Genomic DNA, 72,089 nt, shown 5'->3' on the forward strand with positions numbered 1-72,089 from the left:
AAGCTATAGAAAACTCGCAAGCAATTTGTTGAAGGTAGTTGCAGTAAGAAACTGTTAGATCTAAACACACAGGAAAAGCACTGACTATTGATATTGTCTTCCACCGTACACCTTTTGCATAACTGAGATCTAGTCATTGCTTGCCTTAAATGTATTCACTTTTATCAATCACTGGCTCATCAGCGTGATGGTTAGTCATAACTTCTAAAGAAATAAAGTGTTAAAATAGATGAGAAAAAACTATGGATGACTACTATTGCAGTTGATGCCCTGCAATTATTCAAGTGCTAGGCAGTATGTTAAGCCAGGGGCCTTCACAGTCTGAAGGGATTGAGCACCTAGTGCTATGTTCTCCTGTATGACTTTGACTCCAGTTGCCCTTTCAAGGCAAGAATATCAAGAGACATCCCAGTGAATTCACTGAGTTCAACACAAACTGACCGCTATGCCATTTGGTAGCAACCATCTTGTATTCTCATTATAATAAAGATCAATCACCATTGCCTATACACCTACCTTCCTTATTTCCCTCTAATAATCTGACAAAAGATCCCCAAACAGCAACCAAGTTTCATAGCCTTGTAATATCATAGAAGTGTTCCCTATTCCCCCCAAGAACCAAACATAGATCCAGAAACTGTATGGGTTGGGAAGCCCATATTCTAAAAGTGAAACACAGGGAAGAATTGTGAGAGTGGTATTCTGGACCTATGTACTCCGTGGATCAGGGACTCAAAACCAGATAGCAGGTATTGCTTTACTTTTTAAGAAAAAATATGTACTATACCTTGAAGGACAGTAGGATCATCTTCAAGTTAATGTCTTAACTCTGCCTTTAAAAGATGATCTTTGAGTAATAGCAAATTCCCAATTTGTGACTCGGTGTACTCAACTGTACAAATATTTTCTGAGTTATTTATGTGTAAATTATCTAGATTTAGTAATATTAATATAATTTAGTCTTGCTTTCAGTAATTAAATCTCATTTTCCTCCACTATGACAGAGAAGATTGATTCTGGTGATTTATAAGAACTCTTCCCATTCTCATTTATTCTCTTCCTTATTCAAGATAGGCAGAAAGCTATTTCTGCATCATTCTGGTGTTTGTACTATGGAGTAAATACATAGCATTGAATTTGACCTTGGGATGTTCACTGTGTTCTAATGGTAAGTACTCATATGCCATTTTCTCATCGTGAAGTAGCTCCTTAATTTATGTCTACTTGAAATGTACTGGTATGCACTTTTAAAACAAATTTTAAAGTTATAGGAGCATTCGATCTCAAAAATAAATTGTTAAAGCTAATAAAATCCAACACGTATGATAGTAAATAAATTAATTATATAAATAAATAAGCATACCAATAATTGTTAATTGCCATATTGGGTTATTATCCTCTATATTTTCTCTAAGAAAACTTATTATATAATTAATACTACTGTATAAATTTTGAATAAGAAAATTTTCTGAACCTCTTTAAAAACTAAAAATAAAAATGTAGTTTTGTAATTTCAGTATTGATTGGAAAGCTGAAAAACTCATCTCTTGGAGCTTTACCATACTATTGCAAGTTATCTGATTGCATTTTTAACATAGTAAAACCAGCAAAGATAGGTGCATTCTTATACGTGTAGACAGATGAAATAACCTACTTATGAACACAGGGACCCACTATGAATAATTTATTATGAGAATTTGTGGCAGATTTACATTTTCCAAAAATTTTGGTCCAGGCTTTTACTGCTAACTGTGGCAACAATTAAAAGGCCAATGACCTCAAATCTATGATAATGTTATCAGCTTAAGAATACTGTTACCAAAACCTTTAAGAGAAAGTATTTCATATGCTTCGATAAAAAGTTAGGGCATAGAGAGTATACTTGTAAACAGAAAGCAAATGGCTTAGAACTAAGCATGAAAATCTGAGGGCACTTTTTATTATTAAAATTTTTGTTGCTGATGTTCTGTAATCATTTATTCATTCAAAACATATTTATTAAATTTCTGAAAGTGTCAAACATCCTTCTAGACTAGACATTGGGAATATGATTGTAATCAAACAATAATCCCTGCCAACATGAATATTAGAATCCGAGACTTTCTTAAAGGGACAAACTTTAAAAAAATAAAAGTATTGTATTTGCAAAGTATATAGGATAAAAGATGGTGTGATCAAGACTATGAAAAGTAAATATAAAAGAGAAAGAAATATAGTAAATAGAATGAAACGTGTTCATAATTTTTATAAGGGTAGTTAATAAAGGGCAAATTGAAGTGATGAGAATGAATATCTGAAGGAGTAAAGCAACAAGCCATGAAGCCATGTGGATCTAAAGAGAAAGAGCAATCCTGGCCATAGGAATAGGATGTGCACAGGTTCCACCATGGAAGCATGCCTGGCAAGCTCAGAAACATTAAGGAAGCCAGTGTGGTAATCGTGAGTGAGCAAGGGCTTGAATCATAGGAGCCGAGGTCAGAAAGCTAACAGGAGAGCAGATCATGTAAAGCAGATCAAGTCCATCCCCTACTGAGTGAGGTGGGAAGCCATTGGAGGGCTTTGAGCAAAACAGTGTCATGATGTGATTCAAATGTTATCACAAAAAGTCATTGCTGTGTTTAGAGGAGACAGATGATGGCTTGGCTGGGAGTAGAAGAGCCAGTCAGGAAGCTGTAAGGAAAATCTAGGAAAGAGAGACGTTCTAAGAGTATATTGCAAGGAAGGCGGTGGAAAGAAGTTTTATTAGTTAGTATTTTGAAAACAGCGGGAAATGGATTTTCTAGTGAAAAGATGGAGTCTTGTTTAATGATAATTAGAACATATTTTGGAGGTAATATAAGAAGTTTTACTATGATATTCAAAGTCTGATGTGCTTATCAGTCAATCAGGTGGAACTGAATAGGAAGTTGGTTACATTGATCTGGAGTCCATAAGAGTTGTAAGTTTAGAGATAGAAGTTTAAGCATTAGAATGAAAACATAACCAGAGTAGTGGGAGTGGGGAGAGCTTCAGTAAGAGTTTTAAAGTTATCATTAAAAAGTCCTTTTCTAGCCCAACCAGTGTGGCTCAGAGGTTGAGCGTCGACCTATGAACCAGGAGATCATGGTGCATTTCCTGATCAGGACACATGCCTGGGTTGTGGGCTTGATCCCCAGTGGGGGATAGGGGGAGCCAGAGGCAGCCAATCAATGATTCTCTCTCATCATTGATGTTTCTGTCTCTTCCTCTCCATTTATCTCTGAAATCAATAAAAATATATTTTAAAAAATAAAATAAAAAGCCCTTTGCTTTTAAATTATAGTCTTCATATTAAAAAATCACTTGATCTCACAGCGGGTCCTAAGCCAATAAAGTAGTCATTCATCTCTTAGCTATTAGTTAATAATTTAGTCATGTTCAGCTATCACAATAATTCAACTATAATTTAATAATTCAGTGAAATTTCAAAATGGGACTTTTTTAATGCTCTTAGTTCACCCTTAGGATAAATAATCTATACAACATGCATAGCATAACCAGGAAGGAGCAAACATGCTTTTGAATCTCTGATGAAAGCTACCAAGGATATATGCTCCAAATAACAAATAATGTCACTATTTCTCTGGACTCAGGAGTCATTACATGCAATGTTAATGTGCAATAACATGTAAATTCATGATTTTTTCAATGTGTTCTTTTCTAAATCTATCTTACAGATACAATGGAGAGAAAAACAATATTTAGTATTTTTCTAAAAATAAGAGTAAAAAGTATGAATTTTTGCAGCTTTTAAAAATTTATTATAGTCACTTAGAGAAAAAGTCAGGTTCCCAGATGGAAATAGCAGAAGTGAGTAATTTGAGAAAGAGTTTAATAAAGGGGCAAAAGTGACAGCAAGATTCAGAGAGGTAACTCGGTAAATGTCATAAAAGTAGTAAGTTGTCTGACTGTCATTAAAACTTAACTCTTTTTGACTACAAAGTTCACAGATTTAACATGATATCACATTTTTAATATCTACCTTTATTGTTTTGAATGGGAAAATCAAAGAAAACAAATCTCAAAGTATTTCAGGAGACTGATTCATATACCTAAAGCTTTGAAGATTAATGTTTTAGATTAGAAAATATAATATTGTTCTGTTAAAAGAAAAAAATAAGGATCAGAATCTGAATACAATTTAATGCAATTAAAATTGCTTATAAGAAAGTGGTCTAACATACTTCAAAATATTTCTTATTAATGGGAGAACAAAACTTTCTTACCAAATATGTAAGCACTTAATTAGAGGGACTCAAAATTAATTATAAATATCTAGATATTTGGATATTTTGAGAATTTCAAGGAGTGTTTTAAATACTTGTACCACCCTAGCTGGTTTGGCCCAGTGGATAGAGCATCAGCCTGTGGACTGAAAGTTCCTGAGTTCGATTCTGGTCAAGGGCCCTTACCTTGGTTGCAGGCTCCTTCTAGGTCTGGGCCCTGGTTGGTATCCTTGCAGGAGGCAACCAATCAGTGTGTTTCTCTCACACCGATATTTCTCTCTGTCTTTCCCTCCCTCTTCCACTTTCTCTAAAAATTAATGGAAAAATATCCTCGGGTGAGGATTTAAAAAATAAATTTAAATACTACTACCAGGAAACTTGTACACACGAGTGCTTATGGTAACTGTGTTTAGTTTACTTCCTCAGTGCCCCTTTGCCCTGCTTTCTCTTTCCACTATCCTAATTTTGGCTTAGTACTCATTCAGACACATGCCACCCCTGAGTTGGGCCAAAAGACAGATCTGACTTCTACTCACACTATCCTCAGCATCTACAGCAGCGCTTCTCTACCTTGGCTGCACATTAGAATCACCTTGGAATCTTTTTAAAATCCTGATTTCTGGGCCTCATCTTCCGGAAATTCTGTCTTTGTTATGGGGTGGGGCCGCAACATTAGTAACAAAGAAACAGAATTTCTGGAGGATGAGGCCCAGAAATCAGGATTTTAAAAAGATTCCCAGGTGATTCTAATGTGCAGCCAAGGTTGAGAACCACTGATCTACAGGCTAAGGAACTTCCACAGGTGAAACTCCTGGGATTAACCGGTTTTCTAATGTTTTTAGCTTGTTAAACCCACCTTGCCTCACATCACCATGGTGATTTTTCACCATTCAATATAAAAGAGCATCACCTCATCCATCTTTTCTTATACTGCTATTTGTCTAATGCTTTGAGATTCTTTCCATGATCAGCTTATACCTTCTCACCACCACCCAAACCTTAATTGAAAAAACTCTAGGAAAATCTGTATGGCCACTTCCCCCCTCCAGCGCTTAGAAGCAAAGTTACTTTAAAATGGTCACCAGTGCAATATCTAAATTAGTACATGTTTATAAGGTTAAATCTGTAAAGTATAGGTTTGAATTTTACTTTACAGATTTAACCTAATAAGCATGTATAAGGCATTGCATAAATTAGTACATGCTTATATATTACAAAATATATAATTAAGTACAAACATATAACTTATTGCCAAAACCGGTTTGGCTCAGTGGATAGAGCGTCGGCCTGCGGACTGAAGGTTCCCAGGTTCGATTCCGGTCAAGGGCATGTACCTGGGTTGCGGGCACATCCCCAGTAGGAGATGTGCAGGAGGCGGCTGATCGATGTTTCTCTCTCATCGATGTTTCTAACTCTCTATCTCTCTCCCTTCCTCTCTGTAAAAAATCAATAAAATATATTTAAAAAAAACAAAAACATATAACTTATTTTGGGGGGCAATCAGATGACGCAGAAACATGTCTGCACTCATGTTGCTACTGCTGAGACCAGCGAGCTTAAGCTCTATCTCTCCATTCACTGGCATCTTAGGGGACCCTGGATATATAAAACCCCAGATGAGATATTTCCATTTTGTTCCTTTATTACATGCTGACCACTGAAAGGCTAATCAGACTTTAAAGATGCCCTCTACCTAACCCCAAAGCTTTCATCACCTTACTGATAAAGGCATAATTGTTGTTCAGTAATATTTAGTATATACGATGGTCTAAACACAACTATTAAAAACCAGAAATTATAATAATGGATTAAAAAGAAAATGACCCACACATAGTCTGTCCACAAGAATCTCACTTCAAACATAATAATATGAGCAGTTTAAAAGTAAATATTAGAAAAGAATATATTATACATACATTAATGAGAGGAAAGCTGGAATGGCTATATTATTATCAAACAAAGTAGACTTAGCAAACAATGTATTAGAGATAAAGAAAAAAAAGAAATAGGGAGATTGTACATTGAATGAAATGTCAATTTGCTAAAAAGACACAACAATATTCAAGATATATTCAAATAATAAGAGTATCGAGATACATGAAGCAAAAGCTGACAAAGCTAAAAAGATATAGATAAATTATAATTACCATAGAATTATTTTAAAACTGTTCTCTCAGTAGATAAAGCTAGTAGAAAGAAAAATGAACAAGTTTACAGCTTAGCTCTACAACATTACATCCTGACTGTATCTTATTGACATTGATAGCACAATGGGCAACATCAGATTGCATATTCATTTCAAGTGCACATGGAAAATTCAACCTAATGTACTATACATTCAGTGATAAAACAAACTTCACCACAATTAAAAGACTTGAAATACAAAATGCTTTCGTGGAGCATATTGAAATTAAATCGGAAATCAGTAAGAGAAAAGGAGGAAAATCTTCACTCACTTGGAAATTCAACAACACAGCCCTAATATATCCATGGGTAAAAGAGGAAGCCTTAGACAAAATTAGAAAATATTTTAGCTAAAACATGAAAATGTAAATTTCAAAATTTGTGTGATACAACTAGCAGTACTTAGCAAAAAGTTATAGAATTGAATGCTTATACTATAAAAATAATTTTAAATCAATAATCTAAGATTATATCTTGAGAAAATAAAATAAGGACAATTTAAAATCAATCAAAAGAAAGGAAATATAAAGAGCAGAAAGTAATAAAATTAACAGGAAAACAAAAGAAAATTAGTAAAACTTAGTTCATTGAAAAGACTAGTGAAACTGATAAACCTTTAGCAATATTACTTTTAAAAAGAGAAGTAAATTATTAATATCAAGAATACAAGAAAGAATATTAATACAGATCCAGACAATATGTTTTTAAAAAGATAACAAGAATATTACTACAGACCCCACTAAAATATTATTGAAAAAAGGGAAAACTACAAACAAATCTATACACATAATTTTGACGAATTAGATAAAATGAACTAAGTCATCAAAAATCACAAACTCCTAAAACCCAAGATGAAAAAGATTATCTGAATATCTTCATAACCATTAAATAAATTTAATTTGTAGATAAAATCTTCTGAAAAAAGAATCTCCTTGCACACACGGTTTACTGATGAATTCTCTCAAACATTTAAAGAGCAAGTACCATCAATCTATAGCATCTTTTCTAGAAAGAGATGAAGAGGAAACATTCCCTAACTCATTTTACAAGACTAGAATTGCCTTAATACCTACACCATACAAAGGCATTACAAAACAAAGAAAAAATAAACAAACTACAGGCTAATTGCTCTCATAAACAAAAAAGCAAAAATCCTCAACAAAACATTATTAAATCCAGCAATACAGAAAAATAATATTACAGCATCACCAAGTGAAGTTTATCCCAGGAATTCGAGAATGATTCTATACTCAAAAATGAATCAATATAATCCATCTAAGGAAGAAACACATGATTATTGCAACAAATGCACAAAAGCATTTGACAAAATATAATTTCAGTTCTTGTTATGACTTTGTTAAATTACCATTTGTTAAGTGAAGCACAGGGTGCCAGATGGTGAGCAAAGTTTCAAATAGAATGACCACAGGAGAAAATGACATGGTGAAGTCTATTACGCACAGGTCCTAGAGAAGTGAAAGGCATGCCTTGATGAGCTACACAGAGATGTCAAGGCCAGGGGTGGGCAGAGAGGTAGATACTGTGGTCTGCCTTTATTAATACCCTTTATTAGGGTCTGTGGGGTGAAGTATTATGGAGTTCCTTGGCTAAAGCTGAATTGGGCAATTCAAATGAAAAAGAATGGGTTTTTGTTAAGCTCCATGAAGATATTATCTAAGGGCCACACTGGGGGAAGATCCTGGGAGGCAGGGAAGACTGTTGATCATGACAAGGGTATTAGGGAAGGCCTACCAAGAACTTAAATTGCATGTGACTCCACCACTCTCTAGGACTTGAGCTTGCATGAAGTGGTTAGTGTTAGTTTAAAGCCCCCACAGGCCACTTGGCCACAGAAAATGAATGCCAAGGAAGGTACCTATCATGAAGTAGGTTAGATAAACACTCAGCAGTTCTTAATAGCCCAGCTGGAGTGGCTCAGTGGCTGAGCCTCAACCTATGAACCAGGTGGTCATGGTTCAATTCCTGGTCAGGGCATATGCCCAGGTTGCAGGCTCAAATCCCAGTGTAGGGTGTGCAGAAGGCAACGGATAGATGATTCTCTCTCATCATTGATGTTTCCATCTCTCCCTCCCTTTCCCTTCCTCTCTGAAATTAATAAAAATATATTTTTTAAAAAGTCATAGCAAGTTAGCAATAGAAGGCCACTCTCTCAAACTAACAAAATACATGTACATAAAGCTACAGCTAACAATATAATAAATGAAGAATTGAACGCTTTTTCTCTAGTATCTGGAACATGGCAAGGACATCCACTCTCACCACTTTTATTCAACTTATCACTTTTATGATAATATTCAATGATTTCTTTATAATTCATTTCCCCAATATTAAATAAGTCCCTGTTTCCTCACAATTGTATTAAGGGCTGAGGAATTAACAAAAGTGAGTGGAATTCTATCAGAAGAGCAGTGACAAATTGTGGGACTAACATGCACTAACTGATTCCTCCATGTCTATACTCTACCTATCCTTCAAGGCAGTCCCCATGCCACCTCCATCATGATCTCCTATGGAAAAAGTAGATTCATCACATTGAGAAAAAAAAAGTAGGTTCATCGCACTACAACTGTTTTTGTATTTTTCTTTCTTAAAATTAATTTTCTTATAAATTCGGTGTAGACATGTACATTCTCTCGATGTTTTCATATTTTAAGTTTTCATATTTTAAGCATATTTATATCAAAGGCTAAGGCTGTGCCAGTCTTCTCTATTGATTAAAATAAGCATTGGAAGTGAAATCAGCAGAGACCTCAAAAGTTTACTTAATGATCAATAAATGAATGCCTCCAATACCTCACACCCGAAAGTCCACTCCACTTACAGAATTTGATATCTTGAATCTCCCACCTATATATTTTTCATGATGCTTTTCACCTGGCATTTTTATCCAAAGATGCATTGCAATCAATTGAAATGATTGCCCTATTCTTCAAGAGTTATTATATCCTATGATGAAGTTGTATTTTATGCAATATTATTTGCACTTCACTTATAAAAATATAAGGTTTTATTCCGCTACATTATCTTTCTCCTCATCTTAAGCATAAGCTCCTTGAAAACATGGAATATGGTATTGGATATTGGTGTATCTGTGTGTGTGTTTTCCAGGGAAATTGACAATAAACATACGTTGGATATTTGTATGATTTGTCTTTCAATTCTAATTATTTAATCTGGGTTATTCAACATAAAAATGAGTATTTTTCTACTTCCTGTTGTTCTATTAAGATTTAGCCTATTAAGAATCGCCTATTTGTTACATTGAATATTGTAATAGCATAAATTATTCAGAGATCGTACCTTCTCTTTGTTGTTGCTCTAAGTATATTCTATACTGGCATAGAAAAACATGCACAAAATAAGCCTTTCTTTCACAATTTTAAAATTTCTCTTGCCAATATAAGAATATCTGTATCAAGAATGAGTATAGGCAACAGTGTACTTGTATCCATCTCAAAAAAAAAGATATATCTTGGTAAAACAAAGTTTTTCTAAGCTTTTTCTTCTGCTGCCTCAGGGTGGAGACAAATTACTATTAATAAAAAAATATAATTGTTAGCATGTTTGTTTCATTTTTTCTGACATCAGCCAAGTTGAACTATTCTTGTGTTTAAAATAAATGCATTGATGATGTATTATGTGGTTATTTTCTATATAACAAAATAATTATTTTTTCTGGGTAAATGAACATTTCAAAGATATTCTTTTTAATACTTTCTTAAAATATCTATTGATATTATAAAAATTCTGATGATCCTTTCCATACTACCTAATGTGAATTTTTTGAAGAAATCATGCTGGCTTTATAAAAAAGAAATTCTCTGCTTTTTTTTTTCACATATGAGAAATAAAATAAAGTCCCACAGGCTTAAATTCTAACTGGAGTCTATAAGGCTATTCAAAATTCAAAGTTGCTTTCTGAACAGATTGCACCAGCTAGTTGATGAAACTTGAGCTAATTACACTAATGTTGACAAATGAACTGGCACAAAAACAAGTGTCACATTTTTCAAAAAATTACACCTCTTCAAAAGATGCTAAACAGATTCAGTGATTTGTGGGTGTAACTGAGCTATTTGTGCAAAAATAGTTTTCAAAATTCTGATTTAAAATATAAAAAAGGGTAAGTGCAGTAGGAGTGCTTATAAGCAACTTTCAAATTTATTTTAATAAAATATTTGAATTTTTGGAGCAGAAAGAAAATTTCTCTACTTGGCACTAAAATATTATATTTAAGTCTCTTGTTTTATATTTTGCATCACATGCAGAAATAAAAATAACTTCAGGAATGCCTTTATGTATTTTAAATTGGTTTGGTATGCATATCTGATCTAAAAATGCATGTTTTTAGTTCAGATATGCATACCAAACCAATTATCTCAGGAGGAGTATTTTTTATAAGTTCAGCCACAAACAAACATTTTATCTTACTTGGTATAATAGCTACTATGTGCTAAAAGTTCTAAGTAAATGACCTAACTTGATCCTTCCAATAGGCCTGCAAGGGAGAAATTATAAAAATCTGAGAATCAGAGAGATTAGATAACACACCCTAGTTATTGAAGCTAGAATTTGATACAAGATCTCCCTGACTCTTAAGCTTGCTTCTACTCTTCCTATTACTACCTGAAGGATCTCAAATGGGAAGTTTTTGAGAATTATATATTCAAAATTATAAGTTCTCTTTATTTTGACATCGGTATTTCCAGAATACGTTGATTCTTTTAGAGTGGGGATTTGTCTTTCATTGGTTGTTTTGAACTATCACAAATGGCACTATTGGGCCATCTTAGAAGAGGCCTACTTAGGCTAGATATGTTAACTGTGGCTCAAGTAATCATTCTTGTCTAATTCTTTAAGCATTTTTAATTAAAATTAAAATTAATTGGAAATACTGATTACAGTCCTAGTCGGTTTGCCTCAGGGGATAGGGTATCAGTCCGTGGACTGAAGGGTCCCGAGTTCAATTCCACTCAAAGGCACATACCCGGTTGTGGACTCAATCCCCAATAGGGGACATGTAGGAGGCACGTCTCTCTCATTATTGATGTTTCTATCTCTCGCTCCCTCTCCCTTCCTCTATGAAATCAATAAAAATATTTTTTAAATAGAAATACTTATCAAAGAAATTGAGTTTGTCATTAAAACATAAAAAGCACATTTAACTTACAAAAGTTCTGTTAGTTATCGACTAAAATTCTGGAGATGAAAATCTTATTGGCAGACTGTTCTTACCCAGCAACAGAAACATAAGATTCAACCTAACAGGATATCATCAGCCCTTGTGATGATCATGGTTAAAAGGGTCATTCTGGAAGCCTCAGAACCAACCAAAGTGATCTACATGTCATACTGAACCATTGGTGCAAACGATTTTTTTGCCATTTAAATAACATCTCTGAACCAATACTAAAATTACAAAGAAAAATCCAGTTTTTAAAGTTAATAACTAGCAACACTTTTTATAATTATATCACTGTCAGAGCACGCAGCAGGAGTCCTGCATGAGCTCTGCTGTTCTGAGTTCTTCTGAGTGGCTGTGAGTACATGTATTCTTCTAAATTGTCCTATCCGACTACGCCAGGGGTGGTTCCTGCTTGAACCCTGCCCACTGTACTAACTGTTGGGAACTTAGTCCAAGTTCCTCCTTTATCTTCTGCTCACTAGTAACAGGTGTTGGGTCCGACACCCTCTGTCTGGGGCGGGACTTCCTAGGATTCCTGGTCTTAGACGGAGAAGCCCTGAGAGGTGGCAGGTATATAAGAATGAATCTTCATTGCCCTATAGCCATCAGACAAGAACAATCTTCACAGCAAAGTCCATACAGGCAGGCAGCCAGGCACTAGCTGGTGAATGCATATCTTTCCCATAAAGTAGCATCAGTCTCTATACCCACAACTATTGTCTGAGCAGCCGCACACTGCCTTCTAGACTCACATGTAGCGGTACCTGAGTGCCGGAAGCTGGTCCATCCTTGCTGCTTGACACAGTCACTGCAGGAAAGAAACATCTGCACAGCATATGTTTCAAGGGACCTGGCGTATATAGCATACTGTTCTTAATATGTTTGCTCCCCTTAGCACTGTGTGTTTTAATCAAGGTCACCTCTCCTAGAAAGGTTTTTTCCCCAGGTAGGAATTTTTCCCTGAAGTCAGGGAGGGGATGAAACTCCTTAACTAAGTGCCAGGCGGGTAGTTAATCACTAAAAACAATCATGCTTAAGCTACATAATCTTTACTCCCTGGAATGGAGATAAGAAACGCCCTAGCCTTTGTAATAGAAATTGACAGGATTAAAATCAACTGGTATAAATACGGATGTAACAAGACAATAAACAGCAGAACCTCTCTGGAGATCCAGACCAGGACTTGGCTGGAGATCCTGGCTAGGCTGCTGATCAACTGAACGCTGTCTCCGTGTCATTCCTTCTTCGCCGACTCCGTCCACACCTTTGGGGACCCCTGGACCTGCTGGGGTTGGACCCCGGCATCTGGCGCCCAAACAGGGTTCCCTTAGGTAAGTCCCCCCGTACTTGGGACGGATAGGACTGCACCGTAGGGTGCTTCAGACCACCCCTATAGAGGATAAGTAGGGTAAGCGGGTAGTTAGTACAGAACTTAGATTGACAAGATGGGTCATACTGAGTCTAAAGAAAAAAGACTCAGTATTAATCTTTTAACGCATATGCTTGCTAGCAGAGGAGTTAAGGTTACTCCCAGTCAGACAGAAAGTTTTATAGAAGACGTATGTCAATGGCTTCCTGAGGATGGAACTGTTAATTTAGAAACTTGGACTAAAGTAGGAGAGCAATTAAAGAACTATTACAGCTACCATGGATCTGAGAAGGTCCCGGCAGATACCTTTTCTCTCTGGAATTCAATTTGTGAAACCTTGGCACCAGAGGCAAAAATGGTTGAACTTTCTCAAAATTTAAATAGTCCCTCGGCTCCACCCAGAGAGGATACATCATCATTGTCTTCAGCTCAATCTAAAAGCAATTTAGCTATGCCTACTGATCAGGAGGAGAATAAATATCATAAACATGACCATTGGTCCTTTCCAGTCAGTAGAGAGGAGAGAGGCCCTCCCATTCAAAACAGGCTCCCCAAATTAGAAAGGAAGCCTGTGACTCCTATGAGCTCCATGTCTAAATTTCAAAGGGCGATAAGAGAAGCTGAAGCTAATGGAGATCTTGAATTCTCACTCTGCTTCCCAGTTACATATGAGAATGAGTCTGGTGGGGACGGAAACCCCACCTGGGAGCCTATACCTTACAAAGTACTTAAAGAATTAAAATTGGCCTGCTCTGAATATGGACCTCTAGCTCCTTACACACAAACCTTGGTAGAAACCCTAGCCAGTAAATGGATGACTCCTTATGATTGGTCACAGGTTTGTAAAGCCTGTCTCTCAGGAGGCGATTACTTATTATGGAAAACTGAATATGATGATCTTGCTAAGAAAGCTGTAGCCACTAGCAAAAAAACCAGAAAAGGAATAACCCTAGACATGATATTAGAAGAAGGTGATTTTAACACGGCTCAGGAGCAAATGAATATGCCCACAGAGGCACTTACCAAAGTAACCAGTTGTGCAGTAAATGCCTGGAAATCCCTACCTTATACAGCAGGAAAAACAACCACCCTTACAGAGGTTAAACAGAAGGTCGAGGAACCATATCAGGATTTCCTTTCTCGCCTCATGCAGGCAGTCAAGAGAGTAATCAATAACAAAGAGGCAGCCAATATCCTAATCAAACAACTGGCTTTTGAAAATGCTAATAATACCTGTCAGGCTTTATTAAGGCCGATTCGCAGAACAGGAACTATAAATGATTTTATAAAACAGTGTGCTGATGTAAGTCCAGCATTTATACAGGGCATAGCTATAGCTGCAGCTCTCAAAGGGGAGACATACCCTCAATATGTACAGGCTATAGGACAAGCCAGCAATAATACAGGTAATAAAAGAAATATGAACTGCTACTCTTGTGGCTTATCTGGGCACTTTAGCAGAGAATGCCCAAATAAAAATAATAATAATACTCAGGCCAGATGGCAAGCTCCTCGACAGCCTGGATATAGATTAGGGAATAATATTAATCCTCCAAAAACCGTTTGTCCCCGATGTCAGAAAGGATTCCATTGGGCAAAGGAATGTAGATCAAAATACCATAAAAATGGTCGGCCTTTAAACTCTACAAATAGCTCCCAAGGAGGTTATATCCCATCACCTCAATTGGGAAACTTGAGAAGGGGCCAGCCCCAGGCCCCTGCAATAATAGGGGCATCAACCTTCAACCCCTCTGCAAATTTCGATCAGTCAGTGACCTCTTCAGGGCAACCCCAGGCAGTGCAGGATTGGACCTCCACTCAACCACCCACGCAATACTAACCCCAGACTCGCCAGTAGCAGCCATTCCTACAGGAGTGTCTGGGCCGCTGCCTGAGGGAACCGTAGGTTTAATATTAGGGCGGAGCTCCACCTCCTTACAGGGGATCTTAGTCATCCCAGGAGTTGTTGATGCAGACTACACAGGAGAAATACAGATTTTACTTTCCCCACCCACCACAACTATACAGATTCAGCCCAACCAGAGAATTGCCCAATTAATCCTGTTACCAATACATAAAATAGGGACAGCTGTTACCCAGGAAGCTAGAGGGGCCGGAGGCTTTGGATCTAGTGATGCAGCATTTTGGATACAAGAAATCCATGCTGCTAGACCTACAACAATTTTACAAATTTAGGGAAAACCAACTGAAGGTCTATTGGATACAGGAGCAGATGTTTCCTGCATAGCAGGGAAGGATTGGCCCTCTTCATGGCCCACACACATCACCTCCACTTCCCTAGTAGGACTAGGCAAGGCATCTAATGTAAAAAAGAGTTCTCAGATTTTAACTTGGGCTGATGAAGATCAACATTCAGGGACATTCTGTCCCTATGTAATTACGACTATCCCCTTTACATTATGGGGAAGAGATATCTTGTCTCAAATGGGAGTTGTATTATATAGCCCCAGTGATAGAGTAACATCACAGATGCTAGACGCGAGATTTAATCCAGGAAAGGGATTAGGAAAGGAAAGTAATACCTCACACTCCTCGACAGGATCTGTAATTGGGGCCATTGCCCTTAGGACTGCTGATCCCATAGTCTGGAAATCGTCACAACCAGTATGGGTTGAGCAATGGCCCTTAACATCTGAGAAAATATCAGCAGCCCGACAATTAATTGATCAGCAATTAGCAGAGGGACATATAGAGCCATCAAATAGTCCCTGGAACACACCCATATTTGTAATAAGAAAGAAATCAGGCAAGTGGAGACTTTTGCAAGATCTAAGAGCCATAAATGCCACCATGGAAGATATGGGCTCCTTACAACCTGGATTGCCCTCCCCTGTGGCAATTCCACAGGAGTATTGTGTTGTTGTTATTGACTTACAGGATTGTTTTTTCACTATACCTCTTCACCCAGCTGATTGTCAAAGATTCGCATTCAGCATACCATCAGAAAACTTTAAACAGCCTCATCAGAGATACCAATGGAAGGTTCTCCCACAAGGGATGAAAAATAGTCCTACATTATGTCAAAAGTTTGTAGATCAGGCATTGCAAGTTATTAGAAAGAAATTTTCAGATCTATATCTTATTCATTATATGGATGATATTTTACTAGCTCATAAAGATCGGGCTACTTTACAGGAAATTCTTAGTCAGACCATCCTTGCTTTAGAAGAACATGGTCTAAAAATAGCCCCAGAAAAGATTCAGACTGAACCTTCTTTTTCATACTTAGGCAGAATATTACATACCTCTACTATCACCCATCAGCCTCTACAATTAAAAAAAGATCATTTAAACACATTGAATGATTATCAGAAACTATTAGGTGATATCAACTGGGTCAGGCCATATCTAAAAATAACCAGTCTTGACTTAAAACCTCTATTTGACATTTTAAAGGGAGATTCTAACCCTAAGTCTCCCCAACAATTAACTGTAGAAGGAGAAAAGGCTATAGCAAAAATAGAACAGGCCATCAATAAACAGCAACTACAGTATCTAGATTATTCCAAATCTTGGGCCTTAATTATTCTAGCCACTAAATATACTCCTACAGGATGCTTGTGGCAGGAAGGACCATTAGAATGGATACATTTACCTGTCACTCCTAGGAAGATTGTACCACCCTATCCCTCCCTAGTGGCCACTCTCATTATCAAAGGTAGACGACGCAGTATCGAACTCTTTGGAAGAGAAGTTACTGAGATAATAATACCTTATAAAAGAGAACAATTAGACACACTATTACAATTTGAAGAAGAGTGGCAAATAGCTATAGGTAACTTCCCAGGGCAAATTTTACATCATTTGCCAAGATCACCTATATTGCAATTTCTCTCCCAACATCCGTTTATATTTCCTATTAAATGTTCAAAAGAACCATTATCACCTCCTGCCTCCTTAGTATTCACAGATGGTTCCTCTAATGGTAGGGCAGTAACAATCATTGACTCAATAACCCATGTTCAAAAAACTCTAGAGACGTCAGCTCAGAGAACAGAGCTTTTGGCAGTCATTTATGCTTTTGAACAATTGCAACAGGTTCCCTTTAACTTGTACACTGACTCTCAATATATAGTTAAATTATTTCCTCATATTAAGACCGCCTCTCTCCCACAAGGAAGAACAGCCATTTTCTCTTTGTTAACTCAGCTACAAGCTTGCATTCACAAACGAGAAAAGGCTTTCTATATTGGACATATTAGAGCTCATTCCTGCCTACCAGGACCCTTAAGCGAAGGAAATTATCAGGCGGATTTACTAACTCGCCCAGTAGTTTGTACAGCTCTAGAAGAAGCCCGGCGGTCTCATGCCATTCACCATCAAAATGCTTCTGCTCTCCGTCTATATTATCGCATATCTAGAGAAGCTGCTCGAAGTATTGTGCGTGACTGTGGCCATTGTCCTACTCATTTTCCTAGCCCTGCTACTGGAGTTAATCCAAGAGGACTTAGACCCTGTGACTTATGGCAGATGGATATTACTCATGTCCCATCTTTTGGCAAACTTTGCTATGTGCATGTTTGTATTGATACCTTTTCTCATGTTATCCTTGCTTCTGCACGTACAGGAGAAGCCTTTAAAGATGTAAGTCAACATCTATTCCAATGCTTTTCCTACCTAGGAATACCAAGGGCACTTAAAACTGACAATGGGCCTGCCTATACCTCTAGAGCTTTTAAAAACTTATGCTCTACATTCGGCATCGCACATACTACAGGAATACCCTACAATCCTCAAGGCCAAGCAATAGTAGAAAGGGCTCACCAAACTTTAAAAACACATATTAAAAAATTACAAGAAAATGAGTTTAAATATTCCTCTCCTCATCATGTTCTACAACATGCTCAATTTGTAATTAATATACTAAATGTAGATTCTGAGGGAAATTCCCCGATGTACAGGCATTGGAACCCTGATCTATCTAAACCTAAAGCCCTCGTCAAATGGAGAGACTTGCTTACAGGAGCCTGGAAGGGACCTGATGTACTTATAACCCAGGGGAGAGGATATGCTTGTATATTTCCACAGGACGCAGACTCACCTGTGTGGATTCCAGACCGTCTAGTCCGACCTTATGTCTCACCGCCCGCCATCTCTGCCTCATCATAGCACACCTGACCAGTGCCCGTCTGCAGCAGATGTGCAGCCCTGAGCTGGAACTATCTATCCATTGGGAGGATCACATGTGCCTCCTTTTTGTCTTTCCACATGTCTCAGCTTTGCCCCACATCTCCTTTCCTTTTTCCTTTTTTTAAAATCTAACTACTTGTTTGCTGGTTCTTTGGCCTTTCTCCTTCTTTCCTGAACACAGCGTTTTCTAGAATCTCCCTACCCTACTGTTCCAGGAAGGGCACCTCCCTTTTATGCCGTGACTAGGGGGTGTCTACTATATGTCCCATACATGGAGTTGTCTTGTGCCAAGAGCCTGACATCCTGGGCTGAGAAAGCCCTGTTCCAGGACTCTCCTTTGCCCTGTATTGGCGCCTCTTACCCTTGTGCCAAGAGGGACCCTCTTCTTACAATCCAATTGCCCATAAGCTGTTGCCTGAGCTCTCTGTTCATGCTGAGGTTGAAGCCTCATGGTGGCTGGTACCATGGATCTGTCTCTGGCCCAATGGTGTAAGCTGGGCCCTCTCTAGAGAAGAAACCTGAGTTCCCTATGATCAATGCCAGAGCCCCGCCAGCAGGCGAGGGAATCCAAAGGCAGTTGCTGGGCATGGAGGCCAGAGGGACATAGGCTATCAAGGAGACAAAACTGAACCTCACATCACCCTACTTGGCCCAGAGATGGCTGGTAGTCAACGACGGGTAAGACTCCACAGGGTGGGGCAACCTAAGACAGGCACAGTCGGGGGCCAGTAGGAGAAAACTTGGGGTGCAACAAAGGTGGGGCACAGACCCCCCTCCCCAATGGTGCAGGGGCTTGAACACTCGCCCCTTCTGAGGAAGGTCTCCTGTCCCCATGGCTGCTTCCTGCTTCCCATGCCCAGCTCAGATCAGAACCCAGGTAAAGACAGACTGGCTGACAGCAGCTGCCCTCTCACTGCAACAGGACTTGTTTCCCATTTCTACCTGGGACCACAGGGAAAGGGGAAGCTGAAGGAAAGGGCTGTGTCAGGATGCTGCCTTCTTCCCTTTCTTCTCCTTCTTTTTTCTAAACACTTCCATGCCTTGTAGTTCTTTTGCTTTCTCTTTTTCTACTACCCTCCATTTTCCATATCAGCTGGATCCAGAGGGCACAGCTTACTCCTCCTCGGACATCGACACCACCATCAACCACGGCCCTGATGGACCCTTTGATGCAGTCCTTCAACTTGCAGACGCTTCGGGAAGCCTGTCGCCAGTGACGCCGCCCGCTAGCCAGACCAACAAAGACAATCAAAACAATAACTTGAGGACAGCTGAAATCCCTTGACTGAAGAGGCTGGCAACCTTCTACAGGAATGGGGCTCCTTCTGCGCTCCATCCACTATGTTTATAGCTATGCTCACTATCATTGCTTGCCACTCTTCTTCCGAGACTTAAATGGCCCAATCTGAGAGGTGGCCACTGATTTGCATGTGTGAGCATTTAAAAAAAAAAGGGGGGGGAATTTGCCGGAAGCCGGTCCATCCTTGCTGCTTGACACAGTCACTGCAGGAAAGAAACATCTGCACAGCATATGTTTCAAGGGACCTGGCGTATATAGCATACTGTTCTTAATATGTTTGCTCCCCTTAGCACTGTGTGTTTTAACCAAGGTCACCTCTCCTAGAAAGGTTGTTTCCCCAGGTAGGAATTTTTCCCTGAAGTCAGGGAGGGGATGAAACTCCTTAACTAAGTGCCAGGCGGGTAGTTAATCACTACAAACAATCATGCTTAAGCTACATAATCTTTACTCCCTGGAATGGAGATAAGAAATGCCCTAGCCTTTGTAATAGAAATTGACAGGATTAAAATCAACTGGTATAAATATGGATGTAACAAGACAATAAACAGCAGAACCTCTCTGGAGATCCAGACCAGGACTTGGCTGGAGATCCTGGCTAGGCTGCTGATCAACTGAACGCTGTCTCTGTGTCATTCCTTCTTCACCGACTCCGTCCACACCTTTGGGGACCCCTGGACCTGCTGGGGTTGGACCCCGGTACCTGAGCTCTCTGGCTCAGCAGCTTCTCCTGTCTCTCCTGCCCAGCTGCTCTTTCTAGCAGATTTCTCACTCCATCCTCAGCGACTCCAGCCTATTCCAGCCAGCTAGCTGGTCAGTAAACTATTTTTATACCATTTAGACAAAGAAGGCTTCATGCCAATAGTTACATCAATTATATTGGCTACTGAAGGGCACAGTGTACCGTGTGTCCTTGCACCCGCTCATGGTATCTGGGCCTGATTAGGATTCCCATGCTCTGAGTCCTTGAATGCCTAGAGTGGCCTTTGGTCATTCTGGTGTATTGATAACAAGGCCTTGGTGCTCCCACTGGCCTTGACTATCTGGGGACCTGGATGGTTCCCACAATCACCTATTATGAGCCAATTAAAATTTATCTAATATTAATTAAATTTGATTTTTACTAGATGTTGCTTCTGTTTCTGGTTCACTTGGCTAGTTTGGGTAAGTGATAGCTTATCTTTTACTATCTGACTCTTTGACCCCTAATATAATCTAAAAATCTGTTTATTTTTTTCTATCTACATAAATTTTTATCCTACAGACTTTTGTCCCTTTGGGAATTCTAGTTAGTGCTAGTTTGGGTGAGTTGTGAGGCTTCTCAAATATTACTCAGCGTGCTTACCTTCAGGGGTGCTTTTACCACCGTATTGTAGTAAGCTGAAATATCTGTCCATTTACCAGGCATACAGCTCATCATTCATAGCTAAATTAGCAATATCACTGGGGCTAGAGAGCACTAAAACAAACCAATAAAATAAGTGAAAAGTATTTTTGATGGATTTAAGATTAGTATTAACAATTTACAAATATATAGAGTTGGTTCTCTGAAATCTTCACTTGTGGCTTTTAAAACCGATTAAATAAAAATAACGTTCACCCTAGCCAGTTTGGCTCAGTGGATAAAGCATCAGCCTGCGGACCGAAGGGTCCCTGGTTCGATTCTGGTCAAGAGCATATGCTTGGTTGCGGGCTCAATCCCCAGCAGGGGGCATGCAGGAGGCAGCCAATCAATGATTCTCTCTCATGGATGTTTCTATCTCTCTCTCTCCTTCTCCCTTCTTCTCTGAATCAATAAAAAAAATATTTAAAAAATAACATTCAAAGAGGTTTTAAGTTCAGGAAGCTAAGACAATTATTTCTCCTTTTCCTCATATTATAAATCTTGACTTAAAATCATCAATTTATAGTTATTCATCACACCTATCTGGTGTTTACACTTGGTTTGACAAAAGGGCAATTGTCTATACTCATTGAGGCAGTATGAGTGGAACCTATGTTTTTTTCTATTGGCCTTTTCTATTCCAATCCAGCAATCCTATATAATAAAAGGGTAATATGCAAATTGACCCCAACAGCAGAAGGACTGGGAATAACTGGTCACTATGACACACACTGACCACCAGGGGACAGACACTCAATGCAGGAGCTATCCCCTGGTGGTCAGTGAGCTCCCACAGGGGGAGCTCTGCTCAGCCACAAGCCAGGCTGATGGCTGCCAGTAAAGCGGTGGTGGTGGGAGCCTCTCCCGTCCCCTCAGCAGTGCTAAGGATGTCCGACTGCAGCTTAGGTCTGCTCCCCACTGGCAAGTGGACATCCCCCGAGGGCTCCTGAGCTGCCGGAGGGATGTCTGGCTGCCAGCTTAGGCCCAATCCCTAGGGAGTGGGCCTAAGCCAGCAGGTGGACATTCCCCGCAGGATCCTAGACTGCAAGCGGGCACAGGCCGGGCTGAGAGACCCCCCCGAGTGCACAAATTTTTGTGCACCAGGCCTCTCGTAATAATAATAATAATAATAATAATATTAATAATAATAATAATAAATAGTATTTCTGTTCATTGGACACATGTATTCAATACTGAATTGCATTTTCATTTTAATTAAATAAAGGCCAATATTTCTTTGTAATATGAATATCCTCTTCTAAATGGTCTAATCAGCTGTAGTACAAAAAGGCCTAGATAAAAGAAAAACTGAGTTCAATTTTAGGAAAGTAACCCACTAAATGCTAGATATCAAGTTAGTAATTTGACCTTATTTGAGCAACAGTATTTCCTGACTAAATTTCAAGTGCACAAAATCATCTTAAAACTATAACAGATATCATATCAAAAACAAATGTTCTTAATAGTATACTACTTTAATGTGATTCCAATGAAAAACTACCAAAGTGAAGAATTTTGTTTTCACATAACCAAAATATAGAAGGAAAAGCTTGTGATTGGTATGGATTCAAGTGTATCTCTATGGGATATCTTGCATTTTATAGCTGTTTCATTATTTTAGCATCAATCACAATCTTTGTTTTTGTTCTTAATTATTTCTCTGACTTTAGTGTACATTTTTTAATTAAAGCTGAATCATCACATTTAATTTGTGTAGAAATAAATATGAAGATATAAGAAAAATTTTCTAATTAATTATTTTAAAAGTGGCAAAAACTTCCAACAAATCACTTTGGACCAAAGATAATGACTTTCTGTATAACTAAATGACTACAAAATCATTTAGGATGTTTTACTATCTAGTAAATGTATTTCAGAATTCATTCAATGATAGGTAGATTGGCATGTCCAATTACAGCTTGATTTCTCATCTTTATGAAAAGTGAAAGATCTAGTCATCCAGATGTTTTCAGATATTTGTTATCACATAGGGAAAACATCTGAATAAGTTTTTGTTCTGGTTTTCGCTTTTTCTTTTCCTCAAAAGATTTCAGCATATTATAGAGATAATCTAGATAGCAATCAACCATCAAAATCATTATTACCTTTACTGGATATTAAAAATCTTTAGCCCTATTGATTTATACCAGTGAAGATAGAAATGAATATTTAATTTAGAAAATACGATAAAAGCGTTATAAATAATGCTACTACCTTAGGAAATGTTATGTAAAACATGGTAGGATTAAAAAGCTTCATTACTAGAGGCTCAGTAGAGCGAGTGGGATCTCTTCTGCTTTTGTTGGGGCCCAGCCCCAGCGGGTCCAGGGGTCCCCAAAGGTGTGGACAGAGTCGGCGAAGAAGGAATGACACGGAGGCAGCGTTCAGTTGATCAGCAGCCTAGCCAGGATCTCTAGCCAGGATCTCCAGCCAAGTTCTGGTCTGGATCTCCAGTGAAGTTTGGTCTGGATCTCCAGCGAAGTTCTGGTTAGGATCTCCAGCCAGGTTCTGTGTCCATGTTCTCTTGCTAGGTTCTCCAGCCAGGTTCTGCAGGTTCTCTAGCCAGGTTCAGTCACCAGGTTCTAGTCAGGTTCTCTTGCCAATTTCTGTAGTCAGGTTCAGTCCAGGATCTTTTGCCATGTTCTCTCGCTAGGTTCTGTCTCTAGGTTCTGAGGCCAGTTTCTGTCCAGGATCTTTTGCCATGTTCTCTCCAGCGAAGTTCTTCTGTCTCTAGAAAACGTTCTGTGTAGGTTCTGTGCCTAGGTTCTGTCTCTCTTGGTTCTGTCTTCTAAGTTCTGTCTTGTTACATCTGTATTTATACCAGTTGATTCCAATCCTATCAATCTCTATTCCAAAGGTTAGGGCGTTTCTTATCTCCATTCCAGGGAGTAAAGATTATGTAGCTTAAGCATGATTGTTCATAGTTAAAGGGATTAATTACCCGCCTGGCACTTAGTTAAGAGGTTTTATTCCCTCCCTAACTTCAGGGGAAAATCCCTACCTGGGGAAACAACCTTTCTCAGAGAGGAGACCTTGGTTAAAACACATAGTGCCAAGAAGGTGAGCAAACATATTAAGAACAGTATGCCATATATGCCAGGTCCCTTGAAACAGCAAGCATGGACCAGCTCCCGGCATGCTTTTGAGCTATATGCTCTATGATCATATGTAGGTTATGCTTATCGTTAAATGGAAGATTGTACCCTAGCCAGTTTGGCTCAGTGAATAGAGCCTCTGCCTGTAGACCAAAGGGTCCTGGGTTCGATTCCCATCAAGGGCGCGTACCTTGGTTGCAGGCTCCTTCCCGGGCCCTGGGCCTAGTTGGGGCTCATGCAGGAGGGAACCATTAGATGTGTTTCTCTCACATCGATGAAGACTCACTAAGTAAACCACCTTCAGATTCTATCCATTATTTGGAGTGAGACTGCTATGAGAATCAGAATAATAAAGCCAACCATGAAACAGTTAAATTTTGGCAGCATCTGATCATAAAGTGTGATGCATTAACCATTTCTGTAACTGTTTAATATATTTGAAAAATAATAAATGTTATCTGAATTTTAAACTAACCAAAACATTCAGAAAATAAATAAGGAACTCAGAATTCGAGGCATATTTATTTAAGTAGACCAATCACACAGAAATAAGCCCAAGAAAAATTACTGGGCCCATTCTCTATGTCCCTGAAATCTAAAGTAAAATACAGATTCAGAGAAAGTTCAGTTAAGACCTTGACCCTTTAAGAGTGGTCATATTGGTCCACATTGTTTAGTTTCTCATCCTTAATTAGCAGAGCTGTCCAAATTGTTTTGATATAAATCTCTAGAGAAAAATAGAATGTACCCTCTCTTCCCTATTGTTAATGCTTGTTTTATAGATGGCAAAGTATGAAATGATTGATCATGTACTATAATGATGGATAAGGACAATTTCTGGAAAGGTCAAACCTATTAAATAAATCTTAGAATATATTTTAAAATGGCGTATGTGCCTCACTGGAGCATGCTAACTCTTTTCAATGACAGGTGGCCTTCACATCAGAGGAGTAACAGCAGTGGCAAACAATAGACATTCATACTTCACTAAAAGAGTGGTGAAAGGAGTGAGGATTGTGAAACTACCCCTGCTAAAGTAAGAGGTTATCCTGAATAGAACAAAATAAATAAAGACCTTGACTGCAGCTGCATAATCCTGGAACATCCTAATGAAAAGCAATGTAAAACAAACAAAACAAAGCAAATAAAGAACAACAAATAATAATCTTTTTAAGCACCCAGATGTTTGTATGCACAGTGACATACAAATATTTGAATTTTTTCGGTTTTTTTTCATGCTGTGCAAAAAAAAAAAAAAAAAATACTAATAAAAGTTCTTTTAAAAATGAAAGGAATTCAACCTTCCTAGCAAACATGAATATTTTCTAAAATCTATTCAAAAGCTTTATTTCTATCAGCTTGGGAAATTAGAATAAAGTTTGCTTAAATTTAACAGAATTATAGAAGCATCTAACTGGAAGAAACATTGGTACTCATAAATACAATGCATAGTTTTTAAAATATTGTTTTCCTTCTTTTATACAATAGATTAACCATTCCACCTACCTTCATTTATAACTTAATGGCAGTATGATTTCTTTATTTTTAAATTACTTGTGAATAATAATAGATGGGTAGCATTTCATTGCATGCCTTCATCAGCCTTATATTAATGTACTTACCATCCTGTTTGAGATCACTCTCTTTTCTCCAAATTCCACTTGTTTTTGTGGTTGATTGGATAGGCTAAAATCTTTTCATATTGCCATATTTTATATTTGCTGTTTTTCTGTCAAGAATTTCCTATTCACACTTAATAACCTTGGAAAGTTTCTTCTGATTCTTTATAACAACTCAAGCATCATCTCTTCCATGAAGCCTTTCTAGCTTTTCCCAGACAAGGTTAGGTTCTCTTTTAGATGATCACAATGTTCCTTTATGCATTCAACTTGAAGCCTGTTGCACGAAGATTCGCACAATAGGCCTTCCTTCCCTGGCTGCTGGCACTGGTTTTCTTCTGGCACCCGGGACCCAGGCCTTTGGTCCGGCTGCAGCGAGGCTGGGATTCTCCACTACGGCTGCAGTGGAGAAGCCAAGCCTCTTCAGTCTTCAGTCTTCACTCTGTGCCTGTGTATGCAAATTAACCACCATCTTTGTTGGGTTAATTTGCATAGTCGCTCTGATTGGCTGGTGGGTGTAGCAGAGTGACACCAATTTGCATGTTTCTCTTTTATTAGTGTAGATTTTTATAGGATCATGTTATAAAATGCTATAATTCTTCCTTCTCCTATGTTTCTCTTTTACTTTCTCCATGTTAACACACTCATAATACTTTTGACACCAAATGTATTGGGTTTTCTTTTTCCCCAGATCAAGCAAATCTTTATGACACCAGCTGGGCGTTCTTGCAACTTAACTCAATTCTGTTCCTATCTACCTGGAGGTAGCATTAGATCCCACAGGTTAAGGACTCAGTCCCATGCGACTTCTTACACCCCACTTCAGATACCCAGCTCAAGTCCAGGTTGTCACCTGTCACTTCTAACCAATTGACTAAACCTTGGAGTTTTCCATGACACCCTCCTCAGGTTAAATTTATTTGCTAAAGCAGCTCACAGACCTCAGAGAACCACTTATATTTATCAGTTTATTAAAGGATCTGATAAAGGATACAGATGAATAGCCAGATGAAGAGATATGTGGAGTGAGGTCTTGAAGGGTCCCTAGCCTCCCTTCTTGTGATATTCTGTTCCCATGAAGTTGGGGTGTGTTACCCACCCAGCACATAGAATGTGGTCACTGTCCTTGAAGCTATCTGAGTCCATACCATTGGGATTTTTATGGAGACTTCATCACGTAGGCATGAAGGATCATTAACTCAATTTTTAGCCCTTCTCCCTTCTTCATAGAACTGTAGGGGGTGAGAAGTAGCTAAAAATTCCCAAGCTTTTAATCATGACTTATCTAACTGGTGACTAGCTCTCACCTAGAGCCATCTAGGAATCCCTCTAGAGTTGCCTTATTAGAGTAAAATATGCTCCTAGTGTTCTTATTAGTCAGGAATTATACCCTAACACAGGGTTCCTACAAGCCTTATAAATTCTGTGTTAGGGTATAGGGACATAGACCAAATATGTATTTCTTATTATAAATAACAATATCACAAAGATTCAACACATTACCATAACTTCTTAAATATCTGTCCCTTCATCCAGACTCCTAGACTCTAGAGATCTGGGGCTGTGGAAAAATAATTTGTTTATCTGTAAAATCTAAAACAGCAACTAATATATTATATGCATTTTGTTTATAAATAAATGTATGACTGACTTAGAGAAACATCATAAGAACTTGCACAGAAAATGTTGTCACAAGGTGCTGTAATGATGAGATTCATACTGCTATCATAATCACAAATAGTCAAATGTCTTATACAGTATATTAGTTTCCTAAAGCTATTGTAACAAATTACCAAATACTCAGTGGATTAAACAACATAAATTTGTTCTCTTGCAGTTCTGAAATTCATAAGTCTGAAATCACCTGTACTAAAGTCAGTGTGACCACAGGGCTGGTTCCTTTGAGAATTGAGGGGAGAATCCATTTTCTTGTCCTTCCCAGTTTCTATTAGTTCCCTGAACTCTCTGGCTTGTGGTATCTTTTTTCATGTTCAAAGTACATCATTCTGCTTTCTGCTTCTATTGCCACTTCTTCCTGACCTTTCTGTGTTCTTCATATAAAGCCCCTATGATTACATTGGACCTACCCCAAAGATCCAGGGTAAATTTCCTTTTCAAGATCCTTAAGTTAATCACATTTGCATTGTCCCTTTTGCCAGATAAGGCAACTTTGATAGGTTCTTTGCATCTGATCTCAGAAGCTAAACAGGGTTGGGCTGGTTGTATTTGGAAGGGAAACTAGACCATGGAATGATCTGGGGGCCATTTTAGAGTTTATCACTAATACTTGGTTGCATTCTGATATAGAATTACGTGAATATAGTTTAAACTTTTCTTAATGACAGAACATCATTATTATTAGAATCAGCTACTTCAATGTGACATAACAGGTGCCAAAAAAATGCCTTTTTTTACAACAAAATTTTTCAAAGGTTTTTTGCTGTTGTTTGTTTGTGTGTTGTTGTGTTGTGTTTTGTGTGTGTGTGTGTGTGTATGTGTGTGTGTTTTGGGGGAGGAGTCACTATGGGAAGTGGTAGAGGGGAGAAAACCCAACAGGAAACTTTTCTCTATCTATCAAATGAATGAAAACAAACGACTTAAATGGAAGCCAACTGGAGGTCCCAAGGTTCTGTCATATGGCTTCCCTCTCCCCATGTAACAGCATTTAGGAACATCCATGGAAACCCAGGCATATAAAGAATTCAACTTGAAGAATGCTAACCCCTTCTCCCATGTTTGGAAATTGCCTCTACCACTTGTTATTGATTTTATTTCCTTGTAATTCAAATAATTGCTGCTCTAAGCATCTAACTTTCGTCTAGCATTTTAACCTACTATGCCTAGGAAGCTCCTGAGAAACTGAAGCTAGAAAGCTTGTTTGATTTTATTTACATAACAAAGAGATATAATTAATGGATATCAAATATAAATACACTGACTCGACTTTACTACATGAAATTTATTTCATATATTTTGGCCTATCTTTTTTATTACAAGGGATTTGAATAAACTAAGACTTAATGAGAATCTTACTCACCAAACACAGTGCAGAGACTATGCAGATAATTATTAGATATTAATCTAACTCTTCAAATATAAAAACTGACTCTGGGAGTTTAAATGTACCCAACATCACAGTTAATAATTTCAAAAAAGATTCATATTAGTAGTGATCTTTCCATTAAAAAACAACAACAGTTTCCTCATACTTGTTTGTGTTTGAGATTTTTGAAGTAACAGATACGAGCTCTGAATACATTTGTATTTTAAAATAATTTACATTCTTAAATCTTTCTTGGCTCTCAAAATAATTCTGTCAAGTATGTATAGCAAGTGATACTATCCCCATTTGCAGATATAGAAATTTCATTTCCAGGAAGTCAAATGTTTTCTCACTAAGAAATTATGATTAATTCCTTTATGTTTACAATAATGATATCTAAAAGAAGCACTGAGAAAATTTATGTCTAAAGAAGCAGTACAGAATCAATCTCTTAAAGTAATTTTACCAAAATAGCTAACTATATGTTCCTTATGGTTTAGTATCCATAGTTCTTATTAAAGATATAGGTTGTCAAAAATGATTTAGAATATCTATATTCCTAAATATAGATATTCATTTTTGTACTCACAACTGATGAGATAGTTTTAACATAAAGGAGTGGACATGGTTTGCAAGTGAATTAAGAGAAAAAAAAGTACTTTAGTTAAAGGACAAATTTAATAATTTTTAAAGGAATTTTTAACCAATGTGAATGAAAAAGAAGAGACCATAAATGTAATAAATGGAAAGATTGCAAATATAGATTTAAATTAGTTTGTAAAGAATTATTTTGATGCATGTACCACTTCCCCATCCAAAACCCCATTAATATACTGGTTGAAAGTATTAAAAATGGCATAATTACCAAAGAACAAAATAACTGACACAAGAGATATGAGGACAATATTTTAAGTGAATAAAGTCTAAAGTGATCCAAAGTAATTTAGTTAGCAGTCAAAGAAAGCCAAGAAACAATTTTGTCCCTGAGTTGTACAATAGAAATGTAATCACATAGGTTCAGGAATAGATAAATTGAAAAAAAAATCAGTTAGGGGAGAATTGAAAAAAAATCAGTTATGGGAAATCTTATGTAAGATTTTTGAACTCTACCTGAAGTGGAATGGTATTATTGAAGATAGATTGTAATATGTTAAAGATGTATACCGTTATCCCCAAAACAATTAGAAGTAAAACAAAACAATTATTGCAATCAAGACTACAAAGGAAAATAGTGGAATCCTAAAAAAAGTTTGATGAATACAAAAGAATAGTAAAAGAGAAAAAAGAAACAAGGAATATAGATGAGATAAATTTTAAAATGTCACAATGGTAGATATAAAGCCAACTATGTGTATAACATCAAATTTTAATACAATAAACACAGGAATTAAAAAGTAAATATCAGATTGGATTTTGACAAGCAAGGCTGGATTACATGATCCTCATAAGAAATATATTTTAAATATCCTATACTAATAAAAGAGAAAAATGGTAATTGGCGTACGACCGATACCTTTTTCATTGGCTAATCAGTGAGATATGCAAATTAACTGTCAGCCAAGATGGCGGCTGGCAGCCAGGCAGCTGAGAATAGGAGGCTTGGTTGCTCCAGCGATGGAGAAAGTCAAGGATCACTGCAGCTGCGGGGCTCTGAGCTCCTGAAGCAACAACTCCAAAAGATACAATGTTTCAATTATAGAAGCTAAAAGATGGCGGTTAATTTGCATACTCAGGCTCCAAGCAGAGCGAAGCCAAACAGCGCTGAAGCAGCAGGGCAGAGAGGCCTCAGGGCCTGGGATCAGCAGAGTCGAGAGGCCTCCCGGCCCCACGATCAGCAGAGCAGAGAGGCCTCCCGGCCCCGAGATCAGCGGAGGCCAGAGTCGGCCCAGCCCCGCAATCAGGGAGGCGAGAGTCGGCCCAGCCCCGCGATCAGCAGAGCCTAGAGGCCCCCCAGCCCTGGTTATCATCCGAGCCGAGAGGCCTCCCGGCCCGGTGATCAGCGGAGTCGGAGGCCTCCCAGCCCAGGTGATCAGCGGAGCCAAGAGGCCTCCCAGCCCAGGTGATCAGCGGAGTCGAGAGGCCTCCCGGCCCCGGTGATCAGCGGAGCCGAGAGGCCTCCCAGCCCCGGTGATCAGCGGAGCCGAGAGGCCTCCCGGCCCCGGTGATCAGCGGAGTCCAGAGGCCTCCCGGCCCCGGTGATCAGCGGAGCCGAGAGGCCTCCCAGCCCCGGTGATCAGCGGAGTCCAGAGGCCTCCCGGCCCAGGTGATCAGCCGAGAGGCCTCCCGGCCCGCTCCTGGCCCGTGATCAGCGGAGCCGAGAGGCCTCCCAGCCCCGGTGATCAGCGGATCTGAGAGGCCTCCCAGCCCAGGTGATCAGGGGAATCCAGGTGATCAGCGGAGCCGAGAGGCCTCCCAGCCCAGGTGATCAGCAGAGTCGAGAGGCCTCCCAGCCCAGGTGATCAGCGGAGCCGAGAGGCCTCCCAGCCCCGGTGATCAGCGGAGTCCAGAGGCCTCCCGGCCCCGGTGATCAGCCAAGAGGCCTCCCGGCCCGCTCCAGGCCTGTGATCAGCGGAGTCGGAGGCCCCGCGATCAGCGGAGCCGAGAGGCCTCCCGGACCCATGATCAGCAGAGCGGAGAGGCCTCCCAGCCAGGTTATCAGCAGCTGAGAGTCCTCCTGGCTAGAGATCAGCGGAGCCAAAAGGCCTCCAGGCCCCAGTTATCAGCGGAGCCGAGAGGCCTACAGGCCATGGTTATCAGCAGCCGAGAGGCCTCCAGGCCAGGGATCAGGGGAGCCGAGAGGCGTCCTGGCCCTGGGATCATCAGAGCAGCGAGGCCTCCCAGCACCGGGATCAGTGTGACAGGGTGCGGAGCCCCAACCCTCTGATCGGCCCTGCTCTGTGTGTGACAGGGTACAGAGCCCCAACCCCCCTGATTGGCCCTGCTCTGTGCATGACAGGAGTGGTGCTGCAACCTCCCTATGGACCCTGCCTTAAGTGTGACAGGGGGCGGTGCCCCAACCCCCCAATCGGCCCTACCCTGAGCGTGACTGAGGGTGGCATCGCAACCTCCCAATCCGCCCTGCTCTGTGCATGACAGGGGGCAGTGCCCCAACTCCCCAATTGGCCCTGCTCTGAGCCCGACCAGGGGCTGCACCTAGGGACTGGGCCTGCCCTCTGCCACCCGGGAGCATGCCTAAGCCAGCAGGTCATTATCTCCTGATGGGTCCCAGACTGTGAGAGGGCACAGGCCAGGCTGAGGGACCTCCTCTCCCAACCCCGAGTGCACAAATTTTTGTGCACCGGGCCTCTAGTAAAAATATAATAAAATAAAGGAAGGTAAAATATATACTATGCTAGCACTACCAAAAGAAGGGTGGAGAGGATATATTAATAGCAGACTAGTGTATTTTAGAGCACAAATATTTCTAGGGTTAAATAGTGTCATTTAATCATGAAGAAGGTCAATTTTATAAATCATAAAAAATCTAGTCATTTATGCAGCTAATAACACAAAATACATGAGGCAAAATCTCAGAGAACCGGAAGGAGAAATAGAAAAATCCATGATTATAAGCAGATATTTTGACACACTTTATTAATAATTGATGCAATAAGTAGACAGAAAGTCAGTAAGAATACAGAAGATTTGGACAGCATGACTAACCAATTTTATCTACTGTACATTTTTATAGCATCTCAACCAACAGAAGCAGGAACGTTATTTTCAATTGCACACAATTTACCAAGAGAGACTATATTCAGGGTCATAAAGTAAGTATCAATAAATTGAATAGTTCCAAATCAGGCACTATCTGTTTTCTAACATCATGAAATTAAATTAGAAGTCAACAGCAGAAAGAGATCTAGAAACACTCCCAAATAATTGCAATCTAAATAACACATTTCTAAATAGCCCACAGATCAAAGAAATATCAAAAGTGATATACAGAAATTGAACTGAGTGAAAATGAAAACACAACACAAGAAAATTTGTGAGAGGAAGCTACAGCACTACTTAGAAGTAATTTATAGCAAGCTACACTACAAGGAGAAAGTTGTTTTATCAGTGATATTAGCTTACTCCTTTGGCAGTTGCCTTGTTAGAACACATCACACATGCTGTTACTGCAATAACTAAGTCACTGTATTTCAAAGGCATTCAGTCATCCCTGGCAATTCACCATCTGACCCAGGTGCTAAGAAGACAGCTCCTTTTTATGCACCCAATCTGCTGTATCCACTGAAGGGTCAGTCAGCAGGGCTATACCTAAGCTAGGGCATCAGTTTCACCAATTGCCAGGAGGTTCTGGCACTGTGAGGACTGGCTGAGGATCTTATAGGTGAACCCAAATGATTTTCCATATATCCTGAGCCCACAAGGGTTTTTTCATGATAATCCACTCCTGGCTTGCCATTATCTCAGCCATAGGTTAATTCCTTTAGAACAGCTCTACTGTCAATGCAAAGGGTTAAAGGTCAGGGCTCATGAGTGATCACTAGCCAAACCGCCGAGTTCAGCTCACTGGCTACCTGTTTCCATGTGCATGGGGGTCAATGTTGGCCTGAATAGCGACTGCAGTCCATGTGGATGGATTGGTGCAGTCTAGACTAGGTCCATCCTTATGCCAGGCATCAGCAGAAATGCCCCCACTCCCTCCCTACAGGCTGCAGACGCTGCCACATTTATGAGGGCAGAACATCTGGGGGATCTACGTACTCTAGGACCTAGGCACACCCACATCTCTAGAGATGGTGGGCTGACAGACTGGGTGCTGCTCTGCTACACATAGACATGCCACTTAGTCCAAGTGGAGATTTGAGCCATGGCGGAAGTAGGCCATTGGAACAGATTTTCAACCCACCCCTTGTTCGGAAGGGAAGTTCTCACCATGAAATGTTGTTCCTTTGTGAGTGGCTCTTCCTGGAGGAGTGCTGTGTACATTTCTAGGAGCTCCCAATCTGTGGGGGTATATCAGGGTTCTGCTTCCTTCAGGAACTGGGACAAAAATCCCAAGGGCACTCTCTCCTTCTGTTGTCTCTGCTACAGGGCCTGACCCATACCTTCCTGAGTCACAGACACAGCTAACTCGAATGGTAGCCCTGCTTGGGAAATGCCCAGAGCTTTAATTGGCTTCCCTAGTATGTTTGCCTTCTCAACGTTGCTGCTCTGCTCTCCAGGCCCACACGTGCCCTTTCTTTATCAGGCAGTGTAATAAGGGATGGAGGCACTGTACCAGGTGGAGAATACAAGTTGTCCAAAACCCCAAAATTTCTACAAAATCTTGTACCTCTTTCACATTTTTAGGGTTGGATAGGCTTGCCCTCTATCAGTCACAGCTTCTGGGACAATGAGCATCTTACCTGACTAAATGAGTCCTAAGAACTTTAGGGAAGAGCCTGGGCCTTGAATGCTCTGTGCGTTCACCTCCCATCCTCTCCCTGGCAGATGTTCCAGCAGAGTCTAAAGAGTGTCCTGCAACAGAGGCAAGTCACATGTTAACATTATATCATCAATGTTGATTGAAGTGGGGAAAGGGAACAGGGACAGGTATCAGGCTACCACCCAAAGGCCCATCTTGGGGCTGTGCACATGGCCTTGGGGAAGTCATTGAAAGGTCATTGTTACCTCTCAAATGTGAAGGCAAATTGATGGTGCCCCAGGCAACTTTTATTGTTAGACATTTGCTACTCTCTGTAAAGGTACAGACTTACTGGTCCCCAGTTGGCTTTGTCCCTCAGCACTGGTTTGCTTACTCTAATTCAGAGGCAAAATTCACCAATAGAGGTTTACCCTTAGTACATGGTTTGGCCTTGTAGGATATTAATTCTTAATATGTTCTCTAGTATTGTAGAGATAAAAACCTCATATTCTCCTGAGGGAGAACTCCTTATTTGCAATGTCAGAGAGCCTTTCCTGACTATGCCCTTTACTCTGAAACCATTGCTGGTAGTGAGGGGGCTAGAGAAACCTCTGGAGGTTGCCATGTATTAGAGTACATTCAGCTCCAGTATTCACCAGAGCCATCAACTTTTGTTAATTTCTGGGGGACCAGTGAAGGGTGAGCTCAACATGGGGCCTCTAATCACATGTAATGGCCCTCACCTGGAGGTGATCTTTATAATTTTCTAATTTTTATTTTTTTTATTGATTTCAAAGAGAAAGGAAGAGGGAGAGAGAGATAGAAACATCAATGGTGAGAGAGAATCATTGATCGGCTGCTTGCTGCACACCCTATACTGGGGATGGAGTAAGAAACCCAGGCATGTACACTGAGTGGGAATCAAACTGTGACCTCTTGGTTGATAGATTGAGGCTCAACCATTGAGCAACACTGGCTGGGTTGGAGGCAATCTTGACCTTCCTATGCCTGGGCCATGGGAGGTACCCAGTGCAAATAGGACCGTGTACCTAAGGCCTCTGTTATAAGGTAGGGAATCAGAGAGGCAGTTCCGAACTATTATTCAGTTTCATGGTTTTACACAGGCTGACCAACACAGCATTTGGGTTGCCAGTCCATCAGTTCAGGTGGGGTCCCAGCAAGAATGAGCTCTAACCACATTTGCTCTGGGTTACTTTCATTGAGCCTTTGCAGGTAAATGGGAGAGGCTTTTGGCTCTTCCAGCTCCCTCTCCGTCATATGGGTCTTTCCCACAGCCGGTACCTGTTCCCAGGATTTGTCAGTTTCCCCAAGATCGTCAACAGATGGCCCAATATCATAAATGTCTTCTCCCATGACTGGGATCAACATGGATATCACAATATCATACCAGATATTGGGCAGTTTGAAGTGTCTTGGCTTTCATTCCTGAAGAGAACATGGTCCTATCTGAGTCTTCAAAGATAAGGTCATGGATGGCCTATCTCATTCCCAGCTCCCTAAGGATTTGTTGTATATCCTCTATAGATTTCCAGAGTCCCACATACCCAGAGAAATGTCCCTCACTGGGCCAAGCCTCCTGTAGGCTAGAATGATCTAATCTATAAGCAGTGAGTACCATGAACCTGCTTAGTGCCATGCAGTCACAGCTGGAGAGCAGGGTATATGGAGGTCAGTTACTCATTTTCTCTGCCTCCTGCCCAGTCAGAGAAATTCCATGACCCTGACATGCTATAGCCACAATAACCATGCATGGATACTTGCTCTGGCCTTTTGCTTGAACTTCACAGCTATATGAATGCGCTCAGTGGGATTATATTCTCTCTTCATGAATACTTCCTGAACTGGGGGCTGCCTACTGGCTGGGTATGTATTGTTGTGCTTTTACTTTCCTTTGTGTTAAAAACGGGAGAGCACAGGTTGTTTCTTCCACTTCATTGTCAATCATCATAACATCCTTGCCACTCTCCACACTTTCTCAGGGATCCCACCTCTTAGCATCCTGATCAGGCATTGTCACAAGCACTTGGACATTAATCTGTGGCAGTTTGACTTTTTACGAAATGGCCCACTGAAGTCTCTCATTGATTATACTGCTTTCCTGCCTTGTCTGCCAGCACCAAAGCTATCAGAGTAGTGGATATCACATGTCCTTGTCTAACCTCAGCTCTTCTTCCAACTTTCTTACTCAGGCTGTAGTCTTTAGTTGGGCATCTGTGGCCAGCCAAACTGCCACAGTAGAGACCAGCCCACTGCAGCCACCATCCACTTCCCTTCTTTGCCACAGTGCACTGTGAGCAGTTCTTCAATTAAAGGATCAAAACAGCTGTGTTTGGGGGCATCTCCACACTCACACTGTGGTCCACAAGCATCTGAAATATGAGCCACGCTCCCTACACAGAGGTTGATGGCCAACTCAGAATCCCCCAACCCCAGATGCCTTTTTCCCAAGGTCCTATTTTTAGTCTCCTTGCTGGCTTGCCAATTGTTGGTTCACAAACTGGCTTTTCATGCAGAGGTGGAGAGACCAAAGAAAGATCACTCCAGATTCGTAGGCGTCAGGTTTAATAAGCAAGGGAGCTTATTGTCTACAAGGCTTGTCTTGAGCATCTGCAATATGAGTTGATCACACCAGTTCACCAGAATCTTAAAAGATTATCCAGAGTTCTCAACTGGGTTTGATTACATATGCCATCCAAATAGTCTCAGCAACACATTCCTCTCTCAAAGTTGTGTCTGTGGGCAGCTTCAGATTTCAGGAAAGCAAGCAGAATTTATATTCAAGGTTAGCGGAGGGGCAAAGAGCCTTCAATTGCCCAGATGGCCCAGGTCCAGCTTGAGGGTCAACCAGTGGTCACATCCTCTTGATGGACTCTGCCAACAAAAGGGTACTAAGTTTCAATTACATAAGTTGAATAGTTCTGGAGAACTAATGTACAGCATGGTGACTATAGTTAATACTGTACTGTACACAGATAATATTTTTAAATGTATTGAGAGAAAATTAAAATAAGTAGAGCTTGGGGATAAATTATAGACTACCTACAGTGCTATAGAGATAGGTGCTCAGCATTAAAACACACACACACACACACACACAAAACAGAATATAGAAAATGCAAAGTTGTATAGAAATTAAATGTTATCATAGTACACTGCACAGCTCCACTTTAATAATATTCACTGAATCATAATATAAACACTAATTTTTGATTTATCAAAAAAAATACCTATATAACTATATTGGAAAAATAGAGAAGACTCATGATGGAGGATAAATAGAAAACCTTTTGTAGCAGGAAGTCAATTGATAGATCTAACACTGGAAAATCAAGAAATAATAGAAGGATCATGTTATTTAGAGATAAAACATTTTAACCAAATACAGGAATGACACAGGTAAACTGTATCCACTAAGGAGGACAAATTTGGGATTGAAAGGAATTTCTTTTTTAATTTCTATTATAATTTTATAAAACTATTTGACTTTTAAAAGTATGCGCATGTATAGATGTGAAGTATAAAATTAAAAAATTTTAATTGGAAAAGTCTACTTCTGCATAAAATTATGATCACAATAAATAGCACTATCGTTTAATGCTACTGCTAATAAGAGTTTATGGTTTTAAGTAAAATAATTTTGAGATTTACTTTGAGATTATAAAATTACTAAATTATTAAAATGGAAATATCAATACTTGACTAATTAGGTTGTCCTTATAAAATAACCAATTTCTTTAAAGTCAGACTTTCTCTCTTGCTCTCTCTTGTTCGATTTTCTATAATGAGTGTTTAACCTGAATTCTCAGAGTTATTTACATACTAGAGGCCTGATGCATGAAATTCATGCAAAAGTAGGCCTTCCTTTCCCTGGCTGCTGGCACCAGCTTCCCTCAGGCACCCTGGACCCGGGCTGGCTTCCCTCCGACCCTGGCTTTGTCTGGAAGGATGTCTGGAATGACATCCAGAAGGACATCCGGTCTAATTAGCATAATACCCTTTTATTATTATAGAAGATAACACAAAAGGAGACTACCAATCTCTTTGCCACTAGATTACTGTCAGTTTTCACCAAATCCAATTATCATTGAGTCCCACTCTGAGTTAGTTACCTGATTTGTTTCACTGCATTTTCAGACCTGGTTTGCTTGCTCTTATGACAGATACATTTCCGCCATTTTTGCAGTTGAACTGAACTGTGCAAGGAAATTGATTATTGAGGACAGTGTCTTAGCTACACAGCAGCACCATCTTTTGGCCTTCTAAGGAAAGTGATCCAAACTTGTCAATTATGAAGTCAGCATTTCTGGCCTGCTCACTATGTGAATCACTTTTGTAGTATAATTTAGGTAAACAAATGGATTCAAAATGATTGACATCCATATTTTAAATGATATAAAATTACCATAAACACAGATTATCTGAAAGAAAGAAAAAAATCAGTATTTTATTCATTTAACAAAAGTTAAAGTATATTCTTTAGAAACTGCTTACCTTGAAAATAATCAATTATTTGGTTTTCAACTTATGAATTAAATATGGAACAATTTTGTATAATTCTTTAATATTAAAACTTTTTATTATTTTATATTTCTGACTTAAGAAAGGAATTTCTGGATTTTACTTACTTATTACAATGCAGGCTCAAGACACTTTTTATTCCTCTACCTTTAGAATATGGATGGTATATATCTACCCATTCTTATGATTTTCATATGTGTTTATCAAATATCCCAAATTTTCACATCCTGTTATCAAGTGTTTCCTGAAGAAAATTTGCAGGAAGTGCAAATTCTGTGAAAACTAAAATTTAAGTAGGTGTAAAGAATAAAACACATGCTATGTCTTAGAATATCATTTTATTTTGTCATTACTAATTTAGTTACAGAAATTAAATATATGAAATAAACACAATGCAGCATCAGAAAATGTAAGTTTTATTCTGACCCTGAAAATAACTGACTGACTGTATGAGAGAGGTAAATTCAATCTCTATTTTATACAGAGAGAAATATTTTTTTAATATTGATCTAAAATTGTTTTTCTAACTCAGATGTTTCCGCTGTACTTTTTATATTGTTAATTTTTTCATGGTAATTTCTTTAATTTTACCAAAATAAACATTGTGGCATTTTATATTTTTATAATTGCATTTTTCCACTATGATTGTTTAGCCTTTTTACAATTCTATTATTCCTTCAAGGTTAAAGCTTTAACTTATTTCCAAATTCTTAAGAAAAATATTTTTCTACAAAAAGTCATTAAAATAAGTCTTATAGTATAAGCTTAAATTATTCATTCATTATTCTTCCCCTCCCCCTTTAAGCCCATTGTATCATTTAGCCCACTAGTTGGATAATACTCACAAATAAAAAGATGAAACAATTAGTTGTATGTTCTAAGTTATCTAGATTTAAATCTACATCTGTGCTGATATTAGTACAATAGCTACTAATCCTATGTGACTGTTTAAAATTAAATAAATGTTTAGATTTAATTTGTTAGTCACACTAGGACATAGTTGTCAATAGCTATAAGTTGTATAGTGGCTCAGACATTGAAGATAAGAATAATTCTATTATCACAGAATTACTATTGGACAGCACTCACAATTATTTAAACACTAGAAACCCAGTGCACAAAATTTATGCACGGGGGGTGGGGTACCTCAGCCTGGCCTGCACCCTCTCCAATCTGGCACCCTTTAGGGGATGTCCGACTGCCGGTTTAGGCCCCATCCTGTGGGAAGGGGCCTAAACCGGCAGTCGGACATCCCTCTCGCAATCCAGGACCTCTGGCTCCTAACTGCTCGCTTGCCTGTCTGCCTGATTGCCCCTAACCACTCTACCTGCCTGACTGATCGTCCCTAACTGCCCCTTCTTGCCAGCCTGGTCACCCCCCTAACTGCTCCTTGCCGGCCTGACCACCCCCTAACTACTCCCTTGCCGACCTGGTCTCCCCCTAACTGCTCCCCTGCCAGCCTGTTTGCCCCCTAACCACCTCTGCCTCAGCCCCTGCCACCGTGGGTTTGTCCAGAAGGAAGTCGGACATCTGGAAGATGTCCAATCGACCCAGTCTAATTAGCATATTACCCTTTTATTAGTATAGAATAGTGGCCTGGTGCATGAATCTGTGAACACTGAAAGGAAATTAATTAGAAAAAATATTTTAATATCACTATTTGCCCTTTTTCTATAATAGAAGTGCCAACCAAATTCACCATCGATAATGACAGATTGAAACACACGCATGCAATTGGCACCAGTGAGAGTTTTATATGCAACATGCATGCGCAAGTCAACTTAGCTTTATATTTATAATATATATATGTGTATATATATATATATACATATATATACATATATATATATTAAACTTGTTTAATTAGACATGCTTTCTGATTTAGCTAAACTTTTTATAGCCCAGTGAAGCACCCCAACTTCCCAATATCTTTCGTTCTTTTTCTTTTTTTCCCATTGACTCTCCAATGAATCAAATGTATCTATTCTGTTTATATTGTCTGCTCAGACATTTCCCCCCCTTACTTTCAGGTACTAGGCTATTCTTTGAAGAATTAAATATTTAAGTAAATATTTGAAAAAACTAATTTTTAAACTCTTTTATGGCATGCAAAATGTCATTTCTGTTACAAATAATAAAATAGTTAAATAAGGACTGGTAAAGATAATTTACTAGGTCCTTAAAACTAATTCATTATCTTAGGCTGCAAGAAGTAGTCAGTATAATATCAGTTATGCTGCAGTAGCAAATGGCTCTGTAATCTCAATGGCTTTTAACAATATTTTATGCTCATGATTATATCTATTTTATACCAACCACAGCTTCGTTTCACATTCTCTGCATCATGTGTCCAAATTTAATAACTAACAGAGACTTGAGAGTCTCATTAGGGCAGGAAAATTTTATATCAAAACCTACACGGTTCTCCTTATTTCTCATGCACAGAAGAGTCATATGTAATTTTCATTCATATTTCAGGGGATAAACCAGGTCATATTGCCAAAACTAATGACAATGAAGTGAAAAACATGATTCAACTTCCAGATCAGGACCAATAGGCAGGAATAAAAAAATACTTAGAATCTTTCTCAAGGCTCTTCCTAAAACCTAACATATATTTACCCTTGGGTCCTTGAAGATGTCTCTAAGATAGAAGAGGTGGGAGGGAGGGGCTGAAAGTCCCAAACCTGTAACCACATGGTTTTTCTCCTGGCAACCAGCCCCCACTTGGGTAGGGTCCACAAGTCATCTTATTAACATAACTAAAAATACTTTTATCATTCTCAACATTTAGGAAATTCCAAGAGTGTTGAGAGCTGTGAGCAGGGATTATGGATGAAAACCAAATCTTTCATAAATCACAATATCTCAGGGGCCAATTCTCTAGCACAATAATTTTAAAGGTGTGTGTCCCGAAGAGAGCATCAAAATACATGAGGCAAAAACTCATAGAAGTGAAGGAAGAAATAGACAAACACACTATTACAGTTGCAGACATCAATATCCATGTGGGAATAATTTAAAGATCAAATAGATACAAAATCAGTATGAGTATGGGTGACTATTCTTAGTGGAGGCTAACTAGCTCCCAAGTGTGGAAGAAATTTGGCTATCACTAAAATGTCATGTTAGTCAACATGATAAATTGACCTGCAAATCCAAAAGAATTGACAACATATGCCCAACAAAAAGTCTTGTACGTGAAGGTTCACCGAAGATTATTCATAATAGCCAATAAGTAGAGACACCCAAATGACCATCAACTAATGCATGTATAAACAAAATATGGTGTATCCAGACAAAGGAATACTATTCAGCCATAAAAAGGAATAAAGGATAAACCTTGAAAATACTATGCTATATAAAAAGAGCTTGTGAAAGGCTAATATTATGTGATGTCATTTATATGTGAATTCATGGGGATAGAGAGAAAATTTGTGGTTGCATAGGATGGGAGGAATGGAAAAGTGGGAAGCAACTGGTAATCACTAAAAAGTTTATTTTTACAATAATGAAAATGCTTGAGATTAAATAGTGGTGATGGCTGCACAAAGGTTGTACCCTGTGAATATGCAAAAACAATAACACTGAATTATACAGTTGAATAAAGTGAATTTTGCATAATGTGATTTAGTCTCAATAAGCTGTTATATAAATATTTTTAATAAAAATAGAAGTGAACATGACCTATGCAGTTAAGGGTACCTGAGTTCTATTTTATTATCTTTATATTATTGTTTAAATTTTAACTTATTTTATAAATGTATACATTCCCTATATTCCCAATAGATGGTTAATAAATATTTGTTGAGCAAGTCAAACACTGTATTTAGATGTAGCCTGTAAACTTTCTTCAATATAGATCCTTACACATGGAATTCCTTTTTTATCCTGAAATTTAAGTGACATTGAATTTCACCTTGAGGTTAAATTCTTTAATCAATGACTTCATATAGGTACAATCACAGAATATAATACTTCTCAGCTCTGTCACTTCCCTCCTTCTTGGTTTGGAGAAGTCTCTATTTTATAGCTTAGTTTCCTTACCAACGTTTTATTTCTGTGATGCTGCTCTTGACACTGCTTTAAGTGAATATGTTACTCTACTACTTCATGGATATTCAGGACCTTTCCGCTTTTGGATGAAGAGGTCTGATTGAAAATCAGATACAGACACATATGGAGAATTCTAAGTTCCCAGTTGCCTTGATGTTAACTGGAGTGGGCACTTGATTATTATAAAGGCTAGAATTGGATTGAAGAGTCATACTTATAGGTGTAGTAGAGCTCAGAAAGTGCCAGACCTTAGAAGTACCTGGCAGTGATTGTAGCAGCTGGAAGTGACTTAACAAGCTCTTGAGGTGACAGAATCAAGCGCATTATATGATGAATGGGCTGTTTCAATACACTAAATTATTTTGCTCTTTAGAAGTCAGAATTAAATAGTTTATGTTTTGAGGGGGGCAGAGAAGGAGCTCCAATAAAATAACTCGTAGTCACCTATATAAACAAGAGCTCAAACCACAGACACATTTCCATATTTTTCTTTGGCCCCCTACACACAGTTTTCTGCTCTGTATTAACTATATGCACCTTTATCAACTAAAGGAAACTGTATCTCAGTCATTATCTCTTTTGGCATTTGTCATGACCTCACTTTTTCTATATAAAACATGGATGTAGTACCCAAAGCTTCATTTGACACATTGCTATAAGCATGAAGACCATAGCCCTATATTAAAGTTAGCAGATGAGGTGGGGAGAAGGAGAATTGAGGAAAAGTGGTCAAAAGGTACATACTTCCATTTATAAGTACAAGGGATGTAATATATAATGTGATGACTATAGCTAACACTGCTATATGATATATAAGAAAGTTGTTGGAGCAAATCCCAAGAATTCTCATCACAAGGAGAAATATTTTTTTTTTCATTTTCTACTTTCTTTTATTTTTACTGTGTCTACATGAAATGATGGATGTTAGCTGAACCTATTTTGGTAATTATTTCACAATATACATAAATCAAACCATCATGCTGTATGCTTTAAATTTATACAGTGATGTATATAAATTATTTTTCAATAAAAATGGAAACAATAGCTTTAAAAAGTTTATTTTAAAAGTTATCAGACAAGAATGATGGAATATGCCTTAACCTTTCAGCACTGAAAGCGCAGTGTCAGCTGATTTCAGAATGTCTTACATTAAATTGGTTAGTTTTAACCAAAGGGCTCGTATGCATGCATATAAGCCTAATCAATAGACACAGATACCAGGAGGGTGAGAGCATAAATGGGGAGGTGGAGGGAAAAAGGGGGATAAGGACACATATGTAATACCTTAATCAATAAAGAAAAAAACAATAAATAACAAAAAATTAAAAAATAAATAATTTGGTTCGTTTTAAGTCAATTTAGTAAGCTTCCTGTCACATGGACTTAAACTGAATATATTTAACTAGAGGCCTGATGCACAAAATTCATGCAAGAGTAGGACTTCGTCCCCCTGGACTCCTTCTGGCACCCAGGACCCAGGCTTCCCTCCAGCCTCGGGCAGGCACCCGGGGCCGGGGCTTCCCTCACAGCCCTGCTTCATCTGGAAGGACATCTGGTCTAATTAGTATATTAGACTTTTATTATTATAGATAACTTTTAAAGGCAGCATTCAAAATGCTCTTTATGAGTTTGTTCTTCATATTAGTTTGTAGTTAAGGTACTTAATAGGTGGCCCAGCTGGTGTGGCTCAATGGTTGAGCATTGACCTATGAACCAGGAGGCCATGGTTCAACTCCTGGTCAGAGCATATGCCCAGATTGTGGGCTCAGTCCCCAGTGTGGAACATTCAGGAAGCAGCTGATCAATGATTCTCTTTCATCAATGATGTTTCTCTCTCGCTTTCCCTCTCCCTTCCTCTGTGAAATCAATAAAAATATTTTTTAAAAAAGAGAGTTATTTAGTTAATAGATGTATTTTTTTACTTTTTGTCTTTTTTTAGCAATTGGGCAGTTGGCTCTCAAATTTCAGGCTTTTTGCACCACCAACTCAATTATTTATAATTTTTACCCACCATATTTCTCAGTCTCAGCTCTAGTCATTTGTGATGCTACTAAAAATAAATGATTAAATGTAACTTATAGACATCTTGCATTTAGGCCTTCTGCTTCTACAGAAAAGAAAGAAAGGGCTCTTTATTTTTGTTCAGAACACATACATGTGCATATTTTTTTCTTTTTATAATTCATTCACAAGGAAGTAATTATCTGCTCTCCCATTAGAAGACTGAGATTTTTCTCCTCTTCATAAAGTTTCTTATTCTAAACACACACACACACACACACACACACACACACACACACACACACACACACACACATATATACATTGCCACATCAACTCAGTGTATCCAAAACTCCAGCTACCGCTTCAACTAGTATCTTCAATGAAAACTACCTTAGGCACAAAGGTCCATATCCCCTTACACAGGGTCTAGTGTTTGAAAGTAGTGCTGCTGATTTCCTCAGATCACATCTCGTGGCCTTTTTATGCTCAACTGAAATAGAAATTTCAGAAAAATTGTCCTTTGGATGATTTGGCATCTGTTTCTAATATGTGTTCGGATGTGAATAAAAGCTGAAGTGTCTTATAAGCTATACAAAATAACTATTTGAAGTTGAAATGGTGCTTGGATTTTATTTAACGCAGAAATGAGCTTAGAAAAATATTTTTAAATATGTAAACTGCAATGATAAAATTTAGATAAATACCCATTTTTTACCATAAGCTAAAGACTATAAAAATTAATTCTCTATTAAAAGGTTTAAAATACTCTAATCAGTGTAATAAAAAAGTGGAACTCATTAATTTATATTGCTGAACATCTGTTCCTAGTTATAATAAAATTGGAGTGGTTGCAGAGTGTATTTTTACTTTCAAATCATCAAAAATCAGGTGCTTCAAAAAATTTTAAGCATATTAAACTTGATAGATGCTACAGTCTTGGAAAAAATACATTTGGTATTATTGTGCTGTCAAAAATAAATGTTATTTAAAGATGAATTCAGTCTTTAGAAAAATTAAAATACAGTTGGCCTAGACCAGTGATGGCGAACCTATGACACGCGTGTCAGAGGTGACACGCGAACTCATTTTTTTTGGTTGATTTTTCTTTGTTAAATGGCATTTAAATATATAAAATAAATATCAAAAATATGTCTTTGTTTTACTATGGTTGCAAATATCAAAAAATTTCTATATGTGACAATGGCAACAGAGTTAAGTTAGGGTTTTTCAAAATGTTGACATGCCAAGCTCAAAAGGTTCGCCATCACTGGTCTAGACTAAGACATGTGACAATAGGGCCCATGAAATTCTTTGCAATATCACATCAATATGTATATCAATTTTCAAGTTTTATTTCCTATGTACCAAATAGTAGCAGAGTTTGGCACATTGCACTCAGAAGAAACCTCCAAGGTACTGTGGAATGCAAATCTGAGTATATTTTTAAAATCTGTTAAACTACATATAAAATATTTCTATATTCATATAAATTTCTTTAAATTATGTTAAAGAAGAAAGGCATTCACTCCCACAACAGAGGGTTACTGAATGCCAAAAACAGGGTAGGTCCTGGGGGTGCAATAGTTAACAAATGTTTCTCATACTAGTATATATTAAAATTAAAAAAATGCATTTTAATATAAATAAAAGATCCAAGCAACAAATTTGATTTTAGCATGTTGTGACCAGCTTGCTTGTTGTGATCTCTTGCTTTTTTGTTTATCCTGTTATACTTAGATCTAATTCTTCCATCTAGTAAAAACTACTCAACCTTTAAATCCCACTTCTTTGAAATTTTAGATCACTACCATCACTTCACCCCTGCATAAAAGAAATTACTTCTTCTTAGTTCTGATAATAGCAACTGCACTGAATCACATACTTGAATGTTTTATTTTTAATAGGGGCCATGCTGTATTTGTTTTAATAGCTCCTATACCTAGCCACTAAAAAAAGGAAAAAAAAAATATATATATATATATATATCCTTTTTTTTGTTGTTAATTCTCACCTGAGGATATTTTTCCACTTATTTTTAGAGAGGGTGGAAGGGAGGGAGAGAAACAGAGAGAGAGAAACATCGATGTGAGAGAAATACATTAATTGGTTCCCTTCTGCACATGCCCCTACCAGGGGCAGGGGCAGGGATTTAGCCTGCAACCTAGGTACATGCCCTTGACAGGAATAGAATCCAGGAGCCTTCAGTCCTCAGGCTGATGCTCTATCCACTTATTCAAAACTGGCTAGGGCAAAAAGATTATATTTTAAAAATGGAATGAATTAATAAATGAATGGAACCATTTTTGAGATGCCTTCATAGATAGCATGTTAAAAGGATATAACATGGCTCAATGAAGAATTAATATTTTACTAGTTTCTTATTGCTGCCATACAAAATTACCACTAATTTAGTAGCTTAAAACATTGCAAATTTATTATTTTGCAATCCTATAGGCCTGAAGTCTGACAGTGACTATTGCTGGGTTAATATCTAGTCAAGGCTGCATTTCTCTCTGTAAATTCTCTAGGGGAGAATCTGTTACTTTGTCTTTCCCAGCTTCTAGGAGGCTGCCCACATTTCCTGGCTTGTGATCCCCTGTCTCCATTTAATACATATATATTCCTTGATTTCAGAGAGGAAGGGAGAGGGAGAGAGAGAAAAAAAGCATTAATAATGAGAGAGAATCATTGGTTGGCTGCCTCCTACATGCCCCATACTGGGGATCGAGCCCTCAGCCTAGGCCTGACAGGGAATCAAACCGTGAACTCCTGGTTTATAGATCGACGCTCAACCACTGACCCACACAGGCTGGGTCCTCCTCCATTTTTAAAGCAGGCAATATCTCATCTCTCTGACCCTTTTCTCTTTTTCACCAAGGCCAAGAAAGTTTCTCTGCTTTTAAGGATTAGATTGGGCACACCATAATAATCAAGAGTAATTGCCCTATCTCAAGATCTGGATATTTAATCATATCTGCAAAATCACTTTTGACATGTAAAGTCAAAAATTTACAGGCTCCTGGGATTAGGATGTGGACATGTTTGCTTGGGGGAGGGGAGGCATTATTCTACCTACCACAAATAAGAGCAGACTAACAGTTTGGTACATGTGTTATAGCGACTGCTTCTAATAGGTAAAAATAAAAATGACCAGTAATGGAACAAGTTGTCGCAGTTGAATAAAAACATTATAGAAATGCATCTGAAGATATTTTCTTCATGTTGATAAAGAATTGAATACATAAATAATTAAGTAAAAGGAGCTGAGCAAAGTTACAGAAAGAAATAAAGGAGCGAAAATATTGGCACACTAAATATAAACCTAAAAGGCATCAAAAACAAAATGAAGTGTTTTCATAGAAAATTAGTTTCAGAATTATAGCTCTCTTTCAATTGAGAAATAGTGAATATGAGGGAGAAATCCAAGTCTCTTTTTATAACGGCAACTTCAATTGCCAGTTATAAGTTTTTAATGTATTGGGTGGTGGGAGAGAGCGAGAAGCACATAGATCTTTTGCAATTTCCCCAAAGAGGTCAAAGCACTGTGAGGGCATTTGTTTTGATATCTAGACTATAATTTCAGTGGCTTTGTGTTGCCCCATCACTTCTACTTACATTCATTCCCATGAGCCAAACACAATAATTTGTCACTATCTTGATAAACACATCCCTCAAATACTACGACTTGTCAATGACATCAATTTAGTTTTGTTAGAGATAGGGTCAGAATCAAATATCCAATGGACTGCAATCCTCTAAATCGGATCTAAAAATACCCCACTTATTGTTGTCATCAATATTTATCTGAAAGAGAGAGAAGAAGAGAGAGAGAGAGAGAGAGAGAGAGAGAGAGAGAGAGAGAGAGAGAAAGTTACCTTAATAAGTGTCAGCAAGGAACAAAAGCATGGATAAAAGGAGAGTGATGGATGCTCAATGAATGCTTTATTTTTTTAATATTAAGCTATTTTGAATTTCTAGTCTTTTGTAAGTTAAGAGGTGTTCTTATATTTATGGTTTTGAGATTATTCATTTGTCTTTTCACCATCCCATGTAAAAGCCATTCGGACAATATGCTTATCATAAGTAAAAATATGTCTGCTTATCTCCATAAATCAAATCAGCTTGTTTGTGTAAAACGCATTTATAAACCTGTGTTTTATTTTAGAAGCAAAGTTATGGTATTCTCTTTACAATATGTTTTAATGTTATCAGAAAATTTCAGGGTTGTATTGTGTTTGCAATTTTTATAACAACAAAGTTTAGTTTTCTTTCATGGTTAGAAATGCAGAGTCTGAAATCAGACTTCCTGGTTATGCATCCCAGCTCTATTACGCTTACTAAATGAATATTCATGAGAAAGTTACATAACCTGTCTGTCCTGTTTCAGTTTCCTCATCTGCCAAATGAGGATTTTTCAAATGAGGAAATTGTTTATCAGTGGAGAAAGAAACAATATTTTAATGAGTAGCCTGAGCAATTCAATTTACAAAGGAAAAATAAGTAAATTTGGGCCATTGCCATCAATCTAGTATAAATTATTTCAAATGTTTCAATAACTTCATGAACTCAGGTTAGAGAACTGTTTACTTAAATTGCTTGCTTATCTACATACTTGTTTAATAATTCCATCTTTATTGAGAGATAATTGATCACTCACATTTTAACATGCAATGTGCTAGTTCAATATATATGTATATATTGCAAATTTATTCCTTTTGTATATCTTTTTATTATAATGTGTCCTGTAAAACATTGCCTAGGATTAAATTTAGGGGTGATATATTTGTTTCATGAATTTGTTGTCTAAACCTTTCCTCGTATTTGGGAAGCACTCTGCCATTATTTTTGTAAATAAACTTTCTGCTTCTTTCTCCTTCTCTTCTCCTTCTGGAACTCCAGTGATGTGTAGATCATTTTTCTTAAAGATGTCCCCTAAGTCTCATAGGCTTTTAACATTTCTTTCTTTTAAAAAAAAATTTTGTTCCTCCAACTAGATAATGTTAAATTCTGTCTTTGAGTTTGCTCACTCTATATTCTGCTTGACCAAGTCTGTTATTGGGGTTATCTATTTAGGTCATTCATTGTATTCTCCACCTTCAAAATTTTTGTTTGGTTCTTCTGATGTGTTTTATCTTTCTGTTTAACTCATTTTTCTTCTTGTATTGTTTTTATGATTTCAATAAATTCTTATGTGTGTTCTCTTATAGCAATCTGAGCATATTTGTAATAATTAGTTAAAATTCTTTGTCAAGTAATTCATGTATATTAATTTATTTTGGGTCAGTTACTGAGAGTTTACTGTTTTCCTTTGATGGCATTATGTTTTTCTGATTCTTCATAGTCTCCATAGCCTTGCATTAGTGCTTGCACCTTTGAAAAAGCAATTATTTCTTTCAGACTTTATTGACTGCTTTGGTGAAGAAAGACCATCTTTGGGTGGAACATGATGAAGTGTGCTGTTACCCCTGGTCTAATGGTGCAGGACACCAGTTGCATGGGTATATAGCAGTACTGAGTCCAAGAGGACATGATGTCTTGATAACTCAGGCCAATGGTTCTATAACACCAATAACTGTGTGTTCTTAACTATGTGCTACAGTGATCTCCAGCGGCTGCAAGGGCTGTTGGGGTCCTAAGTTGCACCTCTAGGTCCATCAGTTAAAGACCAGAGCAGGTACTGGTGGTGGCTGGAGCTAGTGGTGTGCATACCCTCAACTTTGAGAACCAATTGCAGGTGTTTGTAAAGGCTGCCCCAAAATTCACGCAAGAAGTAATTTTGATAGAAAACACAGGTTTATAATTAAAAATTGTAAATTTTTTATTGATTCATAAAGTATACAGTATAAGGTTATGTATGGAATAGCATATCAGGCAAAATATCCACAGCATGTCACTGTTTGGTGCGGATTTTGGGCTGGAGGCATCATCGGACCATTCTTCTGCGAAAATGCGGCTGCTCAGGCAATAACAGCTAATGGTGTTCGCTATCGAGACATGATAATCCAGTTTTTTGTGCCTAAATTGCAAGATATGGATGTGGACGACACGTGGTTTCAACAAGACTGTGCCACATGCCATTCAGCCTGAGAAACAATTCAATTACTGCATGAATCATTTCCTGGTTGCATTAATGTCCCGTTTTGGTGATCAGAATTGGCCACCCAGATCATGTGATATAACACCGTTGGACTTTTTTCTTTGGGGTTTTTTGAAGTCTAAGGTTTGTACCAACAAGCCCATGACAACCCACGCCTTGAAGGAGGAAATTGAGCTCTGAATCAACGAAATTCAGCCACATTTAGGCGAAACAGTCATGGAAAATTTCAACAAAAGAGTGTGTATGTGCCAGCAAAGCCATGGAGGCCATTTACCCTATATGTTATTTCATACATAACGCTATACTGTATACTTTATGAATCAATAAAAAATTTACAATTTTTAATTATAAACTTGTGTTTTGTATCAAAATTACTTCTTGCGTGAATTTTGGGACACCCTTTTAATAGCAGGGCCAGTTGTTGACATTGTTGACACACATGTATAAGTGGGACCAGGGCCAACAGCAAGGATCAGGGCCAACTGTGGGCACACTAGCAATTTTAGGGCTCTGGATGTTGGCATGTTCTCCTGTGGCTTAAGGGCCTTGCCAGAGGTATATTAGCAGCAGTGGGGGCTGTTGTTAGGAGCTGAGCTGGCAGGGTGCAGGTGCAGAGCTGGAAGGGTAGCTGTAAGTGAGTTCAGAAATACAGGTTAGTGACAGGAGTCAGAGGCAAATCAGGGCTAACAAGCCGCTGTGGGTCCCTGGCTGTCAGTCCACTCTGTGACTTTAGGGTCTTACTATAGGTGCACAGCAGTAGAGGTCTATGACTGGAGTCAAACCAGGGGCTTGCAGGTACACAGCTGGAAGGCTAGCTACATGCAAACTCAGTGGTACAGTCTAGTGTTAGGAGTCAGGGCCAAATTTGGTCCATTAGGTAGCTGTGGGTGCCCTTGCTGTCAGCATGCACTCCCATGGCTTCAGGGTCTCATCACAGGTGAAGGCACAGCAGTGGAAGGAAGAACTTCTCAAACACAATGCAAACCTAAATAATGGAGGAATAGATCTGTGTTTATTAGAAGACTGAATTAAGAGAGTGAAAAAGAATACATAGAATGAAGGCAAATATTTCTAATATAAATTATTGGCATGGCCTAACTGGTTTGGCTCAGTGGATAGAGTGTCAGCCTGCGGACTCAAGGGTCCCAGGTTTGATTCTGGTCAATGGCATGTACCTTGGTTGCGGGCACATCCCCAGTAGGGAGTGTGCAGGAGGCAGCTGAATTGATGTTTCTCTCTCATCAATGTTTCTAACTCTCTATCCCTCTCCCTTTCTCTCTGTAAAAAAAAATCAATAAAACATTTTTAAAAAATTATTGGCATAATAACACTTTTTTTTCTGAAGTACAGAAAAAACAACTTCAAATCAATTCATAAAAAGCTAAATAAATATATGGATAAAAGTTTCATAGAAACTTCACAAATGAAGTTAACCAAATGGCCAAATAAGGTATGAACAGTTTCTTAACACTGACTCTCATTAGTAATCAAGAAAATACAAATTAATGCAATAAATACATGCTGCTATTAAAAACTGACTAAATTGGCAGAGTTATTAGAGCTCAGCAATACCAAGTGCTAGCAAAAATGTGAAGGAATTGGAAAATTTTAATTTTCTGATACTGCTAAACTTAATTCTATTCTTACTTTGTTAAACAGCATTATTTAATATCAGCTGATATTAAAAGGTATCACCCAATAGCCACTATTAGTGGTATACACTGGGTAATATTTCTCAAGTTTTTGAATGAATGAACATATAAGAATGTACATAACAGCATTATTTGTAAAAGGCCAAAATTGGCTTGATATTGTTGAAGGAATGAATTACTATATTGTGATATATTCTTACAATGATATAAAAATGACATACACATTCCCAATGCTTTAAACAAAATGTATTTAACTCAGAAATGTGTAGATTAACTAGGCACTAAATGAAAATATGTGACTAAATATAATAAAAAATACCATAATGTCTTATACATGAATAAATAAGTTAGCATTTCTGATCATACCTTAAGTAACTTTACAGTTAAAATATGGCAAGATGTAGAATACACATAATGAAAACTTGTCATAATGTCTTATATACGAATATAAAAACATTTCAAATCATACCTTAAAAACCTTTATGGCTAAAATAAATTATAACCATATTATCTAAACAAATTTTTTTAGCCTGATTCTTAAATTCTTACAGAGTTTCTACTAAAATTCAGGGACATGATCTCTAAATATCCCTTTAACTGTTCCCATGATTTCATCACTGATCACAGAAACACCCTGTCAAAAGAGACAAATAATGATTCTTGCTGAAGCAAATGAGACTTTATGACATAAGACTTTGAAGAGCCAACAAATCGGTAATTTTATCCAGTTTGACAGTTATAAAGGGCATATCAAAAAATGATTGTATCTGCTATGATTTTAAGAGGGCTAGGGAATAAATGTTCTTAAACCTCTTCTCTAGAGAAGGTACTCTAAAAGATGTTATTCTTAATTCACTCTTTCTTTAAATTCAATACAGATTATTATGAAATGCCATTTTTTACTGCTCTAAGGTGCTATATCTCAAGATATAAACATAGATTTTTGCTATTTTTTTTACTATATGAAATAAACATTGCTTCTAATTTTAAAAGTTTTAATATCTTTGTGTTTCTATTTGGCCATACAAATTTAAACCTTAATTTTAAGTATTTTTTGAAATTTAATAATAACAATGTTCAGGTGTAAAATTTTAAATGCGAATTCATTTTTATTAATATTTTTGATTAAGTTGATTGATTCCTATTTATGTAGAAAGTTTACTTACTTCAGCCATATATTCTTTTGTTTTTCTTACTCATAATGTGTTCATCAACCCTCAAAAGTGCAATTTGTATAATAAAAATACTTTGAAAACTGAAAATAAATATTTTACTGTTGGCATCTCTGTTTTTAATGTTAAAGACATTGATCTTTTGCAAGTGTAATCAAGGCATTGGTGGAAAAGAAATACCACTTTCAAGTTAACTTAGTGTAAAGTTTGCAACTGAATTAAATCTTCTGATTATATTTTGGGGGTAAAAATTGTCCCCAGACCAGTTTCCCATTAAATTGCAACAAACTGCTTCAAATAATTAAATATGTTTTCTTTAAGTTTGATTAGAAGCACATCCAGCCTGGCTGGTATGGCTCTTTGGTTGACTATCAACCTATGAACCAGGAGGTCACAGTTTGAGTCCCAGTCAAGTCAAGGCACGACCCTGGTTGCTGGATTTATCCCCAGTGTGGAGCATGCAGAAGGCAGCCGATCAATGATTATCTCTCACCATTGATGCTTCTCTCTCTCTCTCTCTCTCTCTCTCTCTTCCTCTCTGAAATTAATAAAAAATATATACTTTTTAAAAAAGACGCACATACAAAAAATAAGAATTTGATAGATTATGTGGACCCTGGCCAGTATTCTCAGTGGTTAGAGCATTGGTCATGGACCAAAAGGTCTTGGTTCAATCCCCAGTCAAGGTGTGTGCAAGAGGCAACCAGTCTATGTGTCTCTTTCACATCCATCTCTCTCTCTCTCTCTCTCTCTCTCTCTCTCTCTCTCTCTCTCTCTCTCATCCCCTTCCACTCTCTCTAAAAGAAAAAAAAATCATCATTGGGAAAAAAATATCTTCAGGTGAGGATTTAAAAAAAAAAAGATTATTTGGGAGATGAACCTAGATAACACCTATAGGAAAAGACGGGAATTCTAGGAGTCAATGGAGATTATGTACTGCAAAATCAAGTTTCCCAATGATTAAGAAACCTGGAGAGGGAAGGCAGAGGTTGGTGGGAAGAGGTCAACCAAAGAACTTGTATGGAGATAAGCATAACCCATGGACTCAGGCAATAGGGTGGTGAAGGCCTGGGGTTGGGGGTAGGGGCAAGCTAAAAGGGGTCCATGGGGGAAAGGGTGGACATATGTAATACTTTCAAAATGAAGATTAAAGAAAAAACTGCAGTATTTATTTGTTCACTGATTTCCTTCAGTCATTAATTGATGGGTACTCCTGGGGTGGGTGTTAATTCTTAGTACTCCTGCCTTGTCCAGCAAGTGGACAAAGTAGAAGAAAGTGAGTCTATTCACAAAAAAACATGAATAGTTGAAAGTTAAGTCAGTGTATACTTCCCCGTGAAAGCACAAAGGGATATGGATGAAAGAACACAATTGTCTGCTGTAGTCTACTCCTTCCACTGCAAAAATTCACTCTTGTACCATAAGAACATATTCTTATAGCTCCCATACCATTCATCCTTGGCCAGCACTCTGTTTTCCTAAGTTTATTACCTAGTGGAGTAACTGAGACCTTAATTTTCAAGAGAATGACAACTGGTTATTATGCTCTTTTTAAGCCCTTTTGCTGTAATTACCTATTACTGGCACAGACAAAGAAACCAGAGAAAATGCACTGATTTACACATATACACTTACCTGCCCTCATTAGGTAGTGTCAACCCTATCTCTTATGATAAAAAGGGTAATTCTCCCTACCATTGCTTTACTTGCCTCCTGTCTCATGTAAAACGCTTTCTGTATCTATTGGTAGATGCATGTGTATGTGTCTCGATAAAGGCTCAGTTGCATACCAGAAGCTGGATTTTGAATAATCAATAGTTCTCTGCTACAGAGAATATGGTCTTGAACCAGAAACCTAGGGGATCTTCTGTTAGATTCTTAGAATTTTCCTTGTGACTTGCCAGAAATGCACAGTGTTCTTATTTTATCACATATCATTTGTCCCCAAGCCTGAGCCTGTGCAGACCTCTTTTGTGCTTTCTACCTATTTTATATCAGTGGTCTTCTCAGTCACTGAGTTATTGATATCCCAAATATCCTAAGAGGTCCACCAAGCATCTTTCTAAGAGATAGAATTTACAAGGAACAATGACTTATTATTTTTCTTGGATGGGATATGTTAGACCAGTGGTTCTCAACCTGTGGGTCGCAACCCCTTTGGGGGTCAAACAACCCTTTCACAGGGGTCGCCTAAGACCATTGGAAAACACATATATAATTACATATTGTTTTTGTGATTAATCACTATGCTTTAATTATGCTCAATTTGTAACAATGAAATTGGGGGTCACCACAACATGAGGAACTGTATTAAAGGGCCGCGGCATTAGGAAGGTTGAGAACCACTGTGTTAGATCATGTACTTCTACAATATTCACTAATAAAGTGGTCCCCTATACCACTGTAGGGTTTGTTTTATACCCCAAGGTACTCTTATATTACCATAGTTATTTTGATTACTTCTTTTCCAGATGTCATTATTTAATATCATCAATATAAGAGAACAATTTGAGTTTTATTAAAATATCCAGATGATCAAGTTTTCTTTGAACTATATTGTGAAAAAGAATAAGAAAATAATTATAGCTATAGAATGAAACAATGATGTATTGCTGTCTATTCCAAAGGAAAACAATTTGTTTTGTTCCTCTTTCTCCATAGGGACAAAACAACACATTTTCACCAGATCAATAGCTGCATATAAGTGCCAGAGGCTTTGATTGTTCTAGTACCAAATCCATCTTTAGTGTATCAGCAGTGATTGGCACTATCATTGGTTACCTTAACAGAGTGTTCTACCATTTGCTGATCCAGAGGAAATTCTAGTAAATTAAACAATGGTGTGATAAAGCTGATAAATGTTTCCCTCCACATCCCGCGTGGTTCAGGGCTCAGTATCTGGAAGAGGAGCCGCACACAAATGAAAGAGAAAAGGCATGAGATAATTTGGGGTATTGGGGGCCAGGCTACTAAGTCCAACTCAGGAGGAAGGACCTCCACCTGGTGCTCAGGCCACACCAACCTTTTATAGTCAGAGGTAAACAGGGCAGTGGCCACCATAGTTACACAGTTCTTGTGAGTTTCACTTGTTTTGACCGTAGTTACACTTCTTGCACTTCCCTCAGCCCATTAGCTTCTAGGTAGTGTTATAAAGTCAAGCCTAATTATGCTAAGAGGACTGTGCCCTCTAAGCTGGGACTTGTTTGTGACTTTGTCCACAGGTCAGTCTTAACCCTATATCAGTTTCCCACCACACCTAACTCCTTCAGGTCTTTGAGAATACTACTAATTGATGCCATGCAACTTGAGATATTATATTGCTTCTGATTGTCTATCTTGGGCCAAGGATGTGTGTACAGTTTCAAAGGCTTCCACTTGGCCTTCCGTGTATTGAAGTCTTGGTTCTTACTCCACAGGAAGCCAATGTGAAGGTTCTGTTAGCTGGTAAGTGTGTTTATCCTTATTTCAAACTCATAACTAGAGACATGATCAATGGTTGGTGCTCTACCCATTGGATCCACTTTGAAGCAACCTTAGGGCAGAAGTGCATTTATCATCTGACCAGTGTGTTCCTCCTCTCTAATGGAGGGTATTATCATTTTTTAGGTTCTGTGGTGTTGCTTAAGTTCCTGACTTATATCTAATAGCCCTCTGAAGGTCTATTGCAAGTCAAGAAACTGGATTATGATTTTCCTGAGTGGAGTTAGATATTAGCCTTCTGCTCACGGGCTGTTTACAGTTTCTGAGGTTTAGCCAAATAATGACCCCCTTAGCTGCCCATCTCTGTATCCCTAATAACATAATGGTTTGTTGCCCTCATCCGATATCCTTGTGTGTAAATGGCCATTTGAATCTTGCTCCTCATTACAGTAATAGCATCCATCTTGCTTTGACAATTATATGCTGCTATTTTGCTTCTGCTATTCTTATATTCAGTGTTCCCCGCTGGCTCTATAATTCGAATCACTGTATATGTCTGGAATGACCCTTTTTGAACTCTGCCCTTTTCTTCCCCCAAACCCATTTTAAGCACCTATCCTTCACTCCTTGGTCATAAAGTTGTCTCAGGTTCACCAGCCTATACTTTTCCCATTTTTACTTTGTACTAGAAGATCGTCACCTCTCAGGTTTTGTATTAGAAGTAGTTGTATATCTATAATAAGAAAAGCATGATATGCTAATTAGACTGGATGTCCTTCCAGACGTCCTTCCTTCCAGACAAAGCCGCAGCAACCAGGGGCCAAGGCAGGGGTGGCAGAGGTCCGTGGCCGTGGTGGCGGCAGGCGGCTCAGAGGCAGAGGAAGCCGCCTCGGCCCGGCCAAGGCCCTTGCAGGAATGTCATGCATCGGGCCTCTAGTCTAACTACAATCTAAGGTCCCTGAGTACAAAACTTTGCCCAGCTTATTATTGTATCTCCTGCAGCTCATCTTCTAACAACCCTTCCTTATTTTTTGAATAGTTGAAGTCATCTAAAAAAAATTTAATGCATAACATGAGAAAATATGAGGTGTATCGTACAAAGATTCTGGATGTTTGCATATTTTAATAATTAGCATTTGCTCAACTTTTAAATACTAGAAGTTGAAGAACAAGAATAATACAGAGTTGTGATTCTCTAGATCTATAAAGCAGGTGCTAAGATATAGTATATAAAAGTGTATATATTATAGATGAGAGTCTCATCCCAAAAGACTGGCAGATAAAATGAATATTTATTCATTTTAATGGAGAAATTTATATGTATTACACCAAAATCCTTCTACATCTAGTACATTACATTTTCCAGTGACTAGTTTAAATAAAGTAACACGGATGAAGTACTTGTACTACTCCATTTACACACATACACACCAACACAGGTATTGGAATGATTACAGGAAGGAATATAATAATAGTGATTTCTTTAGGTTAGCAATTCTGCAGCAGTTTACTTTATCTAAAAATCTCCAAGGCTTTACAACATTAACATCTGCCTCTTACCCAGTGAGATAAGTAGCATTATCCAAGTTTTAGAATGAAGTGATAGAGGCACAAAGAGATTAAGTGTTCATTTCAAGGTTACCGTCAGTTGTGACAAAAAAATGAATAGCAATTAGATTTATGAATCTCACTCTTATGCATTGACTATCCTTGGGCTCTGTGTATATTCACATGCAAAATTGAGAATACAGTAAACAAAGACCACATAGGGGAAAAACAAGCATTTGGATATTTGACATCATATTGAGTAAATAAGTAATAGCACTAGACGCAAATCTGAAAAACTAGTTTTATTGAACAAAAGGATGTCTATAGTTGTGTAATTACATGAGAATGAAAGATATTGTGTTACCTTAATGCCCATCAATTTGTATGTAAGAGTATATGACTGTGCTGATAAAATTTTAATACTATATGTTAAAAAATGCTTACATTATTTTAAACTTATTAACATGACCTTTGGTGATCTATAGACCTAAAGATTACATTTGAGTAACATGTTTTCTTTGATTTTTGTTTCAACAATCCATCCTGTCTGTTTAGGAAGGTTAAAAATCACTTTTCTAAGTGACCTCTATATAAAACAAGAATTCTATTGTGAAACAGAATAGAATTTAATTTTTTATTCTGGTAAATCATACAAAAGAATGATCTTTGTATGGAATACCTAAGCAATCATTAACCTGCACCTATAATATATGTTTATCTAATAATCATTTATAAGAAATAAAATTGATCCCAGGGAACTACTACAAAGTTCTGGGCATTCTTCTTAAACAGTGTACTCTCAGTCCATTAATATAAATATATATAGTTGAGAGTATTACAGATGTCCCCCATTTTCTTCCCTTTGTCCCTCTCCACCTGGCTTCTACCCCACCCCAGGCCTTCACCTCGCTATTGTCTGTGTCCATGGGCTATGCATATATGCGTAAAAATTCTTTGGTTAATCTCTTCCCATCCCTCCCACAATTTGACATAGGCAGAAAATAAGAGTCAACTCATCTGAATTTTTTTAACTATGAGCCAAGCTTCCACTTTTGCAAATAGAGGATGTCTGCAGGCTCCTTGATATTTGCAGTAAGAGAGCTTCCATAACCCCAAATTTGTTTCCTTACCACTAATATACAATAAAAGGGAGACAGGTCATTTGCACTATGGTTCGTGGATTATGCAATCTTGGACAGGCTGCTGTTTCCCTTCAGTCCCTTTGACCCATATCCTTCTGCAGGTGATATAATAAATTACACATATTTAAGGTATACATTTTGATAAGTTTTGACATCTGAATACACCTTGAGACCATTATCATTGTCAAAATAATGACTGTCCACCATTCCCCAAATTGTCCACTACAATTCTTGCTTCCCACTCCTTCCCACTCATTGTTACCCCCACTCCTCCACCACCAAGCAATCGCAGATCTGTTTTCTGTCACTCTAGTCTAGTTTTCATTTTCTGAAATTTTGCATAAATAGAATCATGCAACATGCATATTACTCAACGTTGTTTTCTCATGACTTATTTTATCCAACTTTATTTTGCTATTCACTTATGTAGTATATATAAATATTTCATATTTTATTATGGTATAGTATTTCATGGTGTAGGTATATTACATTTTTTAAAATGTATTCTCTGGCTGATGACCATTTGAGTATTTTTTAGGTTACTATTACACATATATCTTCTATAAATCTGTGTACAAATTTTGTATGTACATACTTTTTATTTTTCTTGGTAAATATGTAGCAAGAAAAGTACACATCTTATGGTAGGTGTATGTTTAATAGTTTTAAGAAACTATCAAACCATTTTCCAAAGTGGTTGTATAATTTTACATTCCATAGACCATGTACATGAATTCCAGTTTATCTTCATATCAGCCAACTCTCAGTAAGGCAATTATTTTACATTTTAGACATTATAATAGGTGTGCAGAGATATCTCATTGTGGTTATAACTTGCACAACCTAATGACTAATGATGCTCAGCATCTTTTCATGTGCCACCCACATATTTCATATTGCCATTCATATATCTCCTTTAGTAAAATGTCTGGTCAAAATATTTTGCTTATTTTTTTTTAAATTCACATCCATACTAAGCAAATCTGAAAGATACTCTACCTGAAAGCTGCTTGAATGGCATGAGTTCATATCTTTGAAACATGATATGCTTACACGATACTTACACTATAATCACTTTGCAATCATGGAAGCATCCAGTTGTTTAGTACAAACATAAAACAATGGATGACTCTACATTTTTATTAAAACTATTGTATTAGTTGGTTAACTTAATGTTATAGAAAAAATATACCATTATTTCTACATTATTGTTTGCTCCTTCAATGCAGTAACCAAAACCCTTCTATATTTGGGTTTCTAGCAACAAACAGAAAAGCTGGTATTCTTTTAAAGAAGTAAATAGCTTACATTCATGTTTTATGACAAAGTAATTGACTAAATAAATTTTTAAAACCTTCTGTTATCATATATATATATATATATATATATATATATATATATATATATATATATATTTGAGATCATGTCCTGAGGTAGTCAATGAAATCTTCCTGGAGGAAGTGACACTTAAGTTGAGTATTAAAAACAATTTAGGCATTAACCTAGTGAAAGATGGGCAACAGGGGTAGTCCAGGCAGATGAGACAGCATGAAAGATGTTGAGATGTGAAATATCAGAGGCAGATATAGAACTTGAATGCAGATTTTGAGATTGGAATCAGAAAAGTTGAGACTAGAAAAGAAGCCAGATATCAGACCATTGAAAGCATCCTAACCTAGGCAACTATATATTTGTATTTGACCTAACTTTTGCCTCCCTGTGCTGGCACAACTAGAAATATCATTCTCTTTCACTCATACGTGTGCTAATTTGGCCAATAAATTGTATGGTTTCTGTTATTTAAGACAATCTCCTGATTTCCCCCCCTGCAAATAGTAAAGAGCCATTGAAAGATTTTAAATAACTTATTATATATTTTGCGAATCTAACAAAAAAATATCAGTATAACTTTTTATTCATTCACACCGGACGTCCCTTGTTGCGTTGGCTGTTGTCATTTTATTTTTTATTTGACCATCTAAGGGAAAAGAGGTCAGTGCCCCCGAATAAATAGCAAGTATTGCCTGGCTTAAAAATGTTCACAGCACAGCAGCGTGCTGCAGCACACCGGTTGAAAGTCACTGAGATAAAGCATGAAATGTGTGTGGAAGTTATTGTAAGATAACTCTGGTAGAGTTCCTTGGACACAAATACCAGACAACTTTAATGTCAGCACTGTGAGGCGTGAGCTTAGATAGAAGTACAGGATGATCAGGAGCTTGTGGGGACCAGACATGTGTGGGGGTAGGGACAGGCTGCCGAGTTCTGCGACGACGTCCCGGTATCAGCTGTCCAGTGAGTCTGGTGTCAGAGTCAGCAAATCAGAGTCGAATCTGGAAAACAATTCATTATTAAGGCTAACGGGTGAGAACAAGATATATAAGCTGCGAATACAGCTGGTAATTAGACCAGGTAGGAACAAAATCAAGGACTCCCTTCTGGGGCAGGGAGCCATGGCTGGGGAAGTTGAAAAGAATAGATGATCATTTGTGGATAGAACTGACAAATCACGGTTGAAAAACTGTTTGGGACCACAGAAATTGGAAGAGTGACAAGGTAAGAAGCAGACAGAGGTAAGACAAAATAACTGTGTTCACTCCGTGAGGTTAAATTTTACCCCAAAGGTAAGCTGTAAATGCTACTACTTAACAAGTCAGTTTGCAGATGCATAAGCAACCCAAGAGAAGTCTATGCAAGGGCACAGGATTTTGCTAGGGCCATGGTAATTTAATTTATTTATATTAAACAAGAGCAATTAGAAAAGTGAGAAGATGTGTTGGTAGATATATAATAAGGTCTATGTGCTTTATAAGATATCTGGAATATTCTGCTATAATTAGCTTTTATTTCATATGGACATATGTAAAAAGTTAAATAGCTCTACTTATCACAGATGACTAATTTTTTTTCAGTGAAGTTATGTCAGTAAAAATTTCTCTTCTGAAACAGTATCCTATCTTGCATATATTTTTACTGATCTTACCCAGCAAACCTCATGTTTTTTTTAAAATATTAGGATTTTGTTTCTCCTCTAAAAATCTTCCCTATAAAACGATGCATTTGACTGAGTTACAGTTATAATTAGTCATCAACAGGAAGCAAATTGAGTGCTAAAAGCTATCATGACACTCAGGTTTGGGAAATTATTGAATAGCAATTTGGAATTTTAAGTAAAAGCAATTTTCAAACAGGCATCTGTCAGATTCAAGCTAATATGTCTAATCTTCAATATATGCTTAAAGCTAGGATGTTTCATCACTATTTCTTTGTTTACGCAATTTAAAAACTTTTTTGTATATTTGATGTCATACCCAAATGAATTGTAGCAAAATGAAACGTACCCTGTTATTAAACAGATCTATGTCAAAGCAAATAAAAGGCAATGTCACCCTTTGGACCCCGCTTGAAGTAAACTGAGATCATCTGTTTCAGAAATCACTGTCTACAGATCTATAGTCAGGGAAGATTCACACAATAGATGGACATATGCAAGAGAAATAAAGACAATAAATATGAATATAATCAGTAAAAGTCAGCACAGTTAGTAGTCACAAAAGAAAGTACTTATTTTTAAATTTGGTCAATAGGGTTTAAGCAAATAAAATTACTATATGATTCTGAATTTTTATAAGTAACATAAATAATATGTCATTAAGGTCCATTGTTAGTTTTGCTAGCGATTGACCTTTTCATTGCATCTGTCCAGGCTGGCTGCAATTCATCCTATTGTTTATAATAACTCACTTATGGTTTTATGAAAGCACATGTAGCCATTTCACCTCTGGCTCTACCCTGTGTGATACTACATCACACACTCATTTCAATAGTGATATTAATGATTTCAGAAATCACTACAAACGGTTGGCAGCATCATTGCTGTTAATGTCTCAAGGGAGCCATGCAAGAGAGTTTTATCAGCTGGAGGCTGAGGTATTTGATGAAGTAATAACAAACTAGCCCTGAATTGTCTTTCATTACCCTTTATCTCTCCTAGAGAGAATATAATCTTATTCAAATTATAATGGCCTCCGTTATCAATGAGCTTTACTATTTATTTAGCTGCATCCAGACATGCAAATGCACATGCATTCTGCTTTTTCATCCTACCAGTAATGAAATTTCTTCACTATCAGAATCATGCACAATCACAAATTACAAACTAGTTACTAGCATAATTTGCTTAGCATAAAAAAACCCTACTCATTCTTTTAATATAGTATCTTGATTAAAGCAGTAAAATCCAATCATTCTGGTTGAAATATAGTATATGCTAAACAACTTTCAAAAGAAGATCACTTTTTCAATTAGGAAGTAGTTTTGTTTTTCTCTTAAGCAAAATTTGAAGTTAAATTGTGCTAAGGCTGACTTAGGTTAAACAGAGAATTGCTAGATTGTGGTACTCCTGCTAAACACAGAACACTTGCATTTATTTTTTTGTTTTAACCTAGTTATCTTTATTTATAACAATGTTCTTTATATCTTACAAGCTGGGTAATTTCAAATAACTTTCAGCCTCCTTATCAATTTTATCTCCTTAGCCAATTCGCAAAGGGGGTCAAGCAGGTATACTCATGTACAGTTGACAGGCATAGGAACTACAATTCACAGAGGGGCTTTGGTGCCACGGAGAGAGAATCATAAATAATGAAGATAGACATAGACAATGATGACATCTAATTGTTAAAGATTTTGCTTACCTTGGTTCAGTCATTAATTCAAATGGAGGCTTCAGCCAAGAAATCAAGAGGCTGAGACTAGGAAGGGCAGCAATGGAAGAATTAGTAGAAATCACTCCGAGCATTAGAGACCAAGGTTAAGATCATCCACGCACTCCTATTCCCATTATTATGTATGGATGCAAACATTGGACAATGAAGAAGGCTAATAGGGGAAAAAAGAATTCATTTGAAATATGGTGTTGGAGCAGAGCATTATGGATACCCTGAACTGCCAGAAAGATGAGCAAGTGGGGCCCAAGCAAATTCAACCTGAAACATTGCTGGCTACAAAAATGACAAAACTGAACCTGAGATCGTTCTAAGAATAGATGCCATTTCACCAAGAAGCGGTTTTTCTCAAATGCAGATTCTAATTTTTCTAACTCAGTCCAACAAGAGGTAGGACAGACTCACATTCACAAGATAGGTATCTTCCTGTCTCTGGTATATGTGACAAATAAAATACTAAGGAGACAAATAATATGAAATATTGTTTTATAGAAATTTTTGTCTTGGAAATGAAGAGAGTGACACCAAATAAAGGAAGTATCAAACAACAAATAAATAAAAGATCAAATAAATGAAAGATCAAATGAGAACACTATTACCTTGCATCTTCCACCTTGCCCACAAGCAAGTCCACAGGCTTCCTTAACCCAAGGCCCAGAGCAAATACCTTAAGGGACCACTTTCCTTAGAATACTGGCTGTGACCTCAAAAGTGATTAAAGATAAATGGCAATGCCTGGCAGATATTAGAGGATTTAAGACAGAAGGGGAGGTATGTAAAAGAAAGGGAAACCCATAGAGCATCACAAATTAGTTAATACAAATGTAGTGTTTGGTGACATTTTTGAAGCATCTACATAAAAATGCATTCTAAAAAGTATATATTTTATTGAAGTGTAACACAAATATAGAGTGACTAAATCATCAGTATGCAGTGAAATAAATCATCGTAAAGAGAATATAACCATATCACATAAACACAGGAATTTTCTCATGCATAGAGGAAGTATAACTATAATGTAGGGAGAGTGGTTCCCATGTATGACAGAGCATGGCATAGCTTAAGCAGTTATGGAAAGTTACAGAGTTCCTTTTGTCTCTTGGCTTTTGGATCATGGCACTTTTTGATAATCTGCCCATCACCTACATTAGAAGATTTCTCATTTGAGAATTTTCCATATTAACGTACAAAAAATTCTGCATTTAATTTCAGAATGTCAGAGACCACTGAGGGAATGCACAAATCTATGAAGATCCTTCATTATAGAGTAATATTTTTACAAATATTTCTTTACAAAAAAAGAAAAACTTTTTTAAAAAATGCTCTCATCCTTTTGTAGAGTAGAAGTAGAGAGGCTTCTCACATCTTGTAGAATATAACAAGTAGGCAGGCTTTGCTTTTCTGGGTAACTGCTGTTAGGCCACCAAGGCTGGATTAGATAGTCTTGCCTTTAAATCAGTGGTTCTCAACCTGTGGGTCGCGACCCCTTTGGGGGTCGAACAACCCTTTCACAGGAGTTGCCTAAGACTATCGGAAAACACATATATAATTACATATTGTTTTGGTGATTAATTACTATGCTTTAATTATGTTCAATTTGTAACAATGAAAATACATCCTGCATATCAGATATTTACATTATGATACATAACAGTAGCAAAATTACAGTTATGAAGTAGCAACAAAAATAATTTATGGTTGGGGGTCACCACTACATGAGGAACTGTATTAAAAGGTCACAGCATTAGGAAGGTTGAGAACCACTGCTTTAAGTAGTCTCTGATTTATCTCCTAAATTTGTTGTCGGCAAACCACGGCTCGTGAGACACATGCAGCTCTTTGGTCCCTTGAGTGTGGCTCTTCCACAAAATACCACATGCAGGTGCGCACGTACAGTGCAATTGAAACTTTGTGGTCCATGCACAGAAGTCGGTATTTTGTGGAAGAGCCGGTATTTTGTGGAAGAGCCACACTCAAGGGGCCAAAGAGCCACATGTGGCTTGCGAGCCGCAGTTTGCTGAGCCGCAGTTTGCTGACTACTGTTAAATCATTGCAAATTCTCCCTCCTTTCTCTCTCTCTTCCTTAACTTATACTCTAACATGTGATTTTTGTAAAAGTCTTCAGAAATTCTTAGGTTTTTCTCATTTTATTACTGAATCATGTTGTGAAAACATGATTATCAGTCAGGGCCCAGTTACAGCTAACAGAAACTGCACTAGCCTCAAAGAAACACTCTTTGGTAGGCTAACAGAGAATTTTAGGAAATTGTCCTGTCAAATTGAGCTTTATCCATTTAAGGTCAATGGATAAAAACATCAGTTAACATTGTATTCCACCCAGAAATACTAAGAAAAGTTGCCATCATAGGCAGCCCAAAACTACACCTGTATAGGCATTGTTAGAGCAAGTTTATAAACAACTAGAGGCCTGGCACACGGAATTCATGCACTGGTACAGTCCCTAGGACTGGCCTGCGATCAGGACCATCTTCCCCAGCTGCCCGTAGCCAACCTCGCCACCCAACGCCACCTATCCCGGTTCCCCATTTGCCATCGGGAGATTGGAGCCTGATCGCCGGGGGAAGGGACCGAGAGGTCAGCCATTCCCGCCCGCTTGCTGGCCCTACCCCTGCTGCAGATTGACCTCTGGGTGGGGAGCAACTGGTGGGGCAGAGGCCTTGGCCTGGTGCCACTGACATTCCTTGCCACCCACCCCTGGCTCCCCGTTTGCCATCAGGCGATCAGAGCCTGCCGGCCAGGGAAAGAGACCAAAAGGTGGTCAGTGCGCCTCATAGTGACTGGTCAAGTGAGCATTCTGGTCGTTCCACCATTAGGGTCAATTTGCATATTACCCTTTTATTATATAGTATATTATATAGGATAGAGGATTGGTGCATGGGGTAGGGCTGACCAGCTGCCTTGATGGGGGCCCTGGATCAGAGTGGGGTCCCCACTAGTGGGCGGGGCTGGCAAGAGGCCATGGTCATTCTGGTCTCTGGTCCTTCTGGCCATTCTGCCATTTTGGTTGCTGGGCTTTTATTATATAGGATAAGTTAACAAACATAAAAAATATGGAGGTGTAATAGAAGTCAGATCTGGCCAGATTCTCAAATAAAAAAAAAATCTCTACATTTCTCAGAAGAGCTGAAAGGAAAGTGTGTCTTCATCTCCACCCAGGTTCCTCCCCACTCTATTAGTCATTACTCCATTTGCAGCAGGCAATACATACCCACAGCAGAAGACCTCAGGCCAGTGAGGCTTGCACATGAGTGCGCTGATTTCACCTCTGCGATTTCTAGTCTGCCCATTACTGGCCTGTCTCATACTGGGACTCCTTGGGTTGTGTGTGTATGTGTCTGTATGTGTGTGTGTGTGTGTGTGTGTGTGTGTGTACCTGTTGTGTGTGTGTGGGGGGTGTGTGTGTCAGGGGATGTCAGAAAGCAGTGGGAATAACAAGAACTCTTTTATTCAAGTGTTCTCATAATTTTTCTCAATCACTTCCTACTACTATCAGAAAAATTTTATTGGGGAGTATAGATATAAGCCTAGGTTGAAATAAAGGCTCACGTGCTTTCTAATTCTACCATGTGACATCAAGCACAGCATTTCTGAGCATTAGAAGGCTATTTATCCTTATATATAGAAACCCTGCCTTCAAAGCTATTGAAAGAATTAGATAATTGCATATAACAAGTAAAAATGCCAAGCCTCAAGTTCCACAGAAAGTAGACTCAATACGTGTTATTTCTCTTTCTTTCCCGGGCTCTCTCAAAACTGTCCTTGCTCTCCCCCTAGTGGCAAACCTCCCACACTTATTATTCACATAAATTCTCATATGCACTGTGTTTTTACTCACAACAATCCACCCAAAGGTCAAAAGATGAGACAATATTATGTCCAAATTAAATACTATAGGAAAAAATGCAGGACTTATATAAATAAAAAAATATAACTTCTGAATGGAATACTCATTTAACCAGAAAATGAATATTAAAATGAGAAAATAAATAGTATAATTACAGAGAAGAAATAACACGTGCTGCTTGCCCGGCCTGTATATAATTTTTGGTTCTGGTTGTCACAATTACAAGTTGAGTAGCATTATGTTGTTTGTGTTTAATTTACTTCTGAGCTGTTTAAAAGTACCAGCTCTCAATGTTTGTTTTGTGTCGACACATCTGTTGATAATCCCTCCATCTCACAGTTGAACTATAAAAGTTGGTGGTGATTATAGATTCAATCCTCTGCTTAGAAATAAGACTGCTTTCTAGAAACATTTGAATCCATATGGCAAAAATCTCTTCTGTAATTTCAAACATCGCATGTAGTTTATTATAGCCAGATTTATTTCTTTTAGTGTACTTTTTTGGGTCAAGTTTTAAGGGTAAGACAAGATGACTTATTTTTTCTTATTTCCCATCAGGTTAACAATGTCATCTATCCATTAAATGTTTATTAAATGAAGTTTTCTTGAAAAAAATGTTCAGAAAAAAATTAATATTGGAATGAGTTATAGAATTTGCTATTTGGTGGTGACTTCATTCCAAGTTTCTTCCTTTTTAACTGGTTATCTTCATTTGTTGTCTTTTACAGATAAGAAATATTCAGGTCAGACCCATCAATAGGTTTTATTATTAAAAAAACAGATGTTATCATCATCTAGGCCTGTCAATTTAATTAGAAATATTGAAATGTGCTATATCCCTATTTAGCTTAAGACTATGAAAAACTTGCTTGTTTCCCTAGTTGAAATTCTTAAAAAAAATACAACTTCAAAAAATTAATATTTCATTTTTAATGGGATCAGAGAAGAAGCATAATTTTGGCACATTTATTTCAGACAAAAAATCTAGATGTTTTAGTAAGTCTGATTAGATTTAACATGATCCTACAAATTATGGTACTATAGTAGAGACATAAGTCCCATTTTCTTGCCAACAATATAGACCAATAAGTCCCCAGTACATTACAATATCAAGTGGACTGTAAAATTAATTATGATTAAGTTAAAATAATATTATAAGCAAAAACCTATGAAGTATAGAAATATATTAAAAATATAAAGAATATATATGCAAGTGTGTAGTAGGAGGAGAACAATGAAAACTTGCAGAGAAAGTAAAATGTTAAAAGTGGCCCTGGCTGGGTGGTTCAGTTGGTGGGAGCATCATCATGTACACCAAAAGGTTGTGGGTTCAATCCCTGGTCCTGGTGCTTATGGGAAGCTACTGATGACATTTCCCTATCTTTCTTTTTCTCCACCCTCCTCCCTCCTCCCTCCTCCCTCCTCCCTCCACCCTCCTCCCTCCTCCCTCCTCCCTCCTCTCTCTCTTCCTTCCTTTCTGAAAAATCAATGAAAACATATCCTCCAGTAAGGATTAAAAAAATTTTTTTGTGAATTGACTGAGGACATCAATGTTCATTGTAGCATTATACACAATAGCCAAAAAGTGATAATAATCTAAATTTCCATCAACAGATGAATGGATTAGAAAATGTGGCATATGTATACAATAGAGTATTATTCCACCATCAAACAAACAAACAAACAAAACTGAGGGGGGGGGTTGTCACATGTTCCAACATGGATGTACCTGAAGGACATTATGCTAAGTGAATTTAACTAGTCACAAAAAGACAATTACTTCATGACTACAGTTTAATAAGGCATCTAAAATAGTCAAATATAGAAACAGAAAATGGAATGGTGGTTTCAAGGGCTGGGAGAAGAAGAAATGGGGATTTGCTGTTCAATGGGTGTATGGTCTCAGTTTTACAAAATGAAAAAATTCTAGAAGTCTGTTATACAAGAATGTGAACACAGTTAAAACTACTAAACTGTACATTTAAAATGGTTATGATGATAAGTGTTCTGTTATGGTTTCTGTGTGTGTCTGTTTTTTTTTACCACAAAAAAAGGAGACATATGTAATACTCTTTGTAATACTTTCTTTAAGCAATAAAATAAAATTAAATAAAATAAAATTAAATTAAATTAAATTAAAAAAACACAATTTTTAAATGACCCTGGAAAATGGAGATAGATTTCTTAATGGGTATGGGGTTTTTCTTTTGTGGTGACAAAAACACTTTGGAAGTAGATAGAGGTGGTGTTTGCACAACATGGTCAATGTACTAAATGGGACTGAATTGTAAAATTTTAAATGTTTAATTTTATATTGTATAAATTTAACCTTGATTTTTTTTTTTTAAAAAAAAGTGAATATGAAGATTATACAAAGCAGTAGCAAAGTTTACACATACTTAGCGTGCTCTGTGTTCCAGCCCAACGTGACTGTTTTCATGTACCACTCATCACAAACCTATGGAGTAGGTGCTATTATTGTATGTATTGTCCAGAAATGGAAAAATAAAACAATTTTCAAGACCACACAGCTTACAGGTCGCATCACTGAAGACTGACGAGAAGCTACCTTCACCAATATGCTGCACCACATCTTAAGAAAGAGAAAGGAAGCTGGTCTCCAGAGATGTTTCATTTACTGAAAAAAAAAATATATTAATTCCAGGTCCTAGTGACTCCTGATTATACATTGCATGTTTATTAAGGCAGCTTAAATGAGTCTGTGTTCTTTACAACCAAATGACCCTATTTAGAACTCAATGGCTGATATGAAGAGGAGACTATGGCGTGAGATAGGTCCCTCGTGCTCAGAGCAGGAACCTGGAACCAGAGTCAGATGATCAGCAAAGGAAAGAAGATGCTGAGTGAGATGTAGAGAAATAGGACCTGGGAAGAACCAGTTGGTCAGAATCAAATTGTTTCTGCTTAATGAGGAGGAAGTAGTAATGGATTGAAATAAAATTTAGACTGATTGTCAAATTGGTATCTCAAAATTCTGAATGGAACTCCCACCACCTGGGAACTAGATTAAATGAATTTTTCCTTCAACTCCACATGAAAAAGTAATCATATAGCTCATAAAGGAATGTTATTGTTTGGGCCATAGTGACCCACTGATAGCTACTCTATCCCAATCAGAAATGAAAGTTCCTACCTTAGAAATTATAAATATACATGTAACTTAAAAATGTATAAAGTTAATTGTTTTCTTTAATCTTCTGAACTTTTATCTTCAATTAACACAATATTGTTATTTTTTATAATGTCATTATTTGTCTAGACTCAACCATTTAAGATATATCTGATACTTGGTGTTACATATTGACCTTTCCTTCTGTGATTATTTTTCTGTTTCTTATATGTATATCCTTTGAATAATAAACATTATTCATAGCTAATTAATTACATCTTCTTCTGTATAGCTTCACAAATTTCCAGATGCTACTCTGCTTGATTTTGCAATCTAAATGAAAATCAGACAGTTGTAAAATGTATTATTGAATGCTAGCTCCCAAAGATAGTTTTAAAATTAAAAAGCCATATTCAAAATTATATACAGTATTAGAGGCCTGTTGCACAAAATTCATGCACGGGGGGCAGGGTCGGTCCCTCAGACTGGCCAGCACCCTCTCACAACCCAGGACTGCTGGCTCCTAACCACTGGCATGCCTGCCTGCCTGCCTGCCTGCCTGATTGCCCCTAACCACTAACCTGCCTGCCTGATCACCCCTAACTGCTCACCTGCCTGCCTGATTGCCCCTAACCCCTCTGCCTGCCTGCCTGATTGCCCCTAACCACCTCTGCCTGCCTGCCTGCTTGATCACACCTAACTGCCTGTGCCTTGGCCCCCACTGCTGCAGCTTGGTCTGGAAGGATGTCCAGAATGATGTCTGGAAGGTCGTTTGGCTATCTGGTC

This window comes from Myotis daubentonii, chromosome 2 (genome assembly GCF_963259705.1).
Source record: "Myotis daubentonii chromosome 2, mMyoDau2.1, whole genome shotgun sequence".
In the NCBI taxonomy this organism is placed as follows: domain Eukaryota; kingdom Metazoa; phylum Chordata; class Mammalia; order Chiroptera; family Vespertilionidae; genus Myotis; species Myotis daubentonii.